The sequence below is a fragment of the Camelus ferus genome, chromosome 17 (assembly GCF_009834535.1).
Source record: "Camelus ferus isolate YT-003-E chromosome 17, BCGSAC_Cfer_1.0, whole genome shotgun sequence".
Classification (NCBI taxonomy): domain Eukaryota; kingdom Metazoa; phylum Chordata; class Mammalia; order Artiodactyla; family Camelidae; genus Camelus; species Camelus ferus.
In genome coordinates this window covers 8,127,365-8,192,395 of record NC_045712.1, presented here as the reverse complement: position 1 = coordinate 8,192,395, position 65,031 = coordinate 8,127,365, and the positions used below count along the sequence as shown (strand labels likewise).

At 42.3% G+C, this 65,031-nt stretch overlaps 2 protein-coding genes across 2 annotated transcripts; one reads left to right on the top strand and one right to left on the bottom strand.

The window, feature by feature from the left end:
• Nucleotides 1-9,476: 9,476 nt before the first annotated feature.
• Nucleotides 9,477-13,761, top strand: GPR27 (G protein-coupled receptor 27). Its single transcript, XM_032458010.1, has one exon. The coding sequence runs from the start codon at nucleotides 10,047-10,049 to the stop codon at nucleotides 11,184-11,186; it is 1,140 nt and encodes a 379-aa protein (XP_032313901.1). The 5' UTR covers nucleotides 9,477-10,046; the 3' UTR covers nucleotides 11,187-13,761.
• Nucleotides 13,762-21,737: 7,976 nt separating this feature from the next.
• Nucleotides 21,738-35,242, bottom strand: PROK2 (prokineticin 2). The gene is made up of 3 exons (XM_032458090.1): nucleotides 34,952-35,242; nucleotides 31,489-31,614; nucleotides 21,738-23,335 (listed from the first exon to the last, which is right to left on the bottom strand). The coding sequence occupies exons 1-3, from the start codon at nucleotides 35,045-35,047 to the stop codon at nucleotides 23,231-23,233; spliced, it is 327 nt and encodes a 108-aa protein (XP_032313981.1). The 5' UTR covers nucleotides 35,048-35,242; the 3' UTR covers nucleotides 21,738-23,230.
• Nucleotides 35,243-65,031: the final 29,789 nt, after the last annotated feature.

The following is a 65,031-nucleotide window of genomic DNA, read 5'->3' as shown; positions in this document are numbered from 1 at the left end:
ATCATGACCAACTGGGGTTTCTCTCAGGAATGCAGGTTGGTTTAACATCTGAAAGTCAATTAATATAATTTATCATTTAACAAACTAAAATAGCAAATCATCTCAATAGAGACAGAAAAAGCATTTGCCAAAATCCAACATTCATTCCTGATTAAAAAAAAAAAAACTCTCAGCAAAGCAGGGATAGAAGGGAATTTCTTCATCTACAGGCATCTCCAAAAACCTACAGCTAATAATATCCTTAATGAAACATTGAGTGCTTCCCGTTTAACATGAAGGGAGAGACTAACGAGGTCCACTCTCATCACTTTTATTTAACATTCTACTGAGGTTCTAGCCAGTGCTATAAAGCAAGAAAAAGAAACAACAAGCATCCAGATTGGTAGAGAGAAAGTAAAACTGTCCTTAATCACAGACAGTACAATCATCTATGTAAAAAACCTGACAGAACTTACCCCCAAAAGCTACTAGAACTAATAAATGAGTTTGGCAGAATCTCAGGATACAAGATCAATACAAATATCAATTATCTGTTTATACACTGGCATTGAACAATTATAAATGGAAATTTTAAAAAATGTCATTCATAATAATATAAAAATATGAAATACTTATGGGTAAATCTGATGAAATGTACAAGAACTGTACGCTAATAACTACAAAAGACTGATGAAAGAAATTAAAGATCTAAGTAAATGGAGAGATATACCTTGTTCATATGTAGGAAAATGGAGTATTGTTAAGATTTCACTTCTCCCCAAATTGATCTATACACAATTCCAATTAAAAATCATAATAGGCTTTTTTGTAGAATCTGACAAGCTGATTCTAAGATCTATATGTAAATCCTAATGATTGAGAACACTCAAAACATTCTGAAAAAGAAGAACAAATGTGGAGAAGTAACATTCCCGGATTTTAAAAGCTTATTAAAACGCCACAATAATGAATGCAGTGTGGTATGGGTGTCAAGACAGATACAGATAAACTGACCAGAACAGAGTTCAGAAATAGACACACATATATATGAACAACTGATTGTTGACAAAAAATGCAAAGGCAATTAAATGAACAATAACACTTTTTCAACAAAGTGTTGGAACAGCTGGATATTTATATGCAAAAAAAAAAAGAAGTTCAATCTATACCTCCCATACCTCATATCATTTTCAAGAATTAGCTTAATACAGAGCTTAAAACTAAACAGAAAACTTAAAAATATGTAACTTCTACAAGAAAACATAGAAGAAAATCATTGTGACCCTAGTTTAGGAAAGGACTTCTCAGATAATGACACCAAAATCAGATTCATAAAATAATCCAAATTGACAAACTGGACTTGGTGAAAATTAAAATCTTGTGCTTGTCAAAGTACACTATTAAAAGAATAAAAATACAAGCCACAGACCAAGAGAAAATATTTGTGAATCATATATCTGAAAAAAGAACTTGACTCTAGAATATATTTTTATAGATTACAAAATTCAGTAATAAAAAATAAATGATGCAATAAAAAAGGGCAAAAGTTGAACAGATTTATCAGCATTGAAGATATATGGGGGGGCAGATAAGCACATGAGAAGATGCTCAACATCATTAGTCATTATTTGCAACCTAGGGGAATTCTATTCCCAGCCAAACTATCAATCAAGTATGAAAGTAAAGGCAGTGTATTTTCAAATACGTAAAATCTTACTGACACATACACAGCACCTAAAAAGAAATGAAAGAACAAAGAAAGAGAAAGAAATAACATGGAAGAGAAAGATGTGGACTGCAGGAAACAAGACATCTGATTTAGGAAGGGCTGGCACGATGTTGAAGGGAAGTGCCAGGGCAACAGCTATGCAGATTCTTCAACAAACTAAAAAGGATGAAGGTCCTGAAGAGATGTCTCCAAGGACAAAAATGTAACAACCAGGTTGGATGATGATTTTGGCTGTACTGAGTGAAACTGTAGGCACATATCACTTTAAAAGGGGGGAAAGAAATCCCACAATCATTAGCTCTAAGGAAAACAAGAGTTACACAATTTACAAAATGCACGTATAATATAGGATTCAGCTGTGAATTCTCCTGCGCAGTGCAGAACTTTACAATCCCACACCTCACTGATGCCAAGCAGACTCGAAACGACTTTTATTCATTAAACGAGTTCCACTCCTGTTAGAAAGTGGTGGAAGGGTGGCAGCAGGGGGCTTCTGAGAAATGTAGCTACTTAATCAAAATGTCTGCAACACTGGAATCAGACCTTCTTAAAGTCATATGGAAATCTAAGGAGAAATGTGCCAAAGACATGCCTTTTACATGACTTGTTTCACCATCAAAATCTGTCTGCCATGCCTCTAAGGTAAGACCACATTTTATTTTTGCAGATACTGTCCCAAACAAGGGTAATAATTCAGGCCAGCTAAAGATTTTCTATCTAAATCAAAGCCCAGCGCAAAGCTTGGGGGCGGCGAGAAGAGGAAGAAGTCATACCTGTGTGGATGCTTACCTGTATAGAGGGTAGGTATTTAAAAGAGTTAAACTTTCATTTTTCAGTATGAGAAAGTTATTGGAAAACTGGTAAAACAGAAAGTGAAGTAATAGTAGGTACATCCCTAAAGGTGTGTCTTGTAGGCTTCAGCTCCATAGCTCAGAGCATTTTATAAAGATGTATCTCCAAAATCTGTATCTTAGAAATTACAGCCTCTGTAATTCTCTAGAATGGAAAATAACAATAATCAACACACTGTTTGACTTTTGAGGAAACAGAAGAGGAAGGAGGGGGGGAGAGGCTTACAGAAGCAGCATCTTCCATACGTACTATTTATACCATGATTCCACACACAGGAAAAGAACATTAAAGGAACCGGTTTGATCCTATCATCCTTGGCACTCCGGTAGCACCCTTGTCCTGCTGGTTACATTCAATCCTTCAAAAGCAAAATTTAGGATCACAGCATAACTTAACCACTAGAGGGAGTTTAAACAGCTATTAAATACAGTGGAAAAGAGGGGCCACCAAAAAAAAAAAGGCTTTTTTCTCACTAGAAGACATGGCTGTACCTCTTTGAACAGAACAGATTAGAGAAAAATAAAAAATGAGATTTTTAAGTGGTGACAAGGGTAGAATTTTGTTTCTTCTAAATGTTGGAAGTGCTCATTTTCAAGCGATTAAAATACTACCCACAGCATAACCGTTTTTCTCATTTCTCTACCAGGCAATACAACCTCCTCCTTGGTATTTATCACGGATAGGTTTCCCCTCAATTATATGTTAGTCAACACAGCCCTATATGTGTATCTATACCACACTATTAGGAATTCAGGCTTTCAAGCCAGACAGACCAGATTTTAACCTTGCTTTGCCACCTTGTGATATGTGACCACAGACTATGTAATTAGCTGCTCTAATTAACATGAGGCTCAAAGTGCCTCATCTATAAAATGGGCGTACAGGATTTTGTAGAAGTAAATTAGTTAATGTATGCAAAACACCTTGGTACACTACCAGATCCAAAAAAAAAAAAAAAACCTTTTCCAATGGGTATATAGCTTCTGCATTATAAAGCTGCTGACAATAAGAATTTCTTTATCTCTCCTCCCAAGTTCATCTCAGCATCAAAGCATGTAAATGCTGAAGCAAACCAAAGATGCAACCGTTGTACATGTGACCAGGAGGCAAGACATACTGATTTCTGTGGCCAACCCCAGGGAAGGGCCCAAGAATGCACACCTGAGAGGCCCACATTCACTCAAAAAGCAAGAATGAGGAGTCCATGTCACTTGCCAGGCCCCTAGCCACCTTTCAATAAGGATACTTCCATGGCTACAGAGATGACTTGACTTTACTATGAATTGTTTTCTTTTTGCAGTTATGTATCATCTTAGAACATTCAGAGTTGTGCAACCGTCACTGCTACCTAATTTAGACTATTTTCATCACCACCAAAACAGGCACCCCAATGCCCACTGGCAGCCACTCTCCCACTCTCTCTACCCCAGGTCCCTGGCTACTAATCTCCTTTCTGTCTCCATGGATGTGCCTACTCTGGCCGCATTATATAAATGGACAACTGGATTGCTTCTCCTCCTTGGCTGTTTCGAAAAGTGCTGCTATGAACATGTGTGTACAAATTTTGCATGGATATGGTTCCATTTTTCTTGGGTGTGTATACCTAGGAGTGGAAATGCTGCATTATTAGTAACATAATTGAACTTCTTGAGGATCTGCCAAAATATTTTCCAAAACAGCTACACCATTTTAATATTTATACACCAGCACTGGATGAGGGTTCCAATTTCTCCACGCCATCGTCAAAACTTGTTACCGTCCATCTTTTTGACAACAGACATCCCACTAGGTGTGAAGTGGTTTTACCACTATGGTTTCTGATTTGCGTTTTCGTAACGACTGACGATGTTAAGCATCCTTTCATATATTTACTGGCCATTTGCGTATCTTTTTGGAAAAATGCCTATTCAAATCCTTTGCTCATTTTAAAATTGGGTTGTTTGACTTTTTTTTTGTTGTTGACTTATAGGCACTCTTTATTTATTCTGGGTACAATTCACTCATCAGATATATAATTTAAAAGTATCTTCTCCCATTCTGTAGACTGTCTTTTCACTTTCTTAAAAGTGTTCTTTGAAGCACAAACTTTTAAAATTTAATAAAATGCAATTTATCTATTTTTTCCTTTGTTCCTTATCCTTTTGGTGCCACATCTAAGAAAACTGCCTCATCTAAAGCCATCAAAATTTATTCCTATGTTTTCTCCTAAAAGTTTTATAGTTTTAGTTCTTACATTTATGTCTATGATCCATTTTGAGTTAACTTTTGTACACAGGGGTCCAACTTCACTCTTTTGCATGTGGAGAGACTTAATAGTTAAGGGTTTTCACTAAACCATATTGTGCTCTAAGAAGGCTGACAATACATCATGTATACACACTTAAATGACATAGTCATTCATTCAACAAAAATATGCAGCAAGAACCATATTCTGAGATAGGACCTATAATTTTTCTTCCTCTGTTTTGCCCTTTCCTTTCCAACACTGAAGCAGAGAGCGGGCTCCAGCCTTCCTTGCCAAGGAGAGATTTAGGGAAGGTAGCTTCTGGGCTTTTGTTTTCCCAAATACCTAAATTCTGGGACCACAGATTCCCAGGGGAGCTGACCAATTACATCGTCCAGAAGACCAAGAAAGAACTGGTCCACCCCTAGGCCAGAGCAGACAGGGATTCCACAGAGAAGGCAGAAGGGAGGAGAGAAGAGGGTTCTGAGAGACAGGGGAGCTGCACCCGGCTTCCCAGACATACTGCTGAGAGGCATGGCTGTGGGTGCATGTAAAGGACATGCATTCTCAGCCCGGATGCTCACACCCAAGTCTGGCATGAGGCAGCTAAGAATCCCCATCACAACGGCTTATAAGGACAGAAACAACACGGTAACAACTGGCCCACATCAGACGGGACACCCCCATACCCGTGCACACACTATTCCGAACGACCGTGTGCTGTGCAGTCTGGGCAATGGCCTGGAACTACGGCACATCCTGAGGAAGCAAGAGTCTATGATGAAACCCAAGAGGCACCAAGGTTACACCTTCTTCTCCACCAGTGAGGCAAAATGGCAACTCAGCCAGAAAGGAAGTTTCTAGAAAGCAGTTATATTTCCGGCCCCTTTGATTTTATGGACTGACATTCACACCTGCCACAGAATTACTGAGAACCCATTACATACAGGGTGTCCTCCTAGGCCAGGCTGAAGTGGAGAATATAAAAGTCAGTCGGGCCACGTGAGCCAGGGCATTTACAGTCAGATAAGAGCAAACACGAGTAACTCTAGTTGTTCTTTATGACACACTGCCTGTGTGCACACCTTGTGTTACACTCTTTGCAAATGGATCGAATTTAATGGAATCTTCCTCACAAAAGGACTGTGAGGCTTAGAGGTTCAGAGAAGGCAAAGGCTTGGCTAAGAATACGTGCTAGTAATTGGTAAAAACTCCAGTCCATTTTCATTCCTGAAGCTCAGACCGCCTCCCACGGAGAGGCCAGTGTGAGCGCTCTCCTTTGATGACTCAACATGCATGGGACATAGACTTTGGCTCATGATTTCTAAGAGGTGGGATGAGACTAAGTCAAACCAACCTTCTCTAGCTTGATGTGCAATGCACCCACTGGCAGATGGCTAGCCGGAAGCCTGAGGCTGGCTGCACGGGAGACATCAGCCAAATGGGCTCCCGTGATCATGGGAACCGTGGCCTTGACTGAACCTCTCAAGGTCTGTCAATCAGTCTTCCAAATAGCAGATTTCCATTCTCATTCACATCATCTATGTGTGCAGCAAAGAAGTTACATAGCTAATTTTGGGGAGAAATTTCCAACTTTTCTATTTACGTGCAAAAGGAAGAATTTGGTTATAAACAAAAGGGAAATTTTTCTTGTAGGGGAAAATCCCACAGAGCTGCTTTGCTTTGAGATACTGGCACTCAACTCGGTGCCTCAGAACCTATTTTAAATTCTTGTGTGGAGCTTCCTAGAAACAATAAAAGGAAAATAAAGTTGATTCTGGCAATGAAATGTTCATAGTTTTTCCTTAAATATTAATCTTCTGAACAAAATGGTGACAGTGAGTGAAGCAGGCCTATCAATGCTGTGAGAGGCATGATTTATGTATTTCGTATTGCTGCTTCTGTTGTGTGATTCTGGGCAGATGACTAAACCAAATCTCAAATCCCAAAGAGAAGTATATTGAGCTGTAGAGAGAAGTTTAAAAACAAAAAACAAAAAACACAGAGAAAGCTAAGTTATAAGGAACTAATATCTCTTCTTTGGGGTCTTTATCTGAAGAATCAATCTCTCTTCATTCAAGATTATACAGCCATTTAACTTTCATTTTCTCATATACAAACTGAACTTCAGAGGTGAGGACCCTGGGAAATTATCTGGTCCAATTTCTCATTCTGAAAATGGGAACATTTGAGATTCCAAGAGGTAAAGTGACTTGTGTGAAGTCATCTGTTCATTAGAACAAATAATATTAAGATTTCAACCAAGTGAGAAGGGCACTGACCTAGGGGTGAGATGACCTGGAGTCCACTGCCCACTCAGCCACGTATGAGTTTATAAAATGAAAGTGTTGGATTACATGGTTTTAAAAATCTCTCCCCTCTTTGAAAGGGCTATCCTTCTGTGAACGTGAGCTTTCATTTCTTTTTAGAAACTTAATAGCTTTCTTTGCAGTTACTATGAAGAGGCAACACGTATAAGTGGTTATGTGCGTGGGCTCCAGAATCAGACGTTCTCCCTTGCGAGCCCACCTTTCACACCTACTTATGGCAAAGGCCTGAACAAATTACTTGACCGCACCGTCCTCATCTGCAAAATGGAGATGGTAACCGCACCCACCACATGTGGCTCTCAGAGTGATTAAACGAGGTAACATGTCAAGTATTCTGCACAGGGCATGGAACACAGCAAGTGCTCAGTATACGCAGGCTGCCTGCCATTCATGTTATCATAAAGGAACTACAGCTGGTGTCTGTGTGTGCGTTAAAAGATGGCATCCCTTCCTCTGGGCAGATGCAGCCCAAATGCTAAAGTCCACATCAAGGCAGGATCTCATTCTCCATGGCTACGTGCTTGGCTCTAAAAAATTAAGGAAAGAAACCATTTCCCAATATCCTTTGCTGACAGTGGTAGCCAATGACATGTGTTTGTAACAATGTCAGCCTTCTAGAAAACTCTTCAGAGGTGGCCTACTTAGAGGGCAGCAACACTGCTTTTTTGTTTTTCTTCTTTTTGCCTGGAATGCAGAAAGAATGGCTGGGGTGTCAGCAGCCTCCTGATCACGAGAGGAGGGCTAAATGACTTTCAGAGACTCAGTCCTTCAACCAATAATTCAATGCCAAAACCACTGATCCCCAGACTGCTTGTTTCATGGAGAAAATAAGCTGATGTCCATCTTTTTAGCTACTGTTATCAAAACCCAATTCCTAATCCAAAAAACCCTCCAAAATCTACTTCTCTTTTCTGTCAACAAATATATGTAGACCTGCCTGGTCAGTCAATTGTCCCTGGCCACGTAGCAGTCCTAAGTCAGGCCCTCGTTGGCCCTTACTTAGAGTTTAACAAAATGTAAAAACTGCCCCGAAGGTTCTTGCTACTGCAAGTGTGGTCTGCAGACCAGAGGAACTAGTGTCACCGAGGAACTTTTTAGAAAGGCAGCGTCTTCAGCCTCTTCCAAACTACTGAATCAGGACTCCAGTGATTTCTGTGCAGTGTAGACTAAGGCTCTGGACTAGACTTCCGGACTCTGTCATTCTTCTTAAACACTACTGCCAAAATACTTTTCCTGAAACACATTAGTAGTTTTTTTAATCATGTCACTTTCCTCCAAAACCTTCAAGGGCTCCTTACTGCCTACAGACTAAAATCCAGACTCCTTAGCCTGACAAGGCTTTCTGTGATCTTGAGTTCTCCTGGAAATGTCCATCAAAGTGCCTGCGATGCACATATTAGTCAGACAATAAACAATATTCTATATAAGTCTAAGCAAAACAGTGAGTGTACCTGAGAAAGAATATATTCCTTAATTCTGGCTTTTCCATGCCAGGCATTGGGGATATGGTGGGACAAAAAACCAGATATGGTCCCTTGCCTTCATGGAGCTTAGAGATAGTTGAAAGGACAGGATCTTAAACAGAAATAAAGTAAAATAAATACATTCACTGATAGATTTTAACTGCTAAGAAGGAAACGAATGGACAGTGATACAGAGTAAGCTAGACTGATCAGAATAATGGCCCAGAGGGTGTGGAGCCTGCAGAGGGGCTGGTCCAGGCACAGGGAACAGCCCGTTCAAAGCCCAGAGAGAATCTGGTGTGCCTCAGGATCAGAACAGGGGCTGCCCTTTCAGGCTGACTCAGAAAACTGACAGCCTGGGAGGAAGGTGGCATAGGATTCACCTTCCAAAGTACCAAAGAGATAATGCTGAATTTCTTTTCCCTAACAGATGTCTTCACTGGGACCACGAATGAAGCAGAGAGCAGGGTATGCTTCAGAGTCGCTGTGCGTCCAGCCCTGGAAATCCCACCGAGCGAAATTGGAATCTCAGCTCTACCACTTATCGGCTCTCAACTCCCTTGACCTCCAAGCCTCTGGTCCCTCAGATATAAAGTGGGTTTAAGATAGGACCAACTTTGTCGTTACTGTGAACACTGAGAGAGATTATGCTGGTAAAGCTCCCCAGAACACTGCCACCCACATCGGCGCTGACCTGAATACTGGAGGTTACAAGATTGTGATGATGATGACGACTGTTATTATTAGCTTCTGGGCAGAGACTCGTCTCAGATTCTCCTGTCCCCCCCACCCTCCGAGGCCTCCCGACCTGCCATCCCAGGCCACCTCCTCCCGCGCACGGCCACCATGATGACCCCAGGGCGGGCGCCAGGCGCCGCCGCCGGACCCCTGTTACCTGGGGCCAAACGCGACCTGTCGCCACCACGCGTCCTGGGCCCTGCCTCCCTCCCGGCCGCCTGCTGGCCCCGCAGCTGCGGCGGCGGCGCCCCCAGCCCAGCCCGACCCGGGCGGCGCGGGATGCCTCGGCGGGGCTGGCGGCGGCGGCCACGCGGCGCGCTCCGGCGGAGGGGAGGGGGCTCCGCGGCGGCGGCGGCGGCGGCGGCGGCGGCGGCGGCGACGGGGGGCAGAGCCCAGAGGCGCGGCGGCGGCGGCGGCGGCGGCGGCGGCAGCGGAGGAAGAGGAGACGGAGGAGGATGCACCGGGCTGCGGGCGGCCCGGCCCGCAGTGCCTGAGGCGCAGGGAGTGGCCGTCGCCTCCTGCGCGCACCATTCCTGAGATGGCGGCGCGGCGGCTGCTCGGGGAGCCGAGGAGGGGTCAGCCGGGCGCAGGCTGAGCCCCGCCGGGCCGGGGGCTCGCCGGGGACCCGCGCGCTCGGGGGAGCTGTGGCCCCGCTGGCCGGCAGGCCTGCGGAGCGGTGAGGCCGGGGCGGCCCCGAAGCGGAGCGTGACGCCGGGCCTGGGGAGGCCGCGATGGCGAACGCCAGCGAGCCGGGCGGCGGCGGCGGCGGCGGCGGCGGCGAGGCGGCAGCCCTGGGACTCAAGCTGGCCACGCTCAGCCTACTACTGTGCGTGAGCCTGGCGGGCAACGTGCTGTTCGCGCTGCTCATCGTGCGGGAGCGCAGCCTGCACCGCGCCCCGTACTACCTGCTGCTCGACCTGTGCCTGGCCGACGGGCTGCGCGCGCTCGCCTGCCTCCCGGCCGTCATGCTGGCGGCGCGGCGGGCCGCGGCCGCCGCGGGGGCGCCGCCGGGCGCGCTGGGCTGCAAGCTGCTCGCCTTCCTGGCCGCGCTCTTCTGCTTCCACGCCGCCTTCCTGCTGCTCGGCGTGGGCGTCACCCGCTACCTGGCCATCGCGCACCACCGCTTCTACGCCGAGCGCCTGGCCGGCTGGCCGTGCGCCGCCATGCTGGTGTGCGCCGCCTGGGCGCTGGCGCTGGCCGCGGCCTTCCCGCCCGTGCTGGACGGCGGCGGCGGCGACGACGAGGACGCGCCGTGCGCCCTGGAGCAGCGGCCCGACGGCGCCCCCGGCGCGCTCGGCTTCCTGCTGCTGCTGGCCGTGGTGGTGGGCGCCACGCACCTCGTCTACCTCCGCCTGCTCTTCTTCATCCACGACCGCCGCAAGATGCGGCCCGCGCGCCTCGTGCCCGCCGTCAGCCACGACTGGACCTTCCACGGCCCCGGCGCCACCGGCCAGGCGGCCGCCAATTGGACGGCTGGCTTCGGCCGCGGGCCCACGCCGCCCGCGCTCGTGGGCATCCGGCCGGCAGGGGCGGGCCGCGGCGCGCGCCGCCTCCTCGTGCTCGAGGAGTTCAAGACGGAGAAGAGGCTGTGCAAGATGTTCTACGCCGTCACCCTGCTCTTCCTGCTCCTCTGGGGGCCCTACGTCGTGGCCAGCTACCTGCGGGTCCTGGTGCGGCCCGGCGCAGTCCCCCAGGCCTACCTGACGGCCTCCGTGTGGCTGACCTTCGCGCAGGCCGGCATCAATCCCGTCGTGTGCTTCCTCTTCAACAGGGAGCTCAGGGACTGCTTCCGGGCCCAGTTCCCCTGCTGCCAGAGCCCCCAGGCCACCCAGTCCACCCTGCCCTGCGACCTGAAAGGCATCGGTTTATAAGGGGCTCTTCCCCCGCCATGCGCACTTCAACCCGGCCTTTTCCTTTGGCTTGGACGGTGACGTCGTTCCTCCCCCTTCTGCCCCTTTTTTCATTTTCTAAGCTGCCTTCAAAACGACTCTCTAAGTGGATAAACACTTGGATTGTACAGACTTCTTCGTGGGGAGAGGGTTTCGAAGTTCCAGCCCCACCCCAGCTCCGCGTGTTCATCCTCTTTAATGTATTTTCATCTTAACAGTAGGCCCTGCAGTCTTTGTGCTGGTACTGATGTCTTACTCCATGTGTTACTCCTATGGGTTTTTTTTTGTTTGTTTTTTGTTTTTTTTTTTTAAATGAAGGCTAAACTAATTTTCTTCATGCAACCTTTCCTAAAGACCATGGCCAGTTTTCTACAGAAGCTATTTTTGACAACCTCAAGTGGCATTACATTTTGCGGTGAAGTAGAGGAACCCAGGGGGACTTCACAAGTTCGATTTCTTGAGGGTCTTCTGTTGGAAGCAGGAGAAAGAGGGAAAGTTGTCTCACGTTCCCTCTGAAATGCGGGCCGTGCGGTCAGTGGGACTGCTCTCGTTCTTTGAAGGTATTGAGAACTCTGTTCAGTATTGATACTGAGTTTAAAGAGCAGAAATGGGAGTGAGCAGCAAGGCAGCCATTTTTGATCAGGGACAAGTAAGATTTGTTCCCCACCTTGCTTTATGCCACTAGAAAATGCCCTTTGTACTTTACCAATCTTGAGTGGGAACATTTCTGTAAAATTGCAACTTTTCAAAAGAGTAAAGAGTGTTTTGGTTAGTAATGGTGCGGAGAAAATACAGTATTGCATGTTTTCGTGAGTACTGATTGTGGTTCAGGGACTGGGAGGGCTCTGAGACGAGCAAATCAAAAGTGTTTGGGTATTTTTTGCCAATAAAAATTAAAATAATTTTTTGGAAACAGTTTGTGCTTCAAGGAGCCCAGTTTTATTGTCTTACAAAACTCATTTCCACTTTGAAAATTGTTCTTTTGTTCAAGGTATAGATGGACTTAATGATACTTGACTTCTTTGAGACAAAACATTTCCTTAAAATGTTTGTTAGGTCGAGCTGTGCTGTTCTGCTGGTGGTTGTTTTAAATTAATAATGAGAACTGTAATTTAAAATAATTATTTCTTTGTTAGACACATTGTCATTAAATTCAAAGACTAAATTCTGCAAGTACTGTATAAATTTTTTTTTTTGCTTCTAATGCTACATTTTTTATTAACGTAGCTTCCGTTTTGAGGATTTATATCTGTATTTCTCTTTGCATTATATAAATATACCAGTATTTTCATTCTGGAGTGGGTTTTTGTTGCCTTGGTTTGAGGCTATGACAGGTAGTAATATATGTGTAAGCAAGGTAGTCATGTTCTGTTATCCTTTCAGTGCATGCTGTTTAGTTGACCATCAGAATTTCTAAGACATTTGAGGCTTGTTAATCTAAAGTGCAAGATAAAAATCTGCAAATCTTTTTAAAGGGAAAAAGTGGTAGATATATATACTGCTTTAAAACTGTTTTTTATGAACATAAAACATGAGTGTGAGCAAAGTAATCATTTTGATAAAATAATCATTAAAAATGGGTGCAAGTAAATATACTGAAATTTGAGTTGGGCATAATATAAAGTATTTAATGTTCAGTCCAAGATGGGTAAGTCATAATAAGAGGGGGTGGCTAAATTATCTCAGGTGAAATGGCCAGCATCATTTTATTTTGTCTGTAAAAGTCATTCAGTGTATGCAGACAGTCTCAAATTTGGAAAATATGAGTAACTCTTAGCCTGTTTCTCCCCAGGTTGTAAGACCAGGTAGACATCCATTATCCAAGGGCCATTTATCAGAAATCTCAGCTAATCTAAAGACAAAGAGGCCCAGGAAGTAAATCTCTCTTCCTCTAACCTCTCATCCACCCAAGTGATCCAAGTGCAAAAAACAGAAGTCACTGAGCCCGTATGATCTTCAGAATTCTGAGCACCTGCCATGACACAGGAACCAAGGCATCAGGGCTAACTCCTGTGCAACCTCAGCCTTAGGCAGTAGGTCAAGGGCACAGAGATAGCCTCTGGGCTCTATGTGGCCTTGAGTTCACAGATGCTTTTCCATAGGAGAATCCATAAGCCAGGGATTCTCGAATGTTAACATTCATAACAACAATCACCGTAAGTACTTGCAGGGTCCAGAGGTTCTTATTAGAAGGAGTTGGGGCGGGACCCAGGAAAGAGCATCTTCAACAAGATGCCCCAGAAGTTGGAGGCACACTCCAGGCCTTTGCTCAAACCCGATTTACTCAGACACCACATGTACACACTTGGTGATCTGGGTTTGTCTTGCTTTGTTCTGATTGGATGGGAGGTTTCTAATGAGAATTCAGGCGATGAGTAATGAGAAATGACAGGCAACTGTAAAGGAAAAAGAAAAGAACCAAGAGAGGCAGGGAAACAAGCTGTCCGGGGGAATTCTGTGTAGGAGCAAAATCCCCTCACACCTCAATAGTTTTTTGCCCAATGAATGTATTAACCTGTACTTTGTTAACTATATTAATAAAAAAAATCAAGAAAAAGTTAGCTGTGTTGCAGAGTACTCTAGTTGTTGTACCAGGACAGGTACAATGTATTTGGGGAAGACTTCCATTAAAATTGCTCATTTTGTTTATTTGGGAAACTATTTTAGCACAATTTCTCCTCCTCCTCCCCAAGTGAGATAAATGAATTGTGTCTATACCTGAAGCAACAGAAAATAGATTGCTTGTCTATAAATCTTTGTCTGCATGTCTTAGCATGGGATTACTGGGTCTCAAATGAACATTTTTAAGTCTTTTGATACTGTATGTCAAATTGCTTTGCAGAAAGACTTATATCTGCTTGCTTTTCCACCTGGCCATGCTTTTTTTTTTTTTTTAAATGAAGTAAGTGGGGAAGCAAATAACAAATCAATAACCACAATGATAAATAATAATCTCCATATCCACTGTTCAGCCTTGCCAAGTCTTGTCAGTCTTGCCATATTGGTCTCTACCTTTCTTTCCTTTTCTCATCTTTTCTTTCCTTCTCCTTTCTTCCCCATTTCCTTTCCTTTCTTTCCATTTTCCCTCTCTTCTTTCTTCCCTTCCTAATTTCCCACCCTCCCTTTCCTTCCCTTTTCCTTCCTTCCTTTCTTTCTCTCTCTTTTTAAAAGAAAGAAAACAGGACACAGTGATTTCTGCCAAGTCTCTGGTTTCACCATCAGCCATCTGTGTTCTCAAATGCCCTGCCCCAAAGGACAGGGTCCTGGGGCTGAGTCAGGATGGATCACGGGGGCGGTGAGACTGGCTCTACCCTTCACTGTCTTTCCAAGGCCCGTAGGCTCAAGTGCAAATTTCTGGTCTGTCACAGAAGCCTTTCGTGGTCCAGCCCCTCCACCAGCCTGGCTTCATCCTCCCCTAGGATTTCCATCTCCCCCTGCTCTGATTACCTTTGTATAAGCTCTCCCAGGAAAGCCCATCCCCCTTCTCTGCCTGGGAATCCCTCACCAATTCCTCTAGAGCAGAGGCAACATTCACAATATTTAATAACTGGGGTGGAATGGGCATAACTAACCTGTACAGCCCTATGCCTTGGTTTTGGTTGGACTAAGATCCCAGACTTCTGGAACCCTTCTTGGCCCAGTCACCCCCTCCTCTGGTGCATTGTGTTTATCTTCATGAATCCTAGTGCCTGCCTGGGCTCCTGGCTCCCTCACGGGTCTCACCTCCTCCCACTTACTTCTCTGGTCTTGTACTCCAGCCACTCCAAGTCACTGGCAGGGCCCTGAACAGATCATACTGGGTCACACCAACATGCTTTTGCATGTATTGTTCCTTGTGTCCAAAGTCCCTCACTCCCTCTTTCCCCAACTCAACTACGGGTAAGCTTGCAGACATATGGGGTGAACTCTTAGACATAAAGGGTAAACTAGCCTCTACACAGACGGGGCGACTGTCCTAGTGCAGGTCCTGCAATATTTTCAAGTCTCCAAACACAGTCATTAGAGCTGATTACTATGGTGAGCTGAGTAGCAGGCTTACTGTCTTACTGGCATTTCAGGTTGTCTGTGAATGGAGGTGCCTGGGGTTATAAAACTCAGCAGACCCAAAATACTGTTCTCCATTCACGTGGTAGACTTGTCACTCTGTGGGACCCTCCAAGACCACTGAACTTCAGGATCTGCCTCTGTGGTGGGCAAAAAAACATAATGGGAAACTCTCTCCACCCATCCACATTCTAAACCCGTATCAGTATCCTTGCACTATTTATTAGCTGTTTCTGGAGTAAAGAGAATTAAAAGCAAACTTGACCTGAGTCCAGGGGGTTCTTTATGCTTTTTCTCCAACTTGGACAAGACTTTTGGGGTCTAACCAAGCCCATGAACAGAGCCCACTTACCCTCCCTTTTCCTTCTTTTTGAGATATTTTTGATGAGGATGTGATACTTGGAGCCACAGCAGCCATTTTGCAACCATGAGAAGAGATACTGTCAACACTGTGAAAATAGCAGGTTAGAAAGATAAAAAGAGTAAACATCTATTTTAACACTGTTGAGCAGCTTACCCAATCAACCTCATATCTCTAGACTTTAGATTTCTGGTCTTGAAATAAAAACTGCTATTGCTTCAGGCACTAATATTCAAAAAGCCTGTTATTTGAAGTAACAATTAACTGCAGCAATACTTAAAATGACTCCATCCTCTCCATTCCCTTGATAGCTACGCCCTGATACCCTGGAACTGCATATACACAAATTCTTAAAAATTAGACTTACTTAATTCACTTTTCCCAACTATCAGGTCATTTCAGCCTGCTGTTAAGTGTTAGATCAGCCTGGCTCTGGGAAAAATAATAGATTTGACTTGATTTCTTAGATTGAAATAAATCTGAAAGATTAAAAAATACTTATTACAAGGCCTGTTCTATTTAATTGCAGTTTATTAACCCTGTTATCATGATCAGTGCATTTTTAAGCTTTTGAGATAGTAAAATTTAGTTAAAGGAATCTGGAAACCCACCTGAATGAATCCATCTAATTCATAGGTACTGTAATGAGTAAGAGGCCACTTTCTCAGTTTCTTCTGCATAGCACAGGGAACTATGTTCAATAGCTTATAATAACCTTTAACGAAAAAGAATATGAAAATGGATATATGTATGTATATGCATGACTGGGATATTGTGCTGTGCACCAGAAATTAACACATTGCAACTGACTGTACTTCAATTAAAAGAGAAGAAAAAAAAAACAACAGCCAGTTTCTGTGTTGGGCAGTGCAGGGAACACAGGGATAAGGGAGGTCCAGCTCCCTTGCTAATGAGTTAGCAAGCTAATTGGAAAAACCTGGCAAACGTGCTCCAAACCAAAAATTAAGGCAGAATATGATATATGCCTGAAGGGAGATCTAGATAAAGAGCTCAAGATGAGGACAGCACACATTATAGTCCATTTCCTCGAAAGGGATCTAGGCAGCCTATCTCCAGTTGCCCAACAGAGGGAACAGGAAAAACCAGCAGACGGAACAAGATCTGTCCAGGTTCCTATCTTCCCCCTCCTGGATTCTTATTTTCCTTCTGACTACCCATTCTCCTTACTCTGGGCTCAATTTTCAAAACTAAGTTTTCTCAGGGAAATAAAACCACCCGATTCTCTCTTCAAAGTTTTCGGCTCCAGTTCCATGCAAATGCTCAATTGCCAGTAAGGGATGTGGTCATATTAACAGAAAAAGTTCATTATATGAGATCTTTTTGCAGCAAGAGCCAGCAAATTAAATTAGCAATGTCAGAAATGGATAGAAATCAAACAGGTAGCTCTCAAGAAGACTGCTTCCCTCTCCTCCCAAAGGAAGGGGGAGTAGCAGGCTTCCACTCCAGAAAAGGCTGCTTTGTGCTTTTGCTCCAGGGGAAAGGAGAAGTCTTAGTAGGTAATCATCCCACCCTGTATCCCGGTTGCAGGCATTTAAGATAAACGGCTTGAAATTTATATCTGAAAGCCTGAAGACTCGAAGCCGCTCCAAATTACATAGAGAAAACACACGCAAATGTTTTAAGTTGCAGTGTCAAGGCATAAATGCAATTCTCTTATTTCTCAGTAACATTAGAGACAGGTAAATTAAAGCTACTACCACCTGGCTTCTAGGAGGAATAATTTAGTCATTTATAAACTAAGTTGTAAGTGGATGGAGAACATGTAAACTGGTAGGAAAATGTATATCTAAAAATAGCACCTGATACATTTATATTACCTAAATTATGCCAGTCTGTGTAGCTTTCTAGGATGGAAATCTGATTTTCTGCCAGGATGGGATATTTAAGAAGTACACACGTTTTTTTGGTTAGAACCTGTGATGGAACTTGGAAGGTGCAATAAATGGTTTCATTTTCTTGAAGATACACAGATGGGCTGTAATTTTGAAAGGCTTTGAAAAATTATTAAAGTTTCAATGCCGACTTAATACATGCTTTATTAAAATATTCTCCAGAGATCGTGAAATTTAAAATGCATGAGGAGATGAAATTTTTCCTTGTCTTTTTTTAACATATCTTTTCCTCACATAGTTCCTAGTACTGACCAATTTGCATCGCAATATATTTAGTAGAAGAGAAAAAAGGGGGGAATAGGAAAGAAACCCTGTCACAGGTATTCATCTGGGAGAGTGATATACTAAATAGTATAAATGTACAGTGTGTCATTCTTTTAACCCACAGTCACGATCAGTTTAATTTGCATATCCATCTTGAGGAATTATGGGAGACCCAGAGCTATTTCTAGAATTTCATTTGCATAACTGTTCTAATCTTTTATGAGTAGGGTGACATGTGGTCTGACAAAAGATTTTATTTTAATTGGTAAGTTACTTTGTAAGTTTTCTAAAGATATTAGAATTAAACACCTTTAGATATATATTTAATTCCTGCCTCTATTGAAAGGAACACAATTATACAAAAGCATGATTAGCTTTCTGCTAATGGCATGTTACTTTTCTTTTTGCTAGTAGGAAAAACAGCTTTGTTCACTGAAAGTTTGTCATTCAAAGTTTTTTCTTTTGTTTCTCTAGCACCGTGTGGTGCAATTAAAATTCACTTAAACATCATAAGAAAACGTATGGTGGTTATGAGCCTTAGTGACTTCCCGTCTCCAGAATTTCTTAATTCGTGGGTTTGAGTTTGGAATAGTGGCAGCAAGAAATTTACACATTTTCTTAGCCTCTGGATTATTATTGTTCTGGTGACCAAAGTATGTAAGTGAGTCTAACCATTTCTGGTTTGAAGACTCTTCTTCCATTTGGCTATCAATTTCTCATTAAGATATTCTTCCAAGATGGTGATAAAGATGAAAACTCCACTTTGGATGTTTTAACACTGACCGCTCTCCAGCCGCACACTCTTCTTTCCTTTCGAACCCAACCCCGGGTGAGCCAGCCCCAGCAGGGAGGAACTCTCACCTGGGCCCTGCCTCCCAGCCACAGCAAAGACTAAAACCAACCAAACTGGCTCGCTGCTGTCACTTTGGCCTGACTTGCACCTGCTGTATTCTCACTAGACAATCCCATGGCGCGAGTCCTGACTCTTGTCACATCCTCCCTGTGTGTGTGGCATCGTCAGTCCCAACATCCAAACCAATTCTGGAAGGGGGGAGTTGACCCCACCACCTTCTGCGGGGCAACCAGTAAACTGGAACACAAAAATAAAGTTTTTAAGATCACAGAATGAAGTATTAAGTATAACAAAATGATGCACTTTTGAAAAGAATGATTCTATTTGTACTGACTGGGGTACAAGTGGAAATGTTTTAACAGAGCCCCGGAATCAGAGTGGCTGTTTCTCTGGGCTTTTGGGTGGTGGCTTCAGTAGGTCATTCAGTGACCCAGCTGGTGGGTCCGCTCTACTACCTTTCCCAAGTGCCTTCTCTCTCTGGATCCAAAGTAGCCGGGTTCGTTGCTGCCCACTATTGGAGAGGAAGGGGAGTGCAACGTACTTTTTTAAGCAAGGGAGGCAGATCACTTCTGCCCACATTCCGTTGCTAAGAACTCAATCAGATGTCACATCTGGCTAAGGGCTGCTGGTGAATGCAGTCTCTAGACGTCTGGATGTGTGGCCATGTGCCCAGTGAAAACCTCTTGAGGGAGGGGCAGGGATAAGAGAGAGAAGGAGAAGAGAGAGGAGAGAGGATGGAAGAGGGAGGAAAAGAGAGAGAGAGAGAATGTGAGAATGAATGAATGAATTGTGGAAGACAACTGGAGGCTACCAATCATGCCTTCCATTCAGGGATTTTCCTCTTCCCTCAACGAGTCCAGGAAAATTAACAGAGAATATTAACATGAGCTGTCCAAAGGACTAATGATTTCAGACAACATTTAACTCTCTAGAACTCAATCCCATAGTTACCAATATTTTTCCGTAAGCCTCTTACTTTAAGCAGCAAATATTTTCTTTTAAAATTTTATATGAGTAAATATTCATTCCTATGTGCACATCCTGTGCCTGAAAAACCTTGCTCCTCCACTTCAAACTCCAACTTGGGATTTCAAAAATATATCTCAAGGTGCAAATGATGCAACTGGCAAGGGATTAATTTTCAAAATATACAAATAGCTCATACACCTTAATTAAAAAAAAAAAGGCAACCCAATTAAGAAATGGGCAGAAGACCTAAATAGACATCTCTCCAAAGACAACATACAAATGGCCAACAAGCACATGAAAAGATGCTCAACATCACTAATTGTCAGAGAAATGCAAATCAAAACTACAGTGAGGTATCACCTCATACCAGTTAGAGCCATCATTAAGAAGTCCATGAATGATAAATGCTGGAGGGGGTGTAGAGAAAAAGGAACTCTCCTACATTGTTGGTGGAAATGTAATTTGCTGCAGTCAATATGGAAAACAGTATGGAGATTCCTCAAAAGACTAAAAAGAGAGTTATCACATGATCCAGCAATCTCACTCCTAAGCATGTATCGAGAGAAACCTCTGATTCGAAAAGACACACACACCCCAATGTTCACAGCAGCACTATTTACCACAGCCAAGGCATGGAAACAACTTAATGTCCATCAACAGATGACTGGAGAAAGAAGTTGTGATACACACACACAGACACACACACACACACTATTGAGCTATACAAAAAAAAAGAACGAAGTAATGCCATTCATAACAACATGGATGGATCTAGAGATTATCATACTAAGTGAAGTAAGTCAGACAGAGAAAGACAAATACCATATGATATCACTTGTATGTGGAATCTCAAAAATATGATACAAATGCACTTATTTACAAAACAGAAAGAGAGTCACAGACATAGAAAACAAACTTATGGTTACCAAAGGGGAAGGGGGAGGGGGATAAATTAGGAGTTTGGGATGAACAGATACAAACTACTATACATAAAACAGATAAACAACAAGGTCCTAAGGTATAGCACAGGGAACTACATTCAATATCTTTTAATAACCTATAATGAAAAGGAATATATCCATGTGTAACTGAATCACTATGCTGTACACCAGAAACTAACCCAACATTGCAAATCAACTAAACTTCAATTTAAAAAAAAAAAAAAAGGTCCATTTGAGTTTGGTCCATAGCTTCTGGCATAAGATCTAATTCTGCCTTAGAAAGGATGTAATCCATTCACATTATTTACATCAAACTAGACTGCTGACTTCGTACTTCTTGTGTAAATTCTCACTTTGCCTTACTTTTAGAAATTCTGGCCTATGAAACCCCAACTTCAGTGAGAGACCATCCTGGGGACTAGAAGAAACAGCACCACCATCCCGACAGGGCAAGACTTTCTGTGCTTTGCTTAGAATTATTTAAAGACTCTCCATGAAGCATGATTACAAGTTTTTTTGAAACACTTATTTGGAAAGGTGCCAATTTTGCTAATGAGTTAAAAAATAATAACCAAAGAGAACTGTGAACTCCTCAGTGAAAATAAGAACCAAGGGGAGATGTAGCAAATGGCAAAGTTCTGTTTTTCTTTGAATGATAGTGGGTTGGTAGGTACAATTCTAAGTTTTCTACGCAGACTCCACAGTGGTTCTGTTGGCTGTGCACAAGTCGTCTATGTTTTTAGGTAGTGCTATACATAAAATCAAAATTTTATAAAAGTTGGTTATATGTCTTTTAACCTGGGGAAAAGTGGATGGTTGACCCAATCAAGTTTTCACCACTTATGAAAAAGGACGTGTTGAACATGATGTGAAAACAACACTGAGCAAAACTGATGTGTGTGTTACTGTCCTTGTAATTTCACTTGAGCTCTGTTTTTGTTTTCAGCAAACTCACTGAGGAATGTTTCTTTAACAGCAAACTAAAACAGAAGCAAAAATTAGCCTTCTATGACCAAGTATGATACTTAGTTCCGCAAAACCCCCTACCTACATCCCTGGGACACGTTACCCAAGGGGGAAAGTCACACGGAATGTACAGCTGTAAGCCCTGGCTGGGTAAATGGCTACAAAGTGGACAGATGTTTCTGCAACGGTTGGCAAGGCCACTGTTAGGCAGTTGAACACATTTCAGAAGTTGTTTTATTTGCAACGATGAATCCATTTACAATACTTGGCGGGTTTCTCCAGGCCGGGCTCCATCAGCATCACCGTGGGGCCGGCCCCTAGCACCCTGCCTACCCACCTGCCTTCAGCAGCCCCCTCCTATCTGCTGAATCAGCACAGTGAAACCCCACAAGTCCACTCCCGATGACAGTCAGTTTTGTATGTCATCATGTCCCTTCATGCTCCAAAACCCCACCGATTGACACATTATTTATTGTACTACCTTAAAATTCATGCAAACACAACTTTCCTGTGTGTAAAATGAAAACGGACACATCGTTCGTGCTGGGTTACCCATTTTGGAGTCTCGACCCATTTTTGAATGTGGGCTAGACAGAAATCCGCTCGTAATAAAAACTGACAACTGTGACAAAAATAAGGATATAATATTAAAAATAAATCAAATGATATACAATACTGTCCTTATTCTGATACAGAATTTTTACACGGCAATATTGGTAAGGATACAAATGGCAGGATGTCAGGCAATGCATTACAACAGACCTTTGGGTTACAGGTAAAGTTTAAATAACAACTTAATACTGATTTAAAAATAGCAACTAGTGTTATGCCAGATTAAAATCAATACTTCCTCTTCAAGTAACATTTTCTGGAACACCTCTAACTATGAGACTTTTGTAAAAAAAAAAAAAAAAACCTTTATAAAAAGAGAAAGAAACAAATGCAATATTGTATTGGCAAAGTCTTAAAAAAAAAAATCCCTAATCTAGGTATCTGGCCTAAACTACTTTGACTTTCCATTCTTCCTGTGCTCATGAGTCAAACGGCAGACCTGCAGTCCACCTGCACAGACAGATTCAGGGAAAGCTCAGAAGCACCCCAACCTCCACGCCACACAAGACAAGTCTGGGGTGTCTGGTCCAATGACACATTCTTTTCACTGTTTAAGTATCAGGCAAAAAAGCTTGATTCTCATCAGTGATTCTGCAGGCAAAGTAAAGAATACGGACCGCCCCACTTTAAAATGCTGGAAGGTCAGGGAGGGAAATGGTGAAGGATAAAATGAAAGTCTTAAAATTCTTTGAGGAGTGAGGAGAAGAGACCAAGGGGCACGTGTGCATGTGGTGAGGCAGGGCAGGGCAGAGAGTGCTGAAGGAAAAAAAAAGTTTCTAAGACAAAATATCAAATTCCCATTCTCCTCACTTTTACGAAAATGGGTGAGTTACTGGGGTTAGAAAAAGCCAAACCAAACCAAAACACCAATAGGGGAATGAGAACTGCTTCCATAATGCCCTGCATTTTACATTTCTATCCAAATCATAAGTCTTCTTTCAGTTCAAAAAATCATTTACAAATCAAAGAGAGATATGTTACTTGGAAAGTTGAGGAAGCAACTGCATTTCTTTCTGGCATTTAAACAAATGTTTGGCACAATCACAAGAGACTTGACATACATCACGTGGCTGTTCATATTTCAAGTTTCTGCCCCCAAGTGATTACTTCCGGGCTAGACAGATAAATCGGTTAAAGGAAGTCCGTAAACAGGCTAAGCCAGGCATACAGGGACATGTGTGGTGCATTCTCCGCCCCAAAAATGGAACCTAAAACCAAAAAGAAAACTGTGTCAGAGCAGGAAATTTTTCTTTTAAAAAACTATTTTTGAGCAATCTCTGAATAACAATAGCTAGTGTTTACTGAGTGTTAAGTATTCATCAAGCAACAGACTCCGCACTTTTTTATGTTACCCTTTCCCAGCCTTACACCCCCCTGTGAAGATGGCAAATAAGCAAATTATACCCATTTTACAGATGAAAGACTGAGGCACAGAGAGATTAGTCACTTGCCCAAGGTCACATATCCAGAACTTGAAGCTTGGCTGGCAGCCGGACCTGAGAGACCAAGCTCTTAACCAGCCATCTACACCGCCTTTTACTTTTTCTTATTTTAATTATTTTCAGCGCATCCCATTGCTGAAGTTCCTTGAGGAGAGCATAACGTGAGAGGCATGTCCCCACCAATACAATCAGCAGATAAAAGCTCACCGCCAATGAAGAATTGATAAATTCACACATCTGTGCAAAGATGTGAGAAGTCGAAATTCTGGATGGGGCAGGAGGAGGAAGTAACAAGAGGAAAATCAGGGAAGGAGGCCTGCTCGTCTGGCAGAGATGGGACAGAGGAAACCCGGCCTAGGCAGAGCCGGCAGTGAAAGGTCAGCTTCATTCCAAGAGCCCTTCAACTGATGTTTTGGAGGGCCCTGCTCACGCCTCGGGTGAAGCTGGGTGGAGGAGCGTCAACTAGCAGCTGGTGCGATGGTTCTCTTTGCCGGGGACAACGGGAGCACCCTCCAACATGCATGTTTTCTGGAGGCAAAGAGCAAAAACCATTCTCCCTCCCCCACGAATGGTGCCCCCTCTGACAATCCGCCTGCTTGGCAAGTTATAGGGAGAAAGTTTAACCCCAGGCCTGGAGGCGGTTGGTCGATATTCAACAAAATGGGATGGCAAGCTACCCGATGCAGGGTGATGTGAGGGAGGCCAGCCATTACAGATTCACGCCTCAGGGATCCCTCTCCAGTTTACACACCACAGGGAGATGCACCCTTCCTGCTTCCCAGCTCAAACGCTTCACTCAGTACCATTCTAGTGTTGGATCTCCTGCTCTACCTAGACCACCAAAACAGGCCTCCCCAAACCACCTTATCTGACTTTAGGAGAAAATCTGAGCTGCACCTCCCAAATGCCTTCGAAATAATTTCTTTATACATCAAACCAAAGGCTGTCTGCAGACAGTGGCAGAACCATTCTAACCTTATTTGCAGGTTGAACTGATAAAATGGACCCAAGGCTATGGTAGCAATAACGGTCAAGGCTAATTATTCTGGGCCTTATCTTTGGATGCTACCATGTTCGTGTTCTTCTTACCTCCTTTTTCCTTTTTCTTCTCTTCCTCTTTCTTCTTTCCTGCCTCCCATTTCCAAAATGGTTCTGGAAGGGCCAGGGAGACGGTTGAAATCAATAAACACTAAGGGAAGAAAGGGAAATGGCAGGAGGGCGGGGGGGGGGGGGACGTGGGGAACAGGAAGAGCCATCCCAGCTCCTTTGTCTTTTCCCAAGAGCCCGGCTGTCAAGGCTCTAACGATGTGTCTACACATGGGCACCGTGGCCGCTGGTTCCGTGCAAGACTTGTGCTAGAATGGTTCTGTCACTGTGTGTGTCAAAGGGCCCACGGGTGGCCGGCTCATTTGTTGCTAACGAGACTACATCAGAGGAGGTGGGCGCAGCAGGGACGGCTCGGACAATTACACAGGGATCGTATGAGATGTGATAACCCCCGACCTTTACGAGCCTTTCTGACCTCAAGACTCTGAGCGCTTCGTCTCACCAAGCCCCAAACTACTGCCCGAACCAGCGGTTCTCAATTTGGGCTGATTCTGCCCCAACACCCCCAGGGGACATCTGGCAATGTCCAAAGACACTTCTGTGTGTCTCAAGTCGGCGAAGGAGGCAGTACTACCAGCATCTAGTGGGTAAAGGCCAAGAATTTTGCTAAACATCTTACAACTCACGGGACTGTCTCCACAGCAAAGAACTATCTGCTCTATAACAACGGTGCCAAGGTTGAGAAAAACTAACACAGGCAGCAACATCCAGGGAAAAGGAGTCTGGAATAAGTGAACTCCAACTATGATAAGCATATACACAGAGAACACTGAGCATCTTTCTTTTATCCATTCATTCCACAGACATTTATCTAGACATTTATCGAGTGTCGCCAACACATCAGGCCCTATTTCAGGTGCTGTGGATACAGCGATGAACAAAACAGGAAAGGCCTCTGCTCATCACGAACTTAAATTCTAATGACATGTGCCCAGTAAGGTAGTTTCAGCTATGAAGCAGCGCCCTCGTGGTTTCACTCCCATGCTTTGTGCATCTCGACACAGCGGTCACTCTTTGGCCTGGCACGTGGGTTGTCAGCAAAAGCAGCAGACAAGAAAAATCAGGCTGGCGGCCCGCCACGGGCCAGGCCTCATAAAGGCATCATGCGTGAATGTCACACCAAAGCCGGGGGCCAGATTTATGCCTCGTTGTGACACAAGCTAAGTGGCTGCCTCTTGAAAAGTGGAGGAACGTGCCTGACTGAGGTCGCCCAGCTAGAAAAGGAACATGTCACCGTCAGACTCGGCTCCAGCTTCTTCCACATATCACCAAGGCCCAGACTCCAGGCTCTTGGAAGAACAGGACGGTTACTTATGAGAGCATAGCATTCAGCCTGGTATGCAGGACACACTCAAAGAAATGTTTGTTAAATGCCTATCTCCCACTCCCACCCCCACCATCAGCTGTGAACTCCCTGGAAGGCAAAAAGGTGATCTTCTCAGGTCTTGGGGCTCCCCCTCAGCCTCAGCCCCCCAGCCACCTCTGATCAATGCCACCAAGTCTGAAAGCCAAAGTTCTTGCTTACGTAGGGTCCCCCTGGGGTCTAGAAGGGGCCCTGGCAATGAGATCACAAGTCTGTGTTTTTGTGAAACCTTCAAAACATCTTTTTATTACTGTTTTTCTTATGCAGGGCACCAAGATACTGTAAGAGTCAACGTAGATGTGTCCGCATTGAATTTAATGGAGTGATTAGATTGACCTGCAGGCCCCCTTATACTTGGATGTACTTTTCTTATTCTTATCCTTTTTCAAGATCCAGCCTGTGTTTCTCCCTCCCTCCCTGGAGCCTCTCTTCACTGGGCCAGTCTGTAGCTGTTTTCGCCTTCCTTTTTGCCTCTGAGCTCTTAACCACACAGACATGATACACTCTGCAGACACCTGTCAGGGTCGTAACTGGCCCAGTCGCTTCCGGCTCTACGTCCACGGTATAACAAAGCTAGAAGGTGCCTGACAGTCACAAGTGCAGGAGAAGTGTTCCCAGAAGATGCATCTTCAGATTTACAAAGAGAGCCAGTTTTGTTACAACTTTTTCAACAGAAGTACACAGTTCAAAAAAATTCAAATGGTATAATAATGGATACAACAAAAATGACAAGTCCCACAGTCCCGCAGTTTCTGGTTTTAATAACTAAGAAGAGGGCCACTGTATCTTAACCTGGTAAAGTTTTAAACTGATCCTTCTAAGTTTTGGGGGGCTAGGTATATATTCACACAACGCTAAATAACACAATTATTTATCTGCTCCCCTCCTGTGAGTCTAGGGTTAACCTGGGGCTTGGGCTGATGGAGGCGGACCTGATAGGAACCTGGGCCTCCCACTGAACTGTGTCCCCAGGAAAAGTAAAGAAAAACAGGGAGCAGTGGGTCAGTCTCACTGGTTGTGTGAGCTGCACTTGGGGTGGGGGAGCTGTTGGCATGCAGGCCTTGAACTCCTGGGATTAGGAGGGCACAAAAGATTTGCAAGAAATGACAGTGGTAATTTCTGTGGGTCAAGGGGACCCCACGCACACCCCAGCAATCATGTGTGGCAGCCACAAGCACCCTGGGCGGATGAGAGGGCAAAAGCAGCTGTGTGCTCGGGTAGCCGGTGGGTTCCCGAGGACGCTGCGTCCTGTGAGGCTAAGTGAAGCATTAGATAGGGGCGCTCAACCGAGGTGACTCCAGCCCCCTCCAACACTCACCTACCCCCGCCCAGGTGACACGGGGCAATGTCTGGAGACGTTTTCGGTTGTCACAGCTGGGACAGAGGTGCTACTGGCATCTAGTTGGGCAGAGGCCAGGAATGCTGCTAAACATCCCACAGTGCTCAGGGCAGCCCCACAACAGAGTTACCCAGCCTAAGATGTCAGAAGAGCCCAGGTTGACAGACTCTGTACTGGACTAAAGCACATTTATGTCTTAGGAGTCTCTCTGCCAACCTGAACCTGTAATCATAGCCATGAAGCTGCCCTGGGAGATCAAACTGAAACAGTGGCTCTTGATATCCGTGATAGGAAAGATGACAAAATTAGCATATTTTGCTTTCTTCCTGTCCATCTTTTGCTAAATATTGAAGCTATGTTAGTTATAGTTTAGTTAGTATTTTTTAAATGTGATAATCTATTCTGAAATTATGTTTATAATGTTTCCTCACAGGCTGGTTCTAAAACAGGAACAGCCAATAATTTTTAAAAATCTTCCTTTTATTTTTTTTTCACACAAACAAGACCCAGGTTTTAATTTGAAAATTTTTTCTTCAGAAAAGGAAAATGTATTAGTCAAGTTTCAAGGTATAGCTAAAAAATAAAAATAACTAATGCTAAAAATGTTAACATAAAAATGGGACAAAAGTTTAAAACAAGATTAATTTTTGAAGGAAACATAGTTGTTTAAATTTAAAAATTTTTATAGAATATAAGCAGTAAAAGTATTAGTCACGTAATTACAAATTGCAAAGCCAATGAGTAATCAGAAGAGGATGGGAAAAGTTAATCTTTGTAAACTCCGGAAGTGTGGATATTAATAGAAATTAGTGTTTCTTTGCTGTACAGCACAGGTATTCCCAGAAGACATATGATTTAGTAATACATTCTGAACTGTTAAGAAAAAAAATCAACCATTGAAAATTAATACATGTTAAAACTATTATTTGCCTGAAAATGTGTTTAGAAAACACGCACCTATTCTTCTTAGGTACACTCACATTTCATTCTATTTTGAATTATCAAATGTGACGTTTCACACTTTAAAATTACAAAATCATAGCCTAGCAGTGGCTGTGAACTCTGTAAGTTAATTGATACATCTGAAATAAAACAGTAAACTGAACTCAGTGGCCACCAATTCCTATCTACAGGTCTCGATTTCACTCATCAAATACTGCTCACTTTTTCAAAATAAACAAACAACTGTGATTCATGTCTAAGCCAAACTAGAGCAGAAAGTTCAAATCTTGAACAGGTATAGTCCTCACCTATTCAAAGCCTTGTGTTTACAAACACTAATCCTTGTGACCACAATTGAAATTAATCCACTTTTTTTTTTTCAAACAAAACAAAACAAAGAGAAAACTGGGAGGAAAAAAGTAATGAATGTATCCATACAGTGTCTATCTACATTTTTATCATCTACTAATGAGCCAGAAAGTTTAAAGTGGAGTTTCACCAGGATATATTTACAACAAATTATTTACTTGAGTTGTTTTGAACAGAATATAGTTGAAAGAGACTCTGGAAGAACCAGGTTTTCACCAGGACAGGTTAAGTTCATCCAGAAACAAGTGACAACTCTAGGACTAAAAATAGGTCTTTGAAATGACCTTTGAAAATGTTTTCAAGACAGAAAAATACTCAATGTGAAAAGCTGTAACACTGCATTCTAAAAACATATTTCAAGTGCACATCCAAATAGGGGGTAGGTTCAGATCTGAGATTAAAATCTTATTACTTTTTAGTACTCCAGTTTTTTCATCACTTATTTCTACTATGAAAGCCATAATCTGTTATTACAAACTTCGTTATTAAAACTATGATTAAAAACAAAAAAACAAAAAAACCCAGCACAGAGATATACCTGGGTTTCTGGGAGAATGACTTTACTTTCAGAACTGACCTGGCACTAAACCTGAATGAGAAAAACTATAGGAACTGGGGAAACAGAATCTGGTTCTCTTTCCAAAACGTCTCAGATTTGGAAAACTCATCGAAACTGCAGGATGAGACAAATTCCAGCTCTGAACTGTTAATCCCTCATCTCAGCGAATGCCTTCCCTACACAAACCAGCTTTGGTTAATTGCACTAAAAAATATTCAAATAAAGCACAAAGACAGCTTTCACAGAAGGAGGAGAGAATACATGTGTGGTTAGGACCACACAGAAGACAGAGTCAGAAAGAAGCGAAAGCCAGAGCCTGCCCTCTGACCTACGCCCAGTGACCTCGGCCAGTTACGGAGCCTGTAATGCTGTCGTACAGAGATGTGACCAAAACAAACGCGCTTTGCAGGCTTGTTGTATTAAACGACAACCACATACACAACATTCGGTTTCGAGTGTCTGCTACATCACGGCATTCAACAAGTGGCAACCGTTATTGCTATTTACACAAAAATAGCTCCCCAGACACTGTCACCCTTCACGCATTTCAGCAAAGTGGCTTCGTGATCCTAGGACCTAAAGCATGTAAGATTATACTAAAGCTGGACGAAGACAACACGATTCTTAAAGGAGAAGGCTGAGTTAACAGTAAACTTCTCAGCGACAGCGACTCAAATCACAAAAGATGACTCATGCTTGATAAGGTTGATGAAAAAAACTGAGATCAATGCCAAAGGGCCAGCCTTACCTCCCCTGGGCGGCAGTCAGGCACTGAGACAGACAACCAACGGTTTAAAACCCTTTCCTGTCTCAAAATGGCCAGGAATAAAAGGTGCATATCATGCTGAAAGACACCACGTCTCCAACAGTAAAACCCTGGGGGAGGGGCAGTGGTCTAAATGTAACAGGAAGCATTTCTCAAGGAAACCACAGGACAGCCAAATTCCGTCTTCACATGGGTCCCAACCACCAGTGTCCCCATTACAGCGCACAGGGTAAAACCCAAGCCAATTTATTTCCTTATGTCCTTTTGAGAGAGTCAAAATATGAACTGTCATCTGTGACTGGAGTGCAGGAAAGATGTTTGGCTCTACTACAGTTTTGAACCCTAAGCCACATGCGCAGAGGAAAAAAAAAAGGTAGAAGACGGAATTCAGTTTGCTTTGAAAACATTCAACCTATTTTGGGGATGAGAGTAGACGATGTGACAAGAGAACACTGCAGAGGACTGAACTCGCCTCCATCAAGCCACCAGGCCTGGGATGTGGCCCTCAGCAGCCGTGGACCTCCCGTAACCACTTGGTAAACAAGGATGTGGGGCGAAGAGACCAAGGCACCCTCGACCTGGCATCCCTGGGGGATGTGGCTGGGACCACACTGCGCTTCAGACGTTTTTAACCCGAAGGGCAAGGGCTCTCCAGGCTCCACACGCCTCTCTGCTCCCTCCTGTCTGCCACCCACCCATTCCAGAAGTAACGCAGACCTGCCTGGCCCTGCACACAGGGGCACATGCAACCCCCCGGGGGACACAGCCTCTAAAGCCCCGCGCAGTCCTGCCATCAAACCGGCGGTCCTGCCGCTTCCTGTCTATGCCTTTTCAAAAGTGCTGTTTTAGGTCACTGTGACACTGAGCTGTTACATAATAAAATAAATTGGAAAGCGAAACATCATCAACCTCTAGGACTGTGAACATGTGTCCTGTAGACAGAGCCAAAACATAGGACTTTCAAATTAAGATACAACTAGTAAATGTATCATGAATGATTTTCTGCAAAAAGACCAAAACACAAACTTCTTGATTTCTGCCTTTTCAGTGGGTCTGACATTAACCCTCTTTTCATGAACTTTTATACTCTGATTTCTGCAAAGACACATACATGGTATTTTATTTATATAATACATATAAATTAAATTTTATTTTTATGTATAAAAAATTTTAGGATATCTGTATATCCTAAAAAATTTTAAGCAAATATGCATGTTTCAAATTATTTTTATGAAATGTGTCTAACACTACGAGAGCCATGATATGCAAATGTTCAGTAGAAGAAGGATGGTAAAGGATACAATTCTTTACAATGAAAAGGGAGAGGAGAGAGGAGGCGGCTTTCCACCGTCATCTTCTCTGACTTCCAATTTCAAGCATGTTACCTTGCGTTTCATGTCATATAGGCCTTACTCAGAGGGGACAGACATTGCAATGTAAGAGAACCACCATGAATACAAATATATACACTAACTTTACGAGTCAGCGGATGGCAGGTGTCTCCCACTTTGCCCATTGGTGTGCAAATCCGTATGCTCTTAACCCAGATACTAACAGCACAGCACATGCCTCCACCACACTGGGGGTCCTTGTCGCAGGCCTGAAATGCAACAGACAGACAGATAAATACAGATAATGGGGACGACTCAGGCTCCAGGGATCTAAAATTAGCAGTAAAAGAAAATGTTCTCTTAATATCCAACCACTATGATTTTAATAATCACACATATAAAAAAGAACTGTAATCTTCATTCACTTGAACATATTTACAATAAAACCTGATCGGAAGAGATTTTCCTACTTGTTGAAAAATAGCCTAAAAATGGTCCACACATTGTGAAAATTCTAAATACAAGACTTAAAGAAAAAACAAAAGCAGCTCTTTTTCTAGTGTTTTATGGCTGAATTGGCTTTGAACTTGAAGAATGAGTCTCTATTAGTCTTTTACCATAAATAGCTGTTAGGAACTACATAAATCAAATCACAAGATTGTATGTCTATTAACTGCAGAATATATTGGGCCCAATTTTAAGAAGGGATTTAAATGGTCTCTAAATCTGGCATGAAATGCTCCAGACCCATAAAGGCACTGATGTAAATTTTAAAAGTACAATTCATTTTCCCTTTAAATATTTGCATTTTGGTCACAAGACTCAATGTTTCTCACACCACTGACTTGATTTTCACCATTTCCTTCTGAAAGAAAGAAATTTCCTAGGTTAGAATGGACAGTCCAAGACTTTCACCTTATATTACTTTTTTTTTTTTTCATATGAGTAACTTGCAAAAAGGAAATTACTGTACATATGTGTACATTACAAAATTAGCTGAATTATTCTATAAGATTCATCAGATTTAGAAATATACATGACAGATGCAATTATCAACAGTGATTACTCAAGGCATTTGTTCTAATATAAAAATTGTAAATACGTATAATCAAAGAATCAACTTCGGAGTGATTTCCATACTTGACTAAGTAAATAATGAAGTCTAAACTTATTTGCATGAAAATACATCTGAAGAACTATTGTTCTCTCCTAGGAACCAACCATAAATAGGATGCTTTGTTTGAGTACTGTGCAGTAATCTGTTTTGCTAGCAATAAGGTAAAGACATCCTGTGTTATGTATGAAAGAACTATAAAGTCTATAATTTAGACACAAATTTAAATGTAGATTTAATAGAAACAACTAAAACACGTCTTCAAAGTTCTTAGTTTTGGGGACAGCTATAACTTCTTGAAACATAAATATGTGGGCACACCTTCATTTATTATTTTTCATTAAATGTGATCAACAATCTTTCTTGCTTTAGAGTTTTTTTTCCCCCTCCATTAGAATTTTTTCCTCAGGCTATTTAAAACAGTATCTGGATGAAAACTACAATTTTCATCTTGAGGTGTTTGGACATTTATAAGAAAATACCTAAACATTTCCACTTTCCAATTTTTATCTGTATGCCAGAAATCACGTGTATGTAGCCATTACATTCCATAAGTGAGTTGTTCAGTATACAATCTTTTCCAATATGGTTTTAACAAATCTATGTGGACATATAAATCAACTTTTAAATAACTACATATATTACCAAAAAAAGTAAATATTTAAGGTGAAGGTTTCGGGCAATATTTTATTTCAACAGATACTCAAGACCAGGAATTTCGAAGTCCCACTAGCTCTTTTAATAAGACAATCAAAATCCAGCCAGTATCTCTTAAAACTCAGTCAATCACTTGGATGTTTAACATCCCAGAGATGATAAATTTAGATAAGTTACTGAGTTTTTCATTTGACTCCAGATGGTTCCTGTCATGGAAACATTACATTTCTTTATTGCCATGTTGTTTTAGAGAAATTTTTTTTCATTCTTTTTTTTTGTTGTTGTAACACTTGATTTAAAACAACAACAAAAACAACACAGAGAATTATATAGTAAGCCCAGTCTAAACTTTTAACAGAAAAACAGTGTGATAAAATTTCATTTTATAACAAAAACACTTTGGTTCTTGAAAATATTTACAAAGAATTGCATAGGTTTATATATTTTTAATTAGACAGCTGTTTCCTAATGCCCTTCATCTTGAACCCACTGCAGATCTATTCAGATAGTGCTGTCTTGTGAATGGAACAAAAAGATACTTCTATCACAAAGGAATTTTGGGCTCAGAGGATTAGGAGAAATTTAAAATGAGCCAGCAGGGGAAGAAGGAGGGCAAAAAACCTAACTAATCATGTTTCAATTCTCATGTATTAGAAAGACCTGTAAAAACTTTTTTCAACCACACAGACTGACAAAGATATTCAAATACATTTTAAAAAATCTATTCTAGTAAATATCTCAATGCTTATAATTAAATATCTATTGGCTGTAACCCAAATGTCTATTGGCTGTCACAAAAGACTGTTACAGTACAAGGACTTTAAAAAAGCTGTAAGCCTATTAACATAGAGACAACGGAGCTTAATTTTCTCAAGACAGTGCCATTTCCCTTAAATTTAAATTTTATTTCATTATGTTATGTATCATCATTTCAAACACAGAAATTTTATTTCAGCCATCTTCTGTGCACTGAGATATTTGAAATGGTTTAATGGAAGTGTAAAATAATTTCAGACTTAAAAGAAGAGTAAAGCACTTGAACAACCAGGAAATAGTAGCGGTTTTTCCATTGTTGGTGTAAAGTAGACAAGACTTTTTTTAATCCTGTGCTGTAAACTCATCCTTCAGATCCACACAAAGAAAATTGCTGGTGGAAGCAGGAGAGAACTGAACGAGTTCCTACTTCCAAAAATGAGGAAGACATCTATCTAAACTGAAACATCTACATGGCAACCTACTCCGTTATTATGCCGAAGTGGAAAACTTTTACAGGGAGAACTTCAGGACGCTTGGAAACAACCAACCAACCTGGACCCCAGAAGGAACTGTTCATATTGCTTTCCAAAGTGCACATAACTTGGCCTCAGATCAAGTTATTCGCAAGGGTTTCTGCGGAGGCTGCATTTGGGGAGCAAACTCCTTGATTACAGAATTAAGACCCGCTGGATTTGGGGGTATTCGTCTTGCCCCTTTACATTTCAGGAAGAGACCCTCAAATTTTAAGGAGACTTGAAGGTACTGAGAAAAGTGCTTGAGAAGATCCCGAAAGGAAACTTCTTTCAGCTTAAGAGAAAAACAGACCAAACGGGGAGAGAGGGGAAAGCAAGCGGGAGAAGGTGGTGATGAAGGTGGTGGGGTGAGACAGCGGTCACTTCTCCTGGGCGCGCCCGAAGTCCCCGCTGCCCGCTGCTTTGCGAGCAGGGCATTCTCCAAGTGCGCCAGGGGGCGACCGGGGCAGGTGTCCCCCGCCTCCCCGTCGCGGTCCCCCTCCGGAGCCCTCACAGCGCGTGGCAGGCGCGCATCCCCGGCGTACAGGTGCGCCCGGGGCCGCTTACCCCGGTGATGACGGCGGCGTCCCCGGCGGGGGGCGTGAGTAGCAGCGGCGGCAGCAGAAGCAGGAGCAGCAACCGGGCGCAGCGCGGGCTCCTCATGGTGCCCTCGGGCCTGGGTGGCGGTTCGGGGGCCGTTAGGGGCGCGCGGGCTGGAGCGCGGAGCGCCGAGCGGCGGGCGGACGGCTGGCGCGAGCCTGCCGGCGGTTATAAAGGCGAGCCCCGCCGTGACTCACGCCGCCGCCCGGCCGGCCGCACGCGCGGGGGCCACGGCGCGGACACACCCCCCCCCCGCGCCCAGGCAGCCCGGCCGGCGTCCCAGCCGCGCACGTGCCGCCGCGGCCCTCCGCGCCCCCGCCCCGGGCGCCACGCAGGCAGCGCCCCCTGCGCAGCGCTCCGCTCCCCGCGGGCCCCTCGCCTCCCGCCCGCCGCCGCCGCCGCCTTCCGCACGCGCCCGCATCGCTTTTGTGATCCGAGACACCCTCCTTTGCTGTCCTGGTTTCCCGAGCTCCACGTGCTCAGCGCCCCAAACTTGCAGCTCATTTGCTCTCCAGATGTTTCAGGAGCGCCTACTACGTGCTAGGCGCGCGGGGTGGGGGTGGGGGGCTGGCTCACCGGGGCGGGGGAGTAAGGGAGGGGACAAGAGCCACTGAGTTGGTTCATTTGTTTGGCGGGTCTTTTCGGAGCGCCCGCTGTATACTATCTACTTCCACTGGGTCATGTCCTCAGGGTCCAGTAACCCAACAGAAAAGACAGACATCAAACACACACCCTGGAAACGTGGAAGAGGGGGAAAAGGAACAAAGGGAGGGCAGAATGACTCCTCATCCCATATCCCTGACGACACTGAGGGGTTTGTCCCTCCAGCTGTGGGAGTCCAATTTCTTTCTTTCATTCTAAATGCTGTCCCTTTCTGCTTACATCTGTTCCCGACCCTCTCTCCTCTGTGATTTTCCTCGCATGCATTTCCTCCCTTTAACAATGCGCCAGCTTTAGGATGGTGCCAAAGCAAAATGAGATTCCCCTGGCTTCCAGGTGCCAGCCTAAGGCCTCGTAAGCTCTAGGTAGGCAGCTCTCCTTTGACTTTCTAGCCCAAGATGATCACCTTTCAGTGTACGTAAGATGCAGCGTTACTGGGATGCATTGCACTCGTGTAAACGTGACTTGAGTGCCTACGGGTTCTAGGTCACCTACAGATTAGTCCTCCACCTCTGACCCCGAGCCTAGCTCCGAGAATCCCAGCCTGTTTTTCCAAAACGAAAATGATTTCAAGAATACCTGTGCGGGACCACGCCAAACTTGCTTCCACTGAAGTTTCGGGAAGCCCAACTTTCTTCCTGAAACCTCAGAAACTCTGGCTTTCCCTCATCCCGTAAGGACCACAAACTGTTGAAAAGCAGATGCCTCTTTCAGCCTTTCTAATAAATGCAGTGAGGAGAGTCGGGACAAAGTTACTTTCAGACTGTGGGGCTCCCCCATGCCAAAGCATTCAGACTAAATGTGGGGGAGAAGAGAAAAAAAAAAAAAAAAACCCAGCCGGCAATTATCCGAATGTTAAACAGCTGAATATTTGGAAAACCAAATCTTTGACTGATTTCAAAAACCTTTTTCTCATGCATGTTTTCATGTTTCAGAAATGTCTCAAAAAAGAAAATAAAAAGGAATCAAACTCTCTTAAGTTTTTTTTAAAAAAATTGTTAAAATTGGATTCACAGTAAAATAAGTGGAAACAGTAGCAAGTGACAGATTGGTGGAAAGTTTCCTTTTCCAGTCTCCATGCCAACGCTAGCATGGGAATGCTGCCGGGTAAATGTAAAAACCAGTCAACATGGATTTTAAAATTCCTACAACTTTTTTTTTAATAGTCTATTTCATACTTGTTACTACTGAATGCCAGCTTGGGTATTCCCTGCTTCTCCGAGCATAGAAAACAGGATGCGTCCACAGAGGAAAATCAGTTTTCAGAAGTAGATGGCTTCATACATTGCTGTTTGGGAAACAGTCCTCAGAAGGCTGTTTTGAAACAAGGTTGGAAACACTTAAAAATAGGGTTGGTTTGGTTTCATGTTGTTTCTTTTGATCCTGCTGTTGCTTGTAATTGTTTTAATACTTTAAAGGAGAAATGAAGGCCTCTGATACGACAGATCTTTGCATCTGCAGCCAAGTTAGAAAATTGAAGTCTGAAAGTTAGTTCCTTCTTATAAAGGGAAAGATGAAAGGTTGAGTTTAATTAGTCGGTAAAAATCAGCTAGGAAGGCCATTACTGAAATACAAATTGAAGAGTAGATTAGCTATTCTGTTCTCTTACTGTTAATACTGCCACATGAGCAATGCAACCCTGGGACTACTGTAGAAGGAGAAGCAGACCATGTAGTTCAGAGTGTAGACTACCAATCATATTCTAGCTGGACCATCAAGGCTCAGGTGACTGGAGAGGGAGCACAGGGAAGTCCACAGACCCCACGTGTGTGCATGAGACCGGCCTGGATTGGGATTCTCAGTGAACACTGGGCAAACTGCTTCAACTTTTCTAAGCCCGTTTTCTCACTAACAAAATAGATATAAAATACCAGCCCCATGGTGTACAACATCCATGGGGTCTGAAGAGAGTCAAGTGCTCAGCCAAGTCCCTGGAACATACTGGGAGCCCTGTTAGCATTATCGCTTATTGAGCCTTAATCTTTGCTACCCTCTGATAATTTCAGCCAACACTGATAGCGTTTTCTTCTGTCTTCCATCAGATTAGATTATACACTCCTTGCGATTAGGATCCTTGTGTTAATTTCCCACACACTTCTCTTGGCACGCAGCACAGTGACAGGCATATAGCAGGCACCCAGTAATCGAGGATCAGTTAGAGGATCAATAATCTGGAGACAGGGCACAAGGAAGAGATGTACAATGTAGACACATTTACTGTACATGAATCAATTCAATATACTCATCAAAAAACTAGAGGGATCAATATTTTACCTGGGGACCTGCCACTCTACTCAGGGGACACGTGACTGAAGTGAGCTGCACTGGGAGATAGAAACCTGTCATTACAAGTCACTCTGGGACCCAGGCTGATGAAGGCTGCATCTCAACATATGTTTCATGATTACCACTGTCGGGTGGTTAAATGGGTTAAATTCTGTCCCCCCACCCATCTCATGTCCAGTCTATCTGGAATCTGACCACTTTGCTCTCCGTCATGGCCACTCTTCTTGTTCTGAGCCATCATCATCTCCAGCCTGGATTCCTGGCATTGCCTCCTGACTGGCCTCCAGGGGTCTCACTCTTGTCCCCTACATCCTGTCATCCCCCCAGCTGCCTCCGCTCTTCTTTGAAATTGTAAGTCAGACCCTTTGCTCCAAGCCCTGCAGTGCTTTCTTGTTTTTTCCTCCCAGAGACTTCAGGTCTTCCACTTCACCGACTACGACTACAGCTTGTCTTCCTGCCAGCCCTGCTCCAGCCACGTGGCCGCCTGGAGGTTCCCAGAACTCACAGGCACGCTCCCACAGTGAAACATCTGTCCTGAAAGTTCTCTTTGTCAGGACTACTTTTCCCCCAAATCAGCAGGAACGCGACTGCCTCCCTCCCTCCTTCAAGTGTTCACTCAGCTCTCACCTCAGTGAGGCTTCTCCCCACCACCCTGATAAATGTGCGACTGCCCCAGCGCTCCAGATGTCCCTCACTCTACTCCTTTTCATATTTTGTTTTTTCCTCCAGCACTTGGCACCTTCTAGCCCCCCATTATTTACTTATATATTTTGCCCCGCCCCCACAACCTCCTTACACATAGACCAGAATATAAGCTCCAGGGATTTTTTTCAAGACAGTCTTTTTTTCACCAATTTAAGTCCAGTGCCTCCCAGGCACTTGATAAATATTCGGTGAACAAATTATTCAAAATGTGGAGAAGAAATTGAATGGATGGATAGGTGGATGAGAAAGGATTGGATAGGAGGCTACTGCCGTGGCCCAGGGGGCTTCTGCTACTGTTGTTGGCAGTAAAGAGAGAGGAAAGTGAACTGATTCACTGAAGCAGTGAAACAGGTAGAGCCTATTACTGAGTGAGATAAAGGGTGGAAAAGGAAATGCCCAAATTCCTCACCAGGATTTACCTTTCATAACAGATCGACACCAGGCATGCTGGGGTACAGAAAAGAACTGAAATTCTGGCCAGATAGAGTCTCATTAAATTGTTTAAATTTGTCCATTTCATATAATACAGCCACAGTGGTAAAATTTTTGATCAGGAGTTGGCAAACTGTGATGTGCTACCTGTTTTTATGAATAAAGTTTTATTAGAACACAGCCACGCTTGTTTACGTGTTGTCTGCGACCGCTTTCCCACTGCGAGGAATGTTTTTGAGAGAGAGACTGTATGGCCCATAACGCTTAAAACATTTATTATTTGACCTTTCGTAGAAAAGTTTGCCGACTCCTGCTTTGGATAATATAGAAGAGGATCTGGAGTTTCTTGACAGCTCCTCAGGGCAAATTTATTACCACCAGATTTTCCTGGGCCTATTATGGACTGTATTTTTGATGTTCCCTCTGGTTTATCATTTTAATTCATCCGCTTCCTGAGGTTGGGAATTTGCCCCAAATGCTAGCTTCCTGATGGACCCCTGATCACGTCCACCTTGTTATATGTACTTTTCATTTCTATTGTCTGTTACACCGCAGGCGCTCAAGAAATGATTGTCGGTAGAATTTGAGGTGGAAGGACAATGTGTGTCTCTGGTCTGCCACCTTGAACTGGGAGCCTGAAACCTCTTCTCCCGTATGTAAACGAAGAGCACTTTCATGACTCTTGTATATGAAGTTCTAGTTTTAAAAGTGATTCTAGCTTGCTTGAGGACATACTTTTTTGGTGTGTCTCATCTTTGCATGACTTCTAATTAATTATTACAGCATAATAGGTGGGCCTGGTAATTTCATAGCTGGGTCCCATTTGCCTTTGTGTAAATGATTTTCACTTAGATGGATTCAAAACAAGTAAAATAGATATTCTGCTTGCTTTTTCACCCTTCATCCTTTTTATCACTGTACTATTTCACGGTGGCTTTTCTTGTTAAGAAACCCATAATATCAGTCTGAAATATCTTTTTAAAATAATAACCATGCTTTAAATGTGACATGAAAAATGGAATTGCTTTTATAATTCTAAATAAGACATCTATTTTAATCCACTTCAATGCTGATGATTCCTCTTTATTTTTAAAAATAAATCACCATGCTTCAATTTGAAAGCCAATTGTCTATGGAGGCACTAAAATTATTTGGTCTATTCAAGTGATAATGTACAATAAAGTTTACCTATTTTTAAATAGTTGAAATATTAATCCAGGAGAAAGAGTTTTCTTAAAACAATTAGTATAAAATACATTTGAAATAATATGAGGGGTCAGGGTGAACATTTGGTTCTCAAAGATTTAGGTTTTATTCATTATAATGCTGAATGTATTTAATATTCATTTTTAGCATTGAAGAGGGGCCTTAAGGCTAAAACTTATATATCATGTTTTTCATTAATAGGAAGGGATTGTTATGCAAATCTGTGGCATATTTGATAACTTTCCAGAGAGAAAGAGAAAGTCTCATATAGCAAAGAGCTTTTTTAAAAAATAAAAAACAGGGCTAGGTACTTACTTTTTATTATTTTAGATCAACATTTATTTGCTATCCCACACTAGTAAATTTCATTTAGCAATTTGTTTTTCTCCTCAAAATTTGGATCATATTTATTTTTATACTGAGGGAAAGGATGTGAAATGATAAGGTATCCAGACATAGGAATTTTAGGCACAGACCAGTTAACAGAGTCTTCATTTCTAAATGTAAAGCTGGCTCTCTCTCTGCTTTGCACATGATTGGTGCTCAATAAATCTCAATACCTCTTCTATAAGAGCCCCAGTTACCCATGGGACAGGTACTGTCATAATCCCCATTTTACGGATAAAGAAAGCGAGATTTGGAGAGCCTAACACAGAATCACAACGACTTCTAAGTAGTAGAGCTGGGTCTCAACCTAAGTTGGTCTGATGCCAAAAACTTCATTATTATAGCTTCTCTACCTATTTCCATGCTTTATTTAAATATTGCCATAAAAAATGTAGAAAGCCAATAACCGGAAGAAACAATCATTATGTTGTGTATTTTCCTCAAACTCATCTTAAAACCTCTTCTCTCTCTTCAACTCAGAGATTAAGACTTAAAAACAAAATGGCAGAAAACAGATACAATCCAGATTTTTTGTTTAGGGGTACTTTTTTCAGAGGGATTCCCTAAAGAATAGATTCAGAAGAGCTGTTACTTTTGGTAAAGGAAAGAGGCGATCAAAATTCTACTCTGCAGGTTCACTTGTCAGAGTTCTAACATAAGACTAGTACTTCTGTTCTCACAAGCAGCTGACCAAAGGCACCTTGCTTGCATTTTTAGGCAGAAAGTTCAGTAGGGTGAGCCTAACGTTAGAGGCTGAGGGCTCTGGCACAGCATTTACCCATGAGGGTTTCTTCGTAGAAAAAGACTGAGTTTTATGATCATGTGATTCTTTGGAGACCTCTTAAGGAGTCACAATTCGTATCAACACATTAAAGGCCCTGAGAAGTCCTGCAAGAAGACACGAGTGCAACTTGGTGCAATCCAGCGTTTCTGAAACCTGTGGGGATAGAGCACTTTTTGCATGTGCCAGAGATAAAATCTTAGGCAAATCTGAATCCCCTCTCTCAAGCACATGCAAGTCTTAACAAAAAAATGCACTAACTTTTGGATAAGTGCTTTGAATATCTAGCCAGTCTGAGATGAGCTCATGGATCAAACAAAAGGAGTGTTCAGATACTCTAATTTACCTAACTTGCTTTACAGATGACGAACCTGAGAATCTGAAAGATTTCATGTCGTGGGAAAAAGGAGACAGGGCTGGGAGTGGGTCATGTCTCTCCTGCTTCCTAGTTCATGTTTCTTTCTTTATTTTTTTGACCATACATGCACCTCTTTGAGTAATCGGTGCCCATTGACAAAACAGTTACAAACACATTTTCCAAAAACAGGAGACTATGTTATAAATATTCCTGCCCTGTATGTTGAGTCATGGCAGTGGCTGGTTCCATTTTTCGCACCATAAGAGAAATGGCCATCAAATTGAGCATTCACGTTACAGCAGCTGGGTCTCTACCCGCTGGTGTCATTTGCCCTTTGCACAGTTCGGCAGAGCTTGGGTTTGCTAAGTGTAAACACAATTATCATCAACATTTGGTCCATGAATTAACAAAAAAGGACAGCATAGGCTTGGGGGTGGGGGAGTTGTTGGAAAATTACTTCGGGTGGGATAAACTCTCACTTGAAGAATCCTAGGCGGTAAACTGGTAACTCATTTGTTTACTTCTAAAATGTTTCTGAGCTGATAGATGCAATTCACCGTAATGAAAGTACTTCCAAGCCCTAGCCAATGATCCATGGTAATGGTGCTTTTATGATCTTATTATGGCAACCTCCCCTCCGTTTTCCCTTGGGTTGGTCTGTTTAATAGACTCCCATCAAGGTAGTTGGAGAGGGAGAGGGAGTCAGGTCAGATGAGTTCCGAGGGAGCTTCAAAGTGTTTTCTTCACAGACCGAGGTTTCAGAACCCCACCTTTCCTGACTCAGGGGTTCATGGTCTCCCTTAAAGCTGATGAAAACCCCAAAATCTTATCCCAGCACTAAGTGCTTCCAGCTGTTAAGTCATTTTTAAATTAATTAACTGCCGGCCTGATTTGTACATTGATCTCTCATCAATCAGTTTGTGTGAAATAGTAGATTTCAAACTTCTTTTTCCCTAGTGGAGCAGCCTAGTTTGGATAAGCATTCTGTCAGATAAAATTCGTCTTAATTTCCTTTCTTTTACATGCAGATAGGGCAGTGGGAGCTGTGAAGGGAAAACACAGGGCAGTTTTAGTTACCAGAGACCCGCCCAGGGTCCCTGCTAGGAGCCTGGAGGCTTTGAGAGAGAAAAGTGCTGTGAGGACCAGCCTACAACAGGGCATGTTGCTACCAGATGTTTCTCTGTAGAGCCACAGTTTCCCCATCATCGTGTTCAAAGGCCCTAAACTGATTTCCTACACGAACAGCTAGTCTCATTAAGTCCATATCCCTCTGAAAAGCATGGAAGGTTCTCTGTGATTTGAACCCAGTCTCCCTGTTCAGCGCTCTCACCTTTGAATTCTAACCAGGCAGGTTTCTTTCCTGACGTCACACAAACCAGGAACATCCACCAGCGTCCCAGCTTCTGCCTTCCCTCCTGCAGGACTGTCTCTGCCCTGTCTCACTACCTATTCACTCAAGGCCAAAGTTACAATCTCCCCTCCAAAGCGGGGACCACTGTGGTCCACATTTCACTTTCTCTTCTAAAATCTGAGAGCGTGTGGAGCGTAGCCCTTGACAACCCGAGAGACACATCTGGATCTGAATCAGGGCTCCTTCACTGGCTCTCTGTTACTTTGCAGCTCTGAGCCTCAGGGTTCCTCATCTGTAAAATGGGGATAATGATGGCTTCCTCCTCAGAGGGTTGCTAAGAAAACTAAATGAAACAACGTGTGTGAAAACGAAATGAAATAAGGGATAAATGTGATCCATCAACTGCATCATTATAAGAGCTCAATAAATGTAAGTGATCAGTATCAGTATCCTTATACTTTCCTAATAGGTAGGAAGTGACAGGTAGGTGATAACAACAAGAACTGAACATACTGAGACCACGTAACGTGCTTAGCAGATGGCATGGCATACAGTGTGCCCTAGTCTTTGTTTATTAGCTATTATATGATGATGATGGTGGTATCACAGGGTAAGGGAAAAAGGAAGTGACACACTTTAGTATTTATGTGCCTAGCACAGTGCCTGGCATATGAGAGGGTTTGAAAATGTTAGCTATTCCCATTGCATATTCTTTTGTATTATCACATACCTATTTCTTAAATGTAAGTCTGTTTGTAATTTTTCTGTTCCCCCAATATTAGGCCTCTGGTGGGTTTCCTTTTTTTTTTTTTTTTTAAGTTTTGAATGTTTGCCTCAATTATAATGAGTCATGTTATATCAACCGATGAGTTCTTGAAGTCAAAGAGTATGAAATGTCCATATACCCTGCAGTACACTTTGTATTTTGAATGCTATTATTTACTTTTCTTAAATATTATGATACACCTATTAAAAGGTTGAGCAAATTTGGGGCTTAGTAACGTGTTGTCAGAAGTTGGGGGCTCAGGTCAACAGCTCCGCTTTTCCCTTACTGGGGCAGTGCAGATTTAGCAGGCACTGAATCAACGCAGAGGTGTAGGCTGTGAAAGTAGAAAGGCTTTCTGGTCTGGCCTTCGAGGTCTGCTTGTTAAGGTCTTTTTACATCAATTTGTATCTAAAGAGTGTTGCTCTGGAGTCAGACTTGATGGAGCCCAGTCCCAGCTCTGCCATTTACCATCTGACTAGCCTTGGGAAAGAGATTTTATGTTTTCAGAGCTTCAGTCCTCTTATCAATAAAATGAAGCATAATAATAAGACCCACCGTAGAGGGTGGTTATGAGAAATAGATGACAATACGCCTGACGCACTGCAAGGACCCAACAAAACATTTGCTTTTATAAAAGGAAAGGGCATTGTGCCAGCGCCAGCGTCCTGGTCTTGACAATGGACCCTGGTTATATAAGACGGTATTGTTGGGGGAAGTGGGTGAAGGGTATTCGGGAACTCTCTGTACTATTTTTGCAATGTCTCATGAGTCTAAAATTATTTCCAAAAAAGTGTTGGAAAGAAGGAAAGAAGGAAGGAGGGAAGGAGGGAGGGAAGGAAGGAAGGAAGGAAGGAAGGGAAGGAGAGAAGGAAAGAAAAGACAGTCCCCGAGCTCAGGTCAGCAATGCTGACCTTCATTAGGTCTGAGGGCATCCAACCTGAAAATGTGCCTGTGTGGCTTCAGTGACAGGCAGGTCTCCCTTGAACTTGGGGAGTAGCACAGTCAGACCACACAAGGAGCTCCCCTTGCACTGACTCTGAAGCGCTGCAGCCCTCTGCTTAAACGCGCAAGGAGAGGCTACAGGAGCCAGGGGGTCGGAGCGCTGGCCCTTGGGCAGTGAGGGATTTCATACTAAATTGACAGATTGGCATTCTGATTTCATGATCCACACCGAGGAGGTTATCCTAAGTCCCCTTCTCTGCAGGTGCAGGGAAGTCAGGCTCTGAGTCTGCAAGACTCAGGAAGACCTTGGATGATCACCACTGGATCAAGGTGATGGAAGCCTTCCCTGGAAAGTGTATCCCCTCTCGGTTCTGCAAATGGAGATTTTTAGGCTTTTCTAGTTCTGGTTAATCACTCCCCATAAAGCACAGGGCAGTCCAATAAAACTTTTCGGAAGGATGGAAATATTCCATACCTGTGCAGTCCAGGACAGTCCAGCTAGTCACATATGCCTACAGAGCTCTTGAAATGTGGCCAGTGCAACTGAGGAATGAAATTTTCAATTTAACTTAAATTTAAATTGCCATACGTGGCTAGTGACGACTGTCATTATATGAAACGGACACAAATTAAACATTTTCTACACTGCTGTGAAGATTTTTTTGCAACATAAGGCTGGAAAAGAATTCAAAAGATGTACCAATATCCCTATCCATCTTTTTTGAGTGAAATGTCTTCTCTTCTGACAGCCTGAATGGTAGGAGAAAAATGCTCAGCCCGCAAATACCATGGATGACCTGCTCCTATGGAAGATACATCAGTCAGGGAAACATATTAACCAGTTCTAATAAAAATGATAATAGCAAACATTAAAATAAGTGCTTACTAGATGCCAGGAATTGTGCTAAGTGTTTAAAACACATGACCTTCTATAATTCTCCCAACATCCCCAAGTGGTTACTGTTAGAGCAACATCTAACATCTCGAGGGCTCCCACCTGTCAGGCGTGATGCTGAAGCCTTCCCCACTTTGTCTCACTTAATCCTTCCAACCCTGTAAACTATGCACTAATATTACCCCACCTATAAGCCCTGTGGTTTTGTGCAAGTTTCTTAACCCCAGAAAAATTGAAACACATAATCTAAACATAAACGTATACAATTATATATGTGCATTGAAAAAAATACTAACATGAGTGCCTGTGTGGCCAACACCCAGCTTCAGCATTTGAACACTGCCCGTCCTTCTGAAGCTCTTATGTGTCCTTACCCAAGAATACACCCTAATTTTTCTGTGGGTTAACCATTTCCTAACTTGTGTTTTGCCAGTGATGTACAGATTCCCTCAAGAGACAGACTTTTCTTCTACTTCATTCCACCAGTGTCTCTGAGCCCCTTACTCTTTTTCCAGGTTCTATAGAACTTGACTTCTGAATTCCTCGGGAATCTCTGAATTCCAACTACGAATGAAACTCAATTCAAGCTGGCTTAAGCAAAGAAGGAATTTATGTGCTCTAGAAACTGGAAGGACCAGGGGTGGGTACAGGCTGGTCTTCTGTCTTGTGTTGGGTTGAGCTGGTCTCCTCTGTCGGGCTCTCTTGAATGAGTTAGCCCCAGCAGCTCCAGGCCGACACCCTCTCTGTTTCTCGTTTACCGAAAGTGGGAGCTAAAGCTCCCTCTCCAATAATTCCAGCGGAGACCCCAGGACTGAGTCTCAGTGGACCATTATGGGTTAGGTGCTCATCTCTGAACCCATCCCTATGGCCACGGAGATGGACTGTGCCGTTGGACAGACTTGTGACATGGGGGTGTGATGATGATATGCGTGTGAGGGTGGTCCCAACGGACCACTTGAACTTAAGGTGAGAAAGAGGTGGTTCTTCTAAGGAAAATAAAGGTGACGGTAACAAAGGAAGAGAGGACAGATATGCATAGGCAAAGCAAGAGATGTGTGCCCCACTTTTGAACCAAGAATGTTGTTTCACTTCTGAGCCAAGAGGGTTACTCTGCATACATCTCAGCTACTGAAGAGTTAGGCACACCTCCCCAAGACACAGGAAGCAACAAAACTGTTCCTCTGAGAACCTTCTCAACCTCTTGGGAAAACAGAGGCTCTCTCAAACATTCTATTTCTAAAGGAAAACATTAGCAAAGTCTTTATCTTTGGCTTTTCGCTTTTATACACCATAGTCTTTGACTCTAAAAATGTACTTTTTACGTTTAAATTGGATAGTACGTCTCTAACTTCCTACTTGATGACTACATACAGTCTCTCCACACCAGAATGAGGTAAATGAAAAAGAAATTAGTGGGTGTTATTTCTGAGACGTGTGGTTCAGAGATCATCAGAAAAAGCTCGACACAAACATAATGCAACCTATGATTACTCATAATAAAGATAACCACCAGACAATGAGACTTTATGGGGCTAAAATTATGAAATATTTATAGACTAGCTCATTTTGTTTGCCACCGCAAACTAGTTTTCATTTTCCACATTTCTCTCTTTGCTTCTCTTCGAAGTCATGGAAACAGCCCCCTCCTTTTTTTTTTCCCTATGCAAATAGATTCACCTCAGCAATTACTGACCTTTCCTTGGCATATTCTTTGACTGTGACCATGTCAGTTGTGTAAGAACGCAAGGAAACTGGTCATAAATGCTTTCAGAAGACAACGATGTCAAACCTGACTTTGAATCCATAACGGCACAATTACTTTGTAGATTTTTAAAATTTCTCTATCAACCATGATTTTTTCCACCTTAAAATAATCATATTCTTCCACAAGACTTCTGGAAGGAAAAAGAGGATGTTTCATTCTATAGACCTATATTCCCCAAATTTCCACGCAAAGCCTACTTCTGTAAACTGAATCATCATTTAAGATCCAGGGTAACTCAAAACTTTTTTCCCGTGAGTCACGGAATAGTTTTAATTTATAAGGAGAAAAATACTTTTGAGCTATCTTACACAACCTTACATAAGGAATCTCATGTTCCGTTTATAGCTGTATCGTGCAACTGAGATGCTAGTGAGAAGTGACCTACCTAATATACTCTCATAGTGAGCTTCTCCTGTCATTTGTGTGTGTGTTTATTGTAATTGCAGATTTTGTTTTCAACGTTTACCTAAAAGAAGGCAGCTCTACAGGACCACAAGAAGATTATTTTCTTCACATCTCTCCTGTAGTTTGTTAACTTTTTTATTATTTATTTTATTTTAATTAATTAATTAATCTCCCTTTAATGGGGGCACTGGGGATTGAACCCAGGACCCTGTGCATGCCAAGCATGCTCTCTACCACTGAGCTATACCCTCCACCCTCTCTCCTGTAGTTTGAATATAATTTATCATTAATTATACGTTTGTAGATAATTAAGACAAAACGTATAGATTTTTAAATGGCTCTTTGAATGAAAAAGGTCACCGGTTAAACCTTTGCGACTGAGGGCGATTTTGCCGCTAAGGGGGTATCTGGCAACGTCTGGAGATATATTTGTTTTTACAACTTGGAAGAGGGGGTTGAGTGCAGGCCAGTGATGCTGGTAGACATCCTATGATGCACAGGACAGCCCCCACAGCAAAGACCAATCTAGCCACTTATGTCAATATTGAGATTGAAAAACCCTGGGTTAAATTAACCTGTTACTGCAGGTAGAGACTCCCACAAAGTCGATAAACCCTGTTCTTTTATTTGTTCTGCTGGCGCTGTGTTAAAGTGTCACACTAACCCTGTATCTGTCAAGAAGCTAGACTGAGAAGCCTTCCGACCTACTTGATCTACTTCTATACTCATCCTCTGCTTCTCCCTTCCTTTGAAACTAAACTTCTAACATCAACCTTCCTCCAAGGCTTGAGAGCCGCTTAGGACTAAATTCAGCTGCAACTAACAGAACAAGCCAACTTCTTCTGGCTCTGCCAACCGAGGTGTTGTTTTCCTCACATAAAAGCAGAGTTGGGGTGGCTGTCCAGGGACAGTGTGCTGAACCCAGGATGCCATTGAAGACGGGGGCTTCCTTCACCCTTCCACCCAGCCATACTTATCCCCTGTCCCTGCGTGGTGGCACGATGGCTGCTCCACCGACAGCCTAAGTGAGTAGGGGGAGGGCAAAGGATAAAGAGAGCCTACAGACTGAGAATGTCTGCTCTGATGAGCGTCCCAACTAGGTACTCACCGGTCACCCTCCAACACTGCACTCTGGTCGCTTTCCATGCAGCACTTCCCATATTTGATAAAGACATTTTAATTTGTTTTCTTGCTCTGGGCCCCTCTCCCCTATACTAGTTGATACATTTTTTTAAAGTGAAGTCAGCCGCCCTGCCAAGGCTCTGCCCACCCACCCTGGCATCCTTTTTACCATTTCTGGGCTCTCCTCCTTTTGCCACCTTGGACCTTGAATGCTAACAGCAGAACCTGTGGCGGGGATGCTCTCAGGCTCCTGGAGGGGATCTCCTCTACCTGTGCAGGGAGCCAGGAGTTATGGAGTGTTTTCACCCCCATGGGGAGGTCTGGGGCTATGAAAGCACAGATCCCTTACCTTGAGTCAGGAAAAAGCTCCAAGGTGTAGCTTACACTCCAGAGCACCCTGCAGGAGCAGGCTGAGGCTGGGGCTTTGCTTGAGAGCACCACAAGGCTGTCTCCTTCCTTTGCTTGTCCTGGTCCCCAACTTCCTTATCCCGCTCTCCTAGGAATGCCACCTTAAGAAATCATTTCTACAAGAGTCTCTTCTCTGTCTCAGAGTCCCATCCTGGGGAACAAATCATGTTGTTTCTATTTACCCAGTGCTGAGAACAGTGCCTGACATATAGTGGGTCCTTGCAAACCTCCCTAAGACTGGTTAAAAATACATTACACTTGATCAAGCCACCAGTTCTGGAGAAAGACATATTTGAATTCAGTCAAGTTCATATGATTCAGTAACAATTAGTAACTAATCTCTACATAGGTTTGATTCTATTTAGTGAAACTCAAATTTAAAATAATCATCAGGAACTGGAAATTGACACAACATTGTAAACTGACTACAACTCAATAAAATAAAATTAAAAAAAAATAAAATAGTGATGAGGAACCCTCCCAAACTGTTGGTGGGAATGGAATTTGATGTAGCCATTATGGAAGACAGTACAGAGATTCCTTAAAAAAACAAAAATAGACTTTCCATATGATCCAGTAGTCCTACATCTGGGTACATATCCATAGGGAGCTCTAATTCAAAAAGATACATGTGCCCCAATGTTCATAGAAGCACTATTTACAATAGCCAAGACATAGAAACAACCTCAGCGTTCATCGACAGATGACCGGATAAAGAAGCTGTGGTGTATTTATATAATGGAATACTACTCAGCCCTAAAAAGAACAAAATAATGCCACTTGCAGCAACATGGACGGATCTGGAGATTGTCATTCTAAGTGAAGTAAGCCAGAAAGAGAAAGAAAAATACCATATGATATCACTATATGTGGAACCTTTAAAAAAAAAGACAAGTGAAATTATTTACAAAACAGAAAGAGACTCACATAAAAAAAACCTTATGGTTACGAGGGGGAGAAGAGGGTGGGAAAGGACAAATTGGGATTTCAAGATTTGCAGATACTAACTACTATATATAAAATAGATAAACAACAAGTTTCTTCTGTATAGCACAGAATGATATTCAATATCTTGTAGTAACCTATAATGAAAAAGAATATGAAAATGAATATATGTATGTATATGTATGTCTGGGACATGATGCTGTACACCAGAAATTGACACAACATTGTAAACTGACTATACTTTAATAAAAAAAAAAGAAAAAAGTATGTGTGTTTGTGTGTATGTATGTGTGTATATATTTTTTTCATGATTTTAATCAAGTGAGAAAAAAATACGTCTAATTTAGAGGTCTGCATATTTAGAATCTTGCATTTTTATTGAAGGCCATATCATATATAAAATGCCACATCTATGTCAAAGACCTGTTTGGCTGCATTGTAGGAAGAAAGACCTACTTTCCACTGAATCTATTTCTTAGGGGAAATAAACACTGAAACGGGAATCTCAAGAAAAACATTTTGCCTGATTTGCTTTTATCTCTACTCTCTACAGCTTTTTTATGTCACCATGTTTTAGCAGAAATCAATTAATTATAGATTTCTAAGTGAAATATTTCATAATTTTATCAAGCCCAATTCTGTCACTGACTTGGTATGGTAGATAAACATTCAATTTAGATGTTGAATCCTGGCCTCCAAGCCCTGTGATTATAGTGATAAGGATGGAATGAGGCGACATGGAATAAAGCATTTCTTTCAAATGTCAGGTACATTATTCTTCACGATTGCAGTGGGAATTAAGAAGAAAAGAGTTCTACTTAAAATATATTAACAGTTTAAGTAGAAAAGTTAAACTCATAAAATCAGAAGGATTTGGGGAAATTTATTTGTCCTTGAATAGATTTTACAAGGAGAGATATGAAATGGTTAGTCATGTTCCAGACTTTCTGAGCTGGCTAATCAGTCTGTTCAGGGCTGAGATGCAGGTATCTGGCCCTTATAAAGGAAAAACCCAACAGCAGAGAGAAGCTCTGTGCTCTTGATATAACCTTACCCACACTTGCTCATTTCTATGGCTTAATCTAGTTTGAGGGGATTTACGTCACTCCAAGGACATCATTCACGTGGTAGTCTGTAGAAACAATGCTAGAGATTCACTTAGACTAAAATGTGAATGGTTCCCCTGGATTTTTACACTGCTACAGACCTGGCTAATTTTTGTCCTAATGGCAAGAGTCTTTTCTTTTCATGGAAGAGAAACAGAGACATCGTTCTTGGGGTGGCAGGCAGTGGCAGCAGGAATTCTGCTGGGCTTACTGTTACAGAATAAATCTCCAATTTGGTGACACCACCCAATTTGGGATAAGAATAGCTACAATTATGGAAGTACTGTGAATGGAGACCAAAGTGTGAGCTTTGACTAATTATAGACAAACAGAATTTTTTGCAATTTTGGTATAAAAATTCGTGCTATGGGAAGTGATTCTGATGTGGCCACCTATCATTTATACTTATTTGATAGTACTTTTCACTTTTCAAACATGAAAGAATATACTCTAGGATATATTTTATGTATATAAGTACCTGTCTTTGACTAATTTATCTTCGTGTCTTATTCCTGGTAGGAAGTTCCATATCACATTAGTTCTTTGACTTACCTTCAAAATTTACATAAGCGTATCTCTATAAATTTCATTTTGCAAACTTTTTTTATAGAGTGAAATATCTAAATGTAAGTTTGGAGCCTCATATATTTTAAGGGTTTTTGCCTTCTTTTGTCACGTGATGTAAAAATACACCATATAATCTTATCTCATACAATTCAAAATAGTAATACATGATGTTTAGACAAAGGCTCTCCTCCTGTTTTAAACACCATTTAGCAAGTTTTATAGCTGAAGGGTTTGCTGACATCTCTTATTATGGTGATTATATGAATATTTTTTATAAACCAAACAAAGATGCTTCCATAGCCAGGCACAGCGTGAACCTTTCAAAAGCCCCTTGCTTTCTAATCCTGTGCTAGTATTTTGGGGAAGCATCAGGGTACAGTAAATTCTCAATTACTCAGACTCACAGAGAAAAATGTACAGCAAAGAAGGTTCCCCAATCATTCCCAGTTGGCTTTGGTTTTCATTTTTATACTTAGAACGTGCCATGAAGTAAAAAAAAAAAATTGTTGGTTGTAGATAAGTTATCTCAGACACCAAAATCTTCTTTAGGTCATGTCATAAGCACCTAAATTCTGCTTAGGAAAAAAAGAGACATCGACAACACTTCTTAGCATGTCCTTTTTTGTAATGTGCTAGCCTGCTATCTTGGACTGTCAGTTAACAATTATAACACAGTACAACAAAGTAGATCAGTTGATAAATGAACCTGACCACCTTTTGCAAAGTTAAGAGCACCATATCAATTTAAAGAGTTGTTACTGCTGATAATTAAGGAGACAAAAATCACAGGCTGAGGCTAAATTCAATCTGTTACCCAGTGGAACAGATTGTAAAAATATTGCCTCACAGCTCTTTTGAACTCTGAAGTTTCTTTTTAGGAACAGCTTTGCACATAAAAGGAAATTGTTTGTGAATGCTAGCTCATTTGGTTTTGCCTGATGGTTCCGGAACTGGTTTAAATGCCCTTGGTGAACCGTCTGATAAACTTAATTCAATAATCAGAGATATTTACTGGAGAGGCCTGATTGGATTTGCTAAATCCATAATGTGCTCCACTGACATGGAGAGGTGTTGACAGTCCATTATCAACACCCAATCCTCCAGACTAACTCAAAAAAGGTATTATGTTCCCCTCAAAAATCACAGCTGGTCTTCTTAAAACTTTGTCTACTTTCACTTACGAGGCTAACGTTCCTCCCCTCTGCCAGGCAGCCCTCCTAATAAGGCAACTTGATGGCCTCCATGTCTTTGAGGTCTGGCTGGCTTCTATCTACAATATTGTGAATGCCTTCACAAAGTAGCCCGACCGTTCAACTCAGGCAAGAATTACAATTAGTGACGGGCAAAACTCATCTTGCATTTATTATCTGGCATTTAGTTTCTCTTAATAGCTTAAAAGGGATCTCACAACAGCCATATAATTACTATGTCACCCAGCGTCATGGGTATGCTGGAGACAGAACACTCCACCCAGAACCAGCCATCCTAACCTTTCTAGCCCTAAATTAAACAGTGGTGTCACTTACTTCAGGAGAGGGAGTTGGGGAAGGCCTTAGATTCTGCCCCTGTCACAGACTAGATGGATAACCTTGGGCAAGACACTTCCCTCTCCGAGGCTGTTTTCTTGTTTGTAAACTGGGGGTGATAGAGCTTTTATGAAGAAGCTGTATGTGTAAATGTGTAGCTGTCAGTATAAAATTTTTGCTCAGGCATTCCCAATATATGCCTGTTTATTTATGAATGACATCACAGGCTATCCCATTGATTCATAAGCACATTATGAATCTGTCCCAAGGAAGGAACTTTTAAAAGATGATATAAACATTAATAAAAGTCTATCTTCTTTTTCCTTCTCACATCTCAGTGGCTCTTCTGGTGTCCTCCCTACTTGGGTTTCCACTGGTTTAGAATCTCAGGTCATTGGAAGTTTACCCATCTATACAACTTAGTGAGAAATGAAAGCATCTATTCAGTGAGTAATGGGGCTCAGCAGAAGAGAACGGTGAGTATTAAATGAGGTAAGACGTGAAAGCCCTTGACACACTGCGTGGCACCTGTTTTTACCACGAGAGACGCAGCACGGCCTAGATGTTAAGAGGCCGGCACTCGGATGCAAATCTCAGCTCCACTATGTACTAGTTGTGGCTGAACTGATGGAATTGTTTTGTGGAAAAAATGAATTTTTTTTAAAAAAAACCACTACAAATAACACGGTGGCACGTAGCCAGCACTACATAAATGTTACTGGGCATTATCACAGGGGCCCAATCGACATTAAGTGTTAATTGTAAAAACCAATGCAATGACATATGCTGAGGTCATTATGCCTCTACCCTTACTTTGTCCACTCAGAATGGTATCCAATAAACGTTCAGAATGATGACTTTGAAATACTGCCCCAGGGCTGCATTCACCTCTGTATCCGTCACCACTTCTGCCACATCTGAGTACCACCTGTACTATCATTTACTTAATATTTGTCATGAAATCTAGTTGGGCCTAACACCTAGAACTATTTCATTATTTCCGAGAGCAGTGTTATTAGTGACATCGTGCATTTGATGAGCTAGTAATATTTGTTTTCCTAAAAACACTTGACAATAAGTGCATAATTGTTAAACCATTCCTCTCACCATAAGACTGCAATTACACAATCCTTAAATTATGAATGCTTCAATTATATTCACTCTACTTACTGAGATCAAAGAATAAACCAACATATGTTATTTAAGCAGGTTTCCTTCGGAACACCCTAGTTTTCAAAAAGTTTAGCAAATTGGGATTCTAATCTTTTCATTTTTTGATACCGATTGTTACTATCTTTTGGATGAAGAGAAATTCAGTTTCTTTCATTCTTCACTGGGCTACTTCACAATGATTAGATTTTTCCTTTAAATAAATAAGGCCCGTAACATTTTTGATCATTGTTATCATAGGGATACTAAACGTACCAAGTTAAATTAAATTAATCAGATTCCCCAAGCATGCATATGAGAGACAGATTAAGACAAGAGCTAAGTCTAGAATACTAAAAAAGAAATTCAGGGGGTCGGGGGTATAGCTCAGTGGTAGAGCACATGCTTGGTGTACACGGGGTCCTGGGTTCAATCCCCACCAGTGCCTTTGTTATGGGGAAGGAAGGAAGGAAGGGTGGATGGAAGGAAAGAAGGAATTCAGCAATATGGAAATCAAACCTGTCTCTATCAAAAGTGTAGAACTTCCACCCTGAAGCTGACCATAAATAACGTTCTAGGCACACACATATTACAGAGAATCAAGCCCTTTGAACTTCCTGCTGTTTGCCATTATTTTTCACTCTGGGAGTAGACTCCTCTTATCTAAATCAGAATCACAAGCAGATTTTAAAAAAACCACTTTGAACCAAACTGCTAACATCTTGAAACCTATGAGATAATCAGATGCTTTTGGTTTAAAACGGAAAAGATAACTCCTTGAAAATGATATAAATGCTTGCACAAATTAAAGTCTTTTTCTAATCTACATTTATGAGTTCCAGTGTAGTCCTCAACTCTATCATCTTTATCACAGATGCTAAAGTCATTATTACTATAAGTATTAGGGGAAAAAAGTCATTTAAGCCAGATTCATGCTTTTAGTTGGTGTGGCTCTCAATCTACATGACAAGATGAGACGTGATCTCATTTAAGAAAATGTTGACACAAGGAACTATATTCAATAACTTGTAATAACCTATAATGAAAAAGAATATGAAAAGGAATATATATGTATGTATAACTGAATCACTATGCTGTACACTAGAAATTAACACAACATTGTAAACCGACTATACTTCAATTAAAAACAAAAAGAAAAGAAAATGTTGAATTAAATGGTGCATCATTTGAATGAAACACATTGACATAGGTCAGGATTTCTCAGTCTTGGCACTGTTGACATTTGGGACATTTGGAGCTGGGTCATTCTTTGTTGTGCGGGCTGCCTGTGCATTATGGGATGTTTAGCAGCATCCATCTTTTATCCACTAGATGCAAATAGTACCTTCCCCCAGTTGTAACAACTAAAAATGTCTCCAGACATTGCCAAGTGTACTCTAGGGTCAACCCTCCCCCACCAAAAAAAAAAATAAATAAATAAAATAAAAACCACTGACAGGTCAAGAAGAAGACTTTGCCACTGCTTTCCTGAATGTCATTGCTGTGTTTGGGGGAAAAAGTTGATTTCTCTACATGAGAGTTTTCTTTTTTGTGTGGCTGCATTATAAAATCCAAACTATAAATAACAGAAGTAAGTGAGAAAAGATTGAACATTTATTACCCAAAGCCATATAAATTCAATAATAAATAATGGCTCTCTAAAAATACGAGAAGTCTTTTCTCAAAGTCATTAGTTCTAATCATAAATGAATTTAGCGGCATTTCTTTAAATTTTGCACCTTTGTAATGAACTCTGATAAATTCATGGAACTGGATGTTAAATAAAGAGATAGAAGGGTCTAATTTGCTGGTTCATTAAGCTAGCTTATTTCGAGACACTGTGCATATTGCTTGGAATTTCATATTTCTGAGCAGTGGAGACAATGGTAGTATCCATCTTTAATGTAGTGTGGCAGACAATTAGGGGCGCAAATGGATTAAATCTCATTTCATCAGAGATACACACAGTGATTATTATTTTATTGCCAAACGCTGCCAGCATTACATCTCTTCAACAGCAACTGCAATACCTGACTCGCATGCTTAAATTTGCACTAAACGCTGCATGGGAACAACAATAATTTGGGCTGTGTTTCCTGACATGGCGTTATTCTGTTCTTTACTCTGTGTATTCACACAACACTAATGTTAAGGGGATAAAGTTTTACCCACCCTCGAATTATGAGAGAGAGCTGTAGCATTGAGGAGAGGGCACAGGACTGGGTTTAAAAACATGCATTCTAATCCTAAGGCTGCCCCTTTCAACCTGGGTGACCTTGAGAAGGTCACTTTACCTAGAACAGAACTAAAAGAACGACCATTTTCTTCTATGGTTTTAAATATTTTTGTCAGATTTGTTAAATACTAAACATACTGCTGTTTTGAAAAAAAAATTAAATTATACAACATAACAATTATTTACTCCTCCATCTCCTTGACCACCTCCATAGGCCATTTCTCTTCAAATAACTCATATCAATCATCTCATATATATCTGCCTATACTTTTCAACAGCCTCTTATGGACATCTACAAGTAATTTTAACCAAATACAGCGTATTCCTTTCTTTTTAAATAAAAAAGGGATTATATTATACATATTCTTCAATTTTCTTTTCTAACTTTAGACCACTGTTTAGATTTAAAATAGTTGCATATATTTCATTGAGTGTTTACATATATATATATATGTATATATTTATATGTGTGTGTTTATTGAAGTATATAGGTGAACTTTCACTGCTGTGTTAGTTTCTGGTGTACAGCATGGTGATTCAGTTATACGTACGTATTCTTTTTCGTGGTAGGTTATGACAAGGCATTGAATATACAGTGTTACAGTTGGACCCTGTTTATCTATTTTGTATATGGTAGTTTGTATCTGCTAATCCTAAACTCCTCATTTATCCCTCCCGTATCCGCCTTTGGTAACCATAATTTGTTTTCTATATCTGTGTGTGTCTGTTTGTTTATTTATTCAACCATTTCCCTCCAGATTTACCTCACCTTGTTTCCAGCCCAAACCATGATGCAATCAATGTCACTGAACACACAGCACTGAGGCTAGACTCTTTCCTGCAACTGGAAATAGGAAACAGGATGTTTCACCCAGATTGACTAACTCTTTTGCGGCCCGGTGTCCACAACTGCACACTGAGAATCACACCATCAGCCCTCCCCCCCCCCTCCATGCATCCTCAGGGCAGTGGGCAGAGCCGGCCTGTGCAAATGACATGGTGGTTCTAGAATCAGGAGGGCCTTTGATAACAATCTTCCCAAAGGCACCTGCTTTTATTGGCACAAGCTGATATAAAATTGGTACACTTGTCAGTCTCCCCACCTCCTGAGCATTATTTTCAGTCGGTATTACCACTTTTTCAGTAAGATAATTCACTTTTTCAGTGGGTGGTATTTAGTTTACAAAGCACCATAGGAAGTACCATGTCAATGTAGTGCCTGAGTTCTGAGAACTGAGGTAGGTCAGGTGTGTGCATGTGAGAGAGTGTGTGTGTGTGTGTGTGTGTGAGAGTGTGAGCAATAGACAGAGAAAGGGAGAGAAAGCATGCACTCTAAATTCACTTAGGATGAAGTGAAAGTTATGCAGGAACATATTTACAAGAGCACAGGCTTTGGAAACTGCTCATATAGGGAAAGAATATTCCACACCTTTGACATTTTCCCTGGGGGCATAATCATTTTTAGTTATTCCACTAAAATAGCTCATAATGAGTGGTGTAACATCTCTCTTCTGGAAAGAAAAGGTCTTAAAAGGCACATCCATATTTATGTCACATTCTTTACTCAAACCACACTTGTGTTTGTGAAGAAAGAAAGTGTCGATGTGCAGTGACTACTTCACATGTAGCTGACAGGCTGCAAAAGTGCACATGACATTCTAGCTCAAGAACTTGGGTCTAGACCAGAGGATTTTACACTGTGGTCTGTGATCCACTGGGTTATGAAATGAAGTTAGAGATCAATATTGACATTTTAAAAATAAAATAGAATAGAATGGAAAACATCACACCTATAATATGATGGTAGTTATTGTTTCATAAACACAAGTGCGTGTGCATGTGTCTGTGTGCGTGCGTGCGTGTGTACTGGATCTCAGCATCGAATGCTTTTCTTACTGTGGGTAGCTAGCAAAGACATTTGAAAACCCCTGCTCTAGTGACTCCTTGCTCAGGAGAGCCATAGGCAGTCGCCACTCTGCTGCTGGGTCCAGCTGCCTTTGTGCAGATGTGATGAGCTGTGCTTTTTAAAGATATGATGAGCTGGAGCTTTCTTCCCTTTTCTCCTTCTTCTCTTCTCCTAAATATCTTTTCTTAGAAAGTGGCCTTTCATTGGACAGACTAAATAGATAAGAATTTGATGCTAAACTTCAAAAGGCAGTCAATGTTAGTGAGATAAAAGTTTGTTTGCTTGGAGGAGGCTTTGCTCTGAAGAATTGGGTAGGACTTGAAAGACCTCATCCTGGTCCTGGTTCTCCAAGATGGAACAGGAGCTCTGGGAGGGAGGGAGGCAGGGTGTAGAGAAAGACAGGTGGATGCCAGATGGCGTGAGGAAGAAAAAAGAGGTACCCCAAGGAGAGGAGGAACTCCCAGGGTCCATTAGAAGGTGACATAATGGAAAAACAGACAGTTTGCTTCATTCCCTGAGTTCACTGAAAACCTTTCTTTCTGGTACTTTGTGGATTCAATAAATATTTATTGGACACTTTCTACGTGCTGTGTTCATCTCTCTGGGAATACAGCAATGACCAAGACAGCTACAAGCCTCTGAACTTAAGACATGAACAGTCTAAGGGGGTGGGGACGGAGAGACAGATAAGAAACAAATGACTAACGCATACAGAATGTCAGATGGTGGCACAGACCATAGAGAAAAAAGAAGTAAGGAAGGGGACAGGTGTGCGCGGTCTGAGGGCTGGGGCTGACAAGTGTGATTTTACAGAGAGTGATCGGGTAGATGATTGGGTAAAGAAGAAGAGTAGTAGGATACCACTCAGCCATAAAAAAGAATGAAATAATGCCATTTGCAGCAACATGGATGGACCTAGAGATTGCCATAGAGACCAAGTGAAGTAAGTCAAACAGAGACAGATATCATATGGCATCACTTATATGCGGAGTCTAAAAACTGATACAAATGAACTTGTTTACAAAACAGAAACAGACTCATAGACATAAAAAACAAACTATAGTTACCAAAAGGGAATGGGAGGGGAGGGATAAATTAGGAGATTGGGATTAGCAGATACAAGCTACTATATATAAAACAGATAAACAACAAGGTCCTACTGTACAGTACAGGGAACTATATTCAATATCTAATAATAACCTATGATGAAAAAGAATATATACATGTGTAACTGAATCACTATGCTGTACACCAGAAACAAACACAACATTGTAAATCAACTGTACCTCAATTCAAAAAAACTTAAAGAGAGTGGTGGGAGAAGAGGAAGTGACAGTGGACCCAAGATATGAAGAGAATGTGGAAGCAAGTCATCCAGACATTAGGGGGAGAAAGTTCAGGCAGGTACATGGCTGACGTGCTCCAGAAACTCAAGGAGGCCCGGGTGACTGAGCGGAGGGTAGGAGTGGGGAGTCGAGGAAGCTGAGGTCAGAGGTGCAGGGTGGGGGTGGTGCTGGAGTCTACATTGTACAGAGACTTGAAGGCCATTGCAGGGGTTTTGGACTTTGCTCCGAATGAGATGTGATGTCACAGGAGGGTGTTGCATAGAAGGTGACAAAATGACACATTTTTAAAAAGATTTTCCTGGCTACCACACGCCAGTGGCTACATGCTCTCTCAGCTGTTTCAGGTGTAACTGAGGGGGTAATACAGAGCAATGCAGACGTACGTGGAACAGAAATTAAAGCAGCATGGAAAGTGTCCAGACAGGTCACAAATCGAGGTCCACCATTCCCTTCCTTCTGATAACTTGGTGATGAACCAGACGCGGGCAGCTGGCGTCCTGGGGGACCCCTGGCAGCAGCCCCGTGTGAAAGGGACCAGTGAATTCATTTGTGTGGGTGGAGATCAAGTCACCTCCCGCACTCACAGGCCAGCTGCATTTGGAGGCTCTCTTTCCATGAACTCTGGTTGGCAGTGCCACCCCTCCGTCCCTCAAACTCTTGCTCTCTGCAGTGGCTTCTTAGCTTCTTTTGCGCGTTCTCCGAAGCCAGTCCTCAGCTCATGTAACTCCAAGGAACTCAAGGCCCCTCTTGTCTCTTGTCGGACTACGGCCATAGTCATCCCAGGAGCCAACACTGTGATCTTCTGCTGCCGATTCACCGGGCCGGCCGTGGGCACACCATCCCCTGGATGTGCTGCTGCTCCCTCGGTGGACGGAAGAGTCCCTCTCTGCTCCTCCCTTGGCAGAAAGGGACAGAGAAACTACCCCAAAGCACCCCGTGAGACTCCTCTGGGCAACCTCTGTAGGCTGAGTAGGGGTTGCAGTCTTCTACTGAGCTGTCGTAGGCCTCTCTGTACCTTGTCCTGCTTTATGGGTTGGGGGTGCACAGAATGTGTGCAGTTACCCCTCATTCCCCCTGCCTGATGGGGGAGGGGCACGATCATCCCCCAAATTATTCCAAGGGCAACCATTCTGCTCACCTTCCTGCGACTCTGGACTGCAGGCTTGTGCTCCTGTTCTGACATCCTGACCTTTCACAGACGGGAGACTGTCCCCTCTTCCAGAGCAGGGCCCGGTCCCCACCTCCCACACATGTGTACTGTCCGGGAACGCCGAATGCAGCTGGCCCAGGTCCAGACCACCGGTGTACAGAAGTTATTGTCATTCAGTCAATTGCTCGCAAAATGGGGAAATGTTTGGACCATAAAAGTTGGTACTGATAAAAAATGCTGAATTACCTTCCCTAACATGCAAAATGTAAGTAGTATCCTGCCCTCGGAGAGGCCTCTCTTTGTAAAACCCCACTAACCCACTGCTTTCAGATACTTGGACCGTTCAGGTCAGCAGATTATCAGAGTTCCCCAGGAGGTAGCTGGGCTATATGGAACCCAGGCTCCAGCGAATGGGACTTTGTAGGTGTAATGGTTAAAAAGAAATAAATAACAATTAAGCCCTTGTGGCTTTCTCAAAATCTGCAGCGCGGAAATTCAGATGCCCTTTTCCATGATATTCAGTCACTACGACACAGCAAAGGTTGCGGTGTATCGTAAATGATCAGAGGACCTTTATATCTTCCTCTCTCTCTCCCGTGGTCACTGTGTTTGCAGACAGAAAGACGTTCCCTCTCCAGTAACAGCAAAAGGGCACTGCAGTGAGGAGTCCCTCAATCACCAATTAAGTAGCTGAACTTTGAGTACTAAATGTTTTGGTTTTGCATTTTAATGTTTGATTTTTCTAATCTCCAGTCTTAAACAAAAATTTTTTTCTAACATATACGAAAGTATCTCCCTACCTCTAGATAAAATAATACCTCTTAGTATTTTGCTATCTTTGCTTCAATGAATTTTTTCCCAAAGAACTAAGAACTGCAGATTCAGTGGGAGTTTCTTTTATACTCTTCTTCCTTCCTCAGAGGTGCACTGAAGCAAACATTCTTCTCATTTTTAAAACATCTTTTACTACATTTTAAAAAACATTTTGCTACATTCTGCGTAACAGTAAACAATATAAAGTGTCTTTTAGAACTTCATTATGGGACATTTTAAACATAAAGAAAATTAGAGGGAATGATGTAAGAGCTCTGTTTGGTTTGTTTTTTTGTTTTTAACATATCTATATAAGCAGTAACATACTCCACAATTTGTCTTGGGATTTGGTTTTCCATGCCTCATCACATCTCTGAAGGGGATTCAGGTTGATAGATAGAGATCTATTTCACGCATTTTAACTGCTCTGGAATATCCCATTATAGGAATGGCTACAACTTATTTGTCATCCTTCTAAAGGTGGAATTTTAGGTGATTTTCCAACAAGGCGGCAGTGAGAATATCCTTGTACACGTTTCCTTGCACACATGCATGCAGGTTCCTTGAGAAGTGGAATTACAGAATAGAACCATTGGCACACTTTGAATTTTCCTAGGTGTCACCCAATTGCTCTCCAAATGGTGACACCAAATTACCCTCCCCACAAAAAGCCTGTGAGTGAGTTTCCCCACATCTTCGCCAACACTTGTTATTGTCGAGATGAAACATTTTACCCATCTTGATGGTGGTGAAATGACATGTCTGTGGTTTTAAATTGTATCTCTTGGATACCAGTGAGGTTGAGCATTTTTTTCAAGATTCTTCTTCTACGATGGGCCTTGAAAATGTCATTGGCTATGTTCGATTGGGGTGCTTATCTGTTTCCCGTGGATTTGCTTGACTGGATTCTAATCATGAATAAGCACTCTGTTCAGGCACTAGGCTGAGAGTTGGGAACACAAAACAAACGAGGCATGGTCTCCATCCTCGATGACTTCTCAGTTTTGTGGGGAAGAACAAAGCACAGATGAACAATATCATACATTCTGAGGGCCATGGGACCACAGAAGAGAGAGGCGCAGTATTCAAGACCCTTTCAGTAGAAAACAGCAGAAACCCAAATCAAAATAATTTAATCAAAGAGATATTTGCTGACTCATGTCAACTAAAGGTAAACAGGGCTGAATCCTGGGCTCATACAGAACCTTCTGGATTTTCTCTCATTCCATTCACCTCTCATCTTTGTTTCTTTCTGTGTATAGGACTGATCCTTTCTATACAAAGAGGCTCTCTCTTAGCGGCAGTGTTGGGAAATTGGGAGTAGGGGTGAGAGGAAGATAACAGCTCAATTCCAAGGACTATTTGCTCATAGTTTATTGAGAGAGAGAGAGATGGGTAAGGGGAGGGGGTGGCAGGGGGAGGGGTGGAGAGGGAGAAGGAGAGAGAGAAACTGACCTGTCTTATTCCAGTTTGGAAAATTCATGGAAATGATGCCAACTGGAACGATAACAGGTATTGTGAGTGGCCCGACGTAGTGACAGTATTGCCTGCATGAGGGAGAACAGGATTTGGGGAGTGTGTCTCTGTGGGTACAGCTCTGTATTGCTAGCCCTACCACAATTACACGGAATGGAGAGGGGTTTCTCATCAGAAGAATGCTGCATAGACATAAGCAAGAGATATATAAATAACAGAGGGACATCAGAGTAAGCCTCCAAGCGAGGTGCATTTTCGGCCTCATTTAGAGCCCACCGAGACATGGATGCAAAAATGCTGGGTTTAGATCCAGGAGGTTATGGTGTCAGTACCAGCGCTGACACTTGCAAGCTATGTGATTACCTAATAACTAACCACTCTGAACCTGTTTCTTTAACTGCAAGATGAGGATTGTTCTATCAACTTTCTAGGACTATGGTGATGCTAAGTGCTATAACCATTCACATATTTTCACTGACCTCATACTTTGCTGTATTCAAGCTGCACCAAATAAATGGGACACGGGCAGCTGACTTCACTTCATCATTAGGGATCTTTGTTGCACTGGAGTTGTAAGGCTCTATCCTTCTGCATTAAATATTTAATCTCCTGTGCTAAGAAGATAGTGAATGAAAATACTCTCAAAATATAATGTATATTTAATTGTTATTTCACCCCTGAAACATTTCCGTTGATGTCTTTTGTAGTGATAGTCAATCTTTTCAATAAATATTCATCTTCATTTGAGAGCAAGAGTGAATTCTTTGGTTTCCAATACCACATTTTTAAAGGGGCATGTTTTTTAAGCATCAGTGATTTTTTAAAGTCTCTCTTTGAGCTCCTGGAACATTGTTATTTTCAACTGGAATTAGAGAACATTTCTGATACATTTCAAACAATTTCCCTGAACAAGGATGCAAACAAATGTATGACATTAAGGAAAAATACAAATGGGAAAAGGCCTTTTGAACAACAGGTAATGATATTTCAAGGACGATGCTGAACTATTCATTTCCGATACTCTCATTACCATTCCTAGCAACAGGCATAGATGTCTCTCAATTTCTGTGTAGTTCTGTTAATCTCTCTACACAATATTCAATTTTCTTACAACGATTCAGCTGATTTATTATTTCCCTCTTGCCTTTTAACTGCGAAAGATGCAATGTAACCCCATAAATTTGTTTCAGTTCCTCAGCTTCAAAACCCAAGGTCGTTAATACTCCCTCAAACATCCTTTGCTTACATCACTCCTTTAAATGTGCTCTTTCTTGCCCAATGAGTTGTTACATAATTACATGGTGCCAGTAACAGTATCATCTTGTTTTTATAGGTTTATGATTAAGGATATAAAAATG

Coding starts and splice junctions, on each gene's coding strand:
- GPR27 (XM_032458010.1), top strand. CDS start 10,047: ATGGCGAACGCCAGCGAGCCGGGCGGCGGCGGCGGCGGCGGCGGCGGC.
- PROK2 (XM_032458090.1), bottom strand. CDS start 35,047: ATGAGGAGCCCGCGCTGCGCCCGGTTGCTGCTCCTGCTTCTGCTGCCG. Junction 31,615..34,951: donor ACGCCGCCGTCATCACCGGG/GTAAGCGGCCCC, acceptor GTTGCATTTCAG/GCCTGCGACAAGGACCCCCA. Junction 23,336..31,488: donor GCCATCCGCTGACTCGTAAA/GTTAGTGTATAT, acceptor TTTTGGTTTTAG/GTTCCATTTTTGGGGCGGAG.